The sequence below is a fragment of the Mobula birostris genome, chromosome 5, assembly GCF_030028105.1.
Source record: "Mobula birostris isolate sMobBir1 chromosome 5, sMobBir1.hap1, whole genome shotgun sequence".
Taxonomy (NCBI): Eukaryota; Metazoa; Chordata; class Chondrichthyes; order Myliobatiformes; family Myliobatidae; genus Mobula; species Mobula birostris.
The window spans coordinates 176,994,994-177,067,082 of NC_092374.1; the positions used below are offsets into that span (position 1 = coordinate 176,994,994).

At 43.5% G+C, this 72,089-nt stretch overlaps 1 protein-coding gene across 1 annotated transcript; it reads right to left on the bottom strand.

Annotated features, from left to right (window-relative positions):
• Nucleotides 1–13,841: 13,841 nt before the first annotated feature.
• LOC140197376 (major histocompatibility complex class I-related gene protein-like) lies at nucleotides 13,842–30,428 on the bottom strand. Its single transcript, XM_072257333.1, has 6 exons — nucleotides 30,353–30,428; nucleotides 22,579–22,827; nucleotides 18,245–18,514; nucleotides 17,192–17,467; nucleotides 14,116–14,228; nucleotides 13,842–14,030 (listed from the first exon to the last, which is right to left on the bottom strand). The coding sequence occupies exons 1-5, from the start codon at nucleotides 30,426–30,428 to the stop codon at nucleotides 14,152–14,154; spliced, it is 948 nt and encodes a 315-aa protein (XP_072113434.1). The 3' UTR covers nucleotides 13,842–14,030; nucleotides 14,116–14,151.
• Nucleotides 30,429–72,089: the final 41,661 nt, after the last annotated feature.

The window sequence follows — 72,089 nt, forward strand, 5'->3', positions numbered from 1 at the left end:
TTGGCTGAATCAAAGGCGGTGATGAATTAGCATGTAGGAGGCAGATTGAAAATCTAGCTGAGTGGCATCACAACAACAATTTCTTACTCAATGTCAGCAAGATCAAGGGGCTGATTATTGACTTCAGGAGGAAGAAACCAGAGCTCTGTGAGCCAGTCCTCATCGGGGGATAAGATGTGGAGAGGGTTAGAGACTTTAAATTCCTCGGTGCTATTACTTCAGATGATCTGTCCTGGGTCTAGCAGTAAGTGCCATTACTTCCTTAATTTTGTGAAGATTTGGCATAAAATCTAAAACATTGATAAACATTTGCAGTTGGATGGTGGAGGGTACATTGACTGGCTGCATTGCAGCCTATTATGGAAACACTAATGCCCTTGAATGGAAAATCCTACAAACAAATAGTGGATGCAGCCTAGTCCATCACGGTTAAAGCCCTCTGTACCAGTGAGCACAACTACATGGTGAGCTGCTGCAGGAAAGCAGCATCCATCATCAAGGATGCCCACCACCCAGGCCTTGCTCTCTGCTCTCTGCTGCCATCAGCAAGAATGTACAGGAGCCTCAGGGTTTTCACCACCAGCTTCAGAAACAGTCAGTACCCCTCAACTATTCGGCTTTTAAACCGGAAGGGATATCTTCCCTCACTCCATGACTGAACTGTTCACACAACCTATGAACTCACTTTCAAAGTCTTTTCATCTCATGTTCTCAACACTGTATTTGTTGATTGTGTATTTATTTATTTACTTATTTAGTTGTTTGCACAGTTTTTTTGTTTTTCCGTCCTGTTGAGTGCAGACCTTTGATGATTCTATCGTGTTTCTTGGATTCACCGTGTATGTCCAACCTGTCTCAGGGTTGTATATGGTAACATATGCATACTTTGATAATAACATTACTTTGAACAGAAGTGGGAAAGTGAGCACATGCTTGAAGAGCCTGCAAGCATGGTCAGGCTCTGACCACACTGGCTAAAGCCAGGTCACTAGATTTGGCTCACAAACTCAACGGTAAAGCTCAGCTCTAAAGTGAGCGAGGTTCTAAAATTGCTTTAAAATTGTTCTAAAAATTATAGGAAACTTTCAGTCAAATTGAAATTTTGTTAATAAGTTCATTTATGTTTGTCCAAAAGTTGGGTGCTCATACTCCAGGAAGGAGCTGTACAAGGTAAGATTTTGATTAATCTGATGTTTCAGCATCTGGGTCACAGATAACACTTCCCTTGCTCCCCGAACCTCACCGTTGCCTCAATTCCCATAGTTCGAGGTGACTCACTTGGGTCTCTACTTCTGTTTTCCCCTCAATGTCTATTTTCTGGGTTCCCTTCAAACGCTCTCCGTTATTCTCTACTGAAATTGACAGGGTCCTCGGAACAGTACCGGAGTTCCTGTTCTCGGCCTCCCCAGATATTTGTTAGTGTCCCAGATGCCACGCTCCCTGGAAATTGACCAGGCTCTTAATCCCTTGTACTCTTCCGAGGTCACAGGAAAATTTATCATAACATTGCGTAAGATCTTTAAAAGAGTTGAAAACGCATCGGGATATTACATTGGGTTACATTCAGTACTCGTGAAATTCTGATAGTCTGGTTCCTCTAAAGTCTTGAGCGTACTGGGATATCGGAGCTTCACGGGACTTGCTATGGAGGGAATGCGGTCGAGATTCACCTGGGTCCTGGCCTGTGGAGTTCCTTCAGCACTTTGCTTGTGCTAAGGCTGGAATTCTTGGGGGTTCTTTCTTACGTTCGCGGAACAGGCACTCCCCAGTTACAAACGCCCTTATGGACTTACAAACGCCTTATGGACTTACAAACCGACATATGGACACTTATAAACACTCATGGAATCGTGCATTTGCCAGACCAAGGTGGATGGGAGCTTATACGGAGCTGCCGGCACCTTCTGCGGGGAGGGTACGGGGCATCTACCGTGCCTGCACTCTCCCCACCCAAAGTCGTACTAATTGGGCTCTCTGTAGAGCTGAGCAGACTCGCTCCATCTCTCACTGAGTCAACAAGGCCTGCTGGTGGGCGCACTTTATTTTTAAACCAAGGTTTATTCGTATGATTACAATCAATATTATACATTTTAAAGGACATACACACTATTTACAGTTTCATATTATAATACGGTCATGACTGTCCAAAACACACTTGAGCCCCTGAGGTGCCCACCGGTCCCTGAAAACGCCATGGACATGTATACACCTTCTCCAGGGACACCTAGGCATGGATGTAACCCTCTGGCGGCCGCTGTTCCCGTGTCTACATCGTTCTCCCGTCTCCCATGTTCCCACAATCCTCTCCCACACACAAAGGAACTCGGGTGAAGGCCAGTTGTCAGGACCCGGACCCTGCCGTAACCCGGGGATGATCTGCATATTAAAGCCCTGATAACCCAGTGTTCTGGGGTTATCTGGTGGGGTTCGATCAGCAGGTTCTCAGGATTATTTGTATTGGTATCTCACCAGCCTCTTATCTCGTTGTTAAGAAATATTACATAATCTGAGAATACATTTTGTCATGAACCGGGCAAGTAGAAAGGGTGCGCAGGAAACGGGTTTCAGTGAATGGACCGGAGGAAGCAGGGTTTCAGTGAGTGAGAGGGAACCCGGCAAATATTATCCGGTGAGCTGGATACTGAACCTTTGTGAACTCTGAAAAGCCAGTTAGTTGATTATTGGAGTGTTACTTTATTGTCCTTCTAACAGTGCAGAAGTCCATCACTTAGTTCCTTAAGGTTGTTATCGCCGGGGTGGTAATGGGAATAAGCTGCCCCTGTTAAATTCTTCCAGTGGGGTGCGACTTAAATAGCCTGACAACCAAGTCCAGTTCCTGATCTTCATGTGTGACTACCAAGCCCAGCGGAACTGTTTCTACTGCCAGGAGAAGGACCAAAACTGGGTTACTGGCACTTTAAAACCAGTCCCGTCAGGAAGATGCGGCTCGTCAGCCGTGGTTGGCAATTTATCTAGGAGAAGGAAAACTCTGATCTCAAACCTCTGCTGCCTTGCAGCTATACCCACTCATGGGGAAGGCTTTGGGAGTAAACCCTTGAGGGAAAAATCTGGAGCTGCAGTCCCTACGTTGAGTTTATCGCTGACTGGCAAATCCCGCGACGCAGCTGCTGCCAAAATACATCGGTGTCTGTTGTTCCTTTCGGTTCTGCAGATGCCTGGAGAGAGGGAGCTTGCTACATGGGCAACAACTCGTTCTCCACATTATACTGCACAGGCTTGCGTATCTAGACAGCTAGGATGCCACATCCACGGTCGACGCTGCCGACAAAGGCCTCAACAAGCCCATCAGTGCCGTTCGCTTCAGTCTGCAGTTCTCTCCCTGTATTATCTCCGATCACTGCTGAAGTTACTAAATACCGCTGCTCTGACAGTGCAGACCTCCCGCAGCACTCCTCTTCAGTATTTTGCACCAGGCAGGATGATCTCTGACAGACTCGAGCTACTCAAGGATATCATCGAGTACGTGCAGAGAGGGGGCTGGAAGTCTGCCATGTCAGGTTGGACCAGGAAAAGGCCTTCGCCATGATATGCCACACAGACATTATGGGGTGACTCTAAAACTGGGGTTTGGTGAGGTTGCAATATGGTGCCGGTGAATCACGGTGACATTTTGTGGGCATGTACAATACTTCTAAATATACCTCTTTTGAATTATTCTCACTGCGATCTGCAGCGTGTGATTTCCCTTTAAGCAATATACTTTTAAATTGAGGTTGGGTTGGACTATGAAGCGTCTGTTAAGGTTTCCTTTTTGTTCTTTGTTTCCTCTTTTACTGTACTATTTAAATGGCTGTGATGTGCTCTTCATGACAGATGTTGGAGAACTGGAAGACCCAGAATCTCCTGGAGATCTACATCTGTGTGAAATGCATCTGCCTGCAGCTCCTTGAAGACCGTGTTAGGGATCTGGAGCAGCAACTGGATGACCTTTGGCTTGTACGGGAGAGTGAGGACATAACTGATCAAAGTTACAGGGAAGTAGTTACCCTGCAGGAGGTGAATAGCTGGGTGACTGTTAGTAGAAATGGAAATAGGCAGTTAGAGCAGAGCACCCCTGCGGCCATTCCCCTCAAAGAGTGGTGAATTTGTGGAATTGGTTGCCACATGCTGCTGTGGAGGTCGGGTCGTTGGGTGTACTTAAGGCAGAGATTGATAGGATGTTGATTGGACATAGCATCAAAGGTGACAGGGAGAAGGCTGGGAACTGGGGTTGAGGAAGAGAAGAAAAAAGAATCAACCATGATTGAATGTCAGAGAAGACTTGATGGACCAGATGGCCAAATTCTGCTCCTGTGTCTTACGGTCTTATGGATACTGGATTTGCTGTTAGGGAATGATACAGGGCAGGTGACATAAGTTTGTATAGGGGAACATTTTGCATCCAATGCCCATAATGCCATTAGTTTCAAGGTAAACATGCAAAAAGAAAGGTCTAGTCCACGGGCTGAGATTCTAAATTGGAGAAAGGCTAATATTGATGGTATAAGAAAGAATCTGGTAAGTGTGGATTGTGAATTGCTGTTTTCTGGCAAAGGTGTACTTGGAAAGTGAGAGTCCTTCAAAAACAAATTTTGAGAGTACAAAGCTTGTATGTACTTGTCATATAAATGGTAAAGATTACAAGTGCAGGGAACCTTGGTTTTCAAGAAATATTGAGGCCCCAGTTAAGAGAAAAAAGGTGTCTAGCAGGCACTGGCAGGGAGAAACAAATGAGGTGCTTATGGAGTACAAGAAATGCAAGAGAACATTTAAGAAAGAAACCGGGAAGGCTATAAGAAGACATGAAGTTGCTCAAGCAGAGAAGGTGAAGGAGAATCCCGAAGGATTCTGTAGATATGTTAAGAGCAAAAGGATTGCAAGGGACAACATTGGTCTTCGGGAAGACCAGAATAGTAATCCATGTGTGGAGCAGAAACAGATGAGGAAGATCTTCAATACATTGTTTGCATCTGTATTTACTCAGGAGACAGACACAGAGTCAACAGAAGTGAGGCAAAGCAGCATCAACTTCATGGACCCTTTGCAGATTATAGAGGAGGAGGTGTTTGCTACCCTGAGGGAAATCAGTGTGTATATAATCCCAGGGTCTTACAAGGTAGGAGGGAAGTGCAGAACTTGCCAGGGTCCTAGCTGAGATATTTTAAACCTCCTTAACAACAGGAGAGGTACCAGACGACTGGAGGATAGCCAATGTTTTTTTCTGCTGTTTAAAAAAGGCTATAAAGAGAAACAAGGAACTATAGGCTGGTGAGTTTGACACCAGTTGTGGAAAAGTTATTGGAAGGTATTCTAAGGGACTGGATATACAAGTATTTTGGTAGACATAGAATAATTAAGGATAGTTGGCATGGCTTCACACGTAGTAGCTTCAGTTGCTCAGTATTCAGGATGAGGTAGTCAATTGAATTAGTCACTGGCTTTGTGGGAGAAGCCAGACAGCAGTAGTAGACAATTGCCCCTCTGACTGGAGGTCTGTGACTTGTGGTGTTCTGCAGGGATCGGTGCTGGGTCCTTTGATGTTTGTCATCTATATCAATGATCTGGATGCTAATGTAGTTAACTGGATCAGCAAATTTGTGGATGATACCAAGGCTTGGGGTGTAGTGGACAGTGAGGAAGGTTATCATGGCTTGCAGACAGATCTGCATCAGCTGGAAAAATGGGCTGAAAAATGGCAGATGCAATTTAGCGCAGACAAGTGTGAGGTGTTGCACTTTGGTTGGGCCATCCAGGGTAGGTCTTACACAGTCAATAGTAGGGCACTGACGAGTGTGTTAGAAAAAAAGGGATCTGGGAATACAGGTCCATTATTCTTGGAAAGTAGTGTTCCAGGTAGATGGGGTTGTAAAGGAAGGTTTTGGCATGTTGCCCTTCATAAATCAAGGTATTGAGTACAGAAGATGGGATGTTATTTTGAAGTTGTATGAAATGTTGGGGAGGCCTAATTTGGAGCATTGTGTGTAGTTTTAATCAGGAAAGATGTAAACAAGGTTGAAAGAGAGAATCTACAAGAGTAAGGGGGAGGGGAAGAGTAAGAGGACCTGAGTTATAAGGAAAGATTGAATATTTTAGGAATGTGTTCTTTAGAATTTAGAAGACTGAGAGGAGATTTGATAAAGGTATACAAAATTATGAGGGGCATAGATAGGGTAAATACAAACAGGCTTTCTTTTTCACTGAGGTTGGCTGGTACTACACCTGGATTAAGAGTGGCAGGTGAAAAGTTTAAGAGGATCATGAGGAGAAAGTTCTTCACTCAGGGCATTGTGAGGGTGTGGATTGAGCTTCCAGCACAAGTGGTTCATGCAAGCTCAATTTCACTGCTTAAGAGAAGTATGGATAGGTACGTGGAGAGTAGGGATATGGAGGGCTATGGTCCCAGAGTCGGTCAATTGGAATATGCAGTTTAAATGGTTTTGGCATGGACTAGATGGGCTGAAGGGCCTGTTTCTATGCTGTACTCTATGATTAATCCCAGAAAGTTCATTGGTGTACTGACTTCTTCAAATCACATCTTGCCAGTTGCACAATTCTTTCTATGTGAGAGAAGGAGAGTATTTGATGGTATTTTCATGGCATAACTGTATCAGTTTTTCTGGTTGTTTTTTTCCAGATGGAGTAAAATTAGAGCACATTTTTAATTTCTCCTGGAAGATTATTTGAATGAATGCTTGCCTTTATCTTTTAGACATAACTTAATATTTTACAGATGATTAAATTTTGATCATATTAACCATCATTTAAGATGAGATACTGAGTTTGTGAAAGAGGCAAGCAGTGTTGGATTCTGAATGTCTGCTTCCAAAAAGCTGCAGCACTTTAAATTCAGCTGCGATGTGTTCTGTCATTGAAGCATGTTTGCCATGTGGTAATGTACAATTAGGGGTTGAATTTCAATTTTTAAACATTTTCCATAAATTATTTTAGTTTTTCCTCCAATTTAATAAATTTCTGTCATTTATAACTAAATAAAAATCAATTGATTTTTTAAAAAGTTGTTGTCATGGGGAATTTCAACTTCCCTAATACATATTGGGACCTTCTTAGTGAAAGGGATTCAGGTGGGGTTGAATCACATACAAGAGAAAATCTGCAGATGCTGGGAATCAAAATAATACACACAATATGCTGGAGGAACTCAACAGGACAGGAAGCATCTATGGAAAAGAGTAAACAGTCGACATCTTGGGCCGATACCCTTCATTGGGGCTGGAAAAAAAGAGATGGGAAGTCAGAGTAAGATGTTAGGGGGAGGGGAAGAGGAAGTAGAAGGTAGTAGATGATAGGTGACACCTGGAGAGGGCGAGGGGTGGAGTAAAGAGCTGGGAAGTTGACTGGTGAAAGAGATAAAGGGCTGTACAGGGGGAAATCTGATTGGAGAGGACAGAAGGCCATGGAAGGAAGTGAAGGAGAAGGAGCACCGGGGAGGTGATGGACAGGTAAGCAGATTAGGTGATGGGGGAAACGGGAACGGGAAATGGTAAAGGGGGCGGCAATTACTGGAAGTTCGAGAAATCAATGTTCATGCCATCAGGTTGGAGGCTACCCAGACGGAATATAAGATATTACTCCTCCAACTGAGTGAGGCCTCATCATGGCAGCAGAGGAGGACATGGACTGACACATCAGAAGGGGAAGTAGAATTGAAATGGGTGGCCCTGGGAATTCCTGCTTTTTCTGGTGAAGGGAAAGGTGTGCTTGGTGGTGGAATCCTATTGGAGATGGTGGAAGTTGCAGAGAATCATGTACCGAATGCTGAGGCTGGTGGGGTGGTAGGTGAGGACAAGAGGAATCCTATCTCTGGTAGGATGATGGGAGGATGGGGTGAGGCAGACATGTGTGAAATGGAAGAGATGTGGGTGAGGGCAGCATTGATTGTGGAGGAAGGAAAACCCCTTTCTTTGAAATAGGAGGACATTTCAATTGTACCAGAATGAAAATCCTCATCTTGAGAGCAGATGCGGTAGAGATGGAGGAATTGAGAGAAGGAGTGGCAATTTTATGAGTGACAGGGTGGTATGAGGTGTCGTACAGGTAGCTGTGAGAATCAGTGGGTTTATAAAAGATTTCAGTGGATAAACTGTCTCCAGAGATACAAGCAGAGAGATTGAGAAAGGGGAGGGAGGTGTTGGAAATGGATCAGGTAAATTTCTGGGGGGGTGGAAGATGGATGCAAAGTTGATGAAGTCAACGAGCTCTGCATGGGTGCAGGAAGCAGCCCTAATGCATCTTCGATGTAGCGTGGGAAAAGTTGGGGAGTGATACCGATGAGGGCTTGGAACATAGAGTGTTCCACGTAGCCAGCAAAAAGGCAGGCATAGCTGGGACCAATGTTCCCTGTGAAGTGCACACATCTTTTGCTACTAGCACAGAAAGGAACTCAAACTGTGCAAAAAAAGGTTGTCACCTTCTACCTTCTACCTTGTTGGCATGCTAAATATTTTTTATGATTGTTCGCAATCATATTTCATTTCACAGTTTCTGAAGCGGACAGTTTTGACAACATAGAGATTGCGATGATTTGCCTGCAGGCTTATTGATACTATTTTTATTGAAGAAGTTATTCAGTGCGCACATGCAGTTGTCACTGAGTAAAAAATTGCACAGCACAAGATTTTTGTGCACACTGGTCATTACAAATTAGAGAGAACATTGGCTGGGCCCCATGCAAATCCCCATGGCTACACCTTTTGTGGGGGAAGTGGGAGGAGACAAAGGAGAAATTATTGAGAGTGAGGACCAAGTCCGTCAGATAGAGTAGAGTGGTGGTGGAAGGGAACTCGTTGGGTCTGGTGTCCAGAAAGGAGGGCTTTGAGGCCTGGTGAGGGACGGAGGTGCACAGGGACTGGACACCCATAGTGAAAATGAGATGACCAGGGCCAGAGAACTTGAAGTCATTGAAAGATCAAGAGCGTGTGATGTATCACAGATATAGGTAGGAAGGGACTGAACTGGGGGGAGAAACAGAGTCAAGGTATGCAGATATAAGTTTTGTGGGGCAGGAACAAGCAGAAACAATGGTTCTATCTGGACAGGCAGGTTTATGGGCATTGGGAAGATGGTAAAAATAGAAGGTATGGGATAAGGAAACTATGTGGTTGGTGGTAGTGGATGGGAGCCCCCAGAGTTAATAAAGACAGTGATGGGCATAAAATGGCCTGGTGCTCCTTAGTGGGGTCTGTTTGAGGGGTAGATAAGAGGAGGTGTCTGAGAGTTGTTGCCTGGCCTCACCAATGTAAAGGTCAGTCTGTCAGACAACTACAGAACCGCACTTATCTGTGGGTTTGTTGGTGAGGTTAGGATTGGAGAGGGGAATGGTAAAATCAAGACGGTTGATGTCTCGTAGGCAGTTAGCAATGAAAAGATATAGAGCAGGCAGGAGACCCGAGCAGGGAGTCCAGGAAGAGGAGGAGGGTTGGATGGGAGAAGGACTTATCAGTGCAAGCTGGAGAGTCCTTGCCAAAGAAGTAGGCACGGAGAAGGAGGCAGCAGAGGAAGAGCTCAGTATCATAGCGGTCATGGAACTCACTGAGGAGTGGGTGCGGGGTACAAAGGGAAGGCCTTTGCTGAGGACTGAACTTTCTGCCCCAGACAGGTGAAGGTCAGAGGGAATATAGGGTATGAATGCCAGATGGGGTTGAATTTGTTCAGTGTATTCAGGAAGGATTCTTCAATCCATATGTGGACAGTCCGATGAGTGGAGAGGCCGTATTGGACCTGCTGTTGGGTCATGAGCCTGGCCGGGTGACTGACCTTTTAGTGGATGGGGACAGTTAGGGAGCAGTGACCACAACTCCTCATCTTTCAGCATAAGTACAGGTATCGATAAAGTTAGGTGTGGTCCTTGTGGAGAGTTTTAAATGAGAGTAGGGTAAATTATGAGGGCATTAGGCAGGAACTAAGAACTGCTAATTGGAAACACTCTCCTCTGACAAGTTCACTTTAGACATGTGAAGGATGTTTAAAGATCAATACCACAGTGTACTGGAAAAGTATGTTTTTTCAATTTCTCCTGGATAATTATTTGAATCAATGCTTGTCTTTATCTTGATGGTATTTTAATAGTTTAACTATATCAGTTATTCTGATTGGTTTATTCCAGATGGGGTAAAATCAGAGCAGATTTTTAATTTCTCCTGGATCAATTCTTGTCTTTATCTTTCAGACAGGATGAAATATTTTATAAATGTTGAAATATTTATCACATTAACTATTAACACCAAGTTCCTGAGTTGTGAAAGAGGCAAGCACAGTTGGATTCTGCATGTTTGGATCCAAGTGCTGGAGCATTTTAAATTCAGCTGTGAACAGTACATTGGTTAAGAAGGCAATGGAATGTTTGCTCTTATTAGTGGAGGCAATGAGTTCAAAAATCAGGAGGTTATGCTGCAACTTTATAAAACTCTGGTTCGACCAGATCTGGAGTATGACGTACAGTTCTGGTAGCCCCATGATAGAAAGGGTGTTGAGACTTTGGAGAGGGCGCAGAAGAGCTTCACCAGGATGTTGCCTGGTTTAGAGGGTGTGTGCTAACATGAGATGCTAGATAAACTTGGGTTCCTTTCTCTGGAGCGTCGGAGGATGAGGGGAGATCTGACTGAGGTTTACAAGATTATGTGAGGCATAGGTAGAGTGGACAGAGAGTATCCATTCCCAAGGTTGAAATGTCTCATACCAGAGGGCATGAATTAAAGGTGAGACGGGGTAGGTTCAAGGGGAACGTGAGAGGTGTTCTTTGACTGAGAGTTGTGGAAGTCTGACATGGTGGTAGAGGCAAACATATTAGAGGCAGTTAAGAGACGTTTGGATAGGCACATGGATATAAGGAGGATGGAGGGAAATGTACAATGTAGGCAGGACGGATTAGTGTTTGGGTGTTTTTGATTTGGTTTTTAATTGCCTCTGTATTTACTAAGGAAACTGGCATGGAGTCAATAGAAATGAGGCAAACAAGTAGTGAGGTCATGGAAACTATACAAACTGAAGAGGAGGAGGTGCTTGCTATCTTGAGGCAAATCAGGGTAGATAATCCCCAGGACCTAACAGGGTATTCCCTCGGACCATGAAGGAGACTAGTGTTGAAATTGGAGGGGCCCTGACAGATATATTTAAAATGTCAATATCCACGGGTGAAGTGCCGGAGGATTGACGGATAGCTCATGTTGTTCCCTTGTTTTAAAAAAAAGTAATCCAGGAACTTATAGGCTGGTAAGTTTGACATTGGTAGTAGGTAAATTATTGGAAGGAGTACTAAGAGATAGGATTATTAGATAGGATTGACTTATTAGGGAGAGTCAACATGGCTTTTTGTGTGCTAGGTCATGTTTAACAAATCTATTAGAATTTTTCGAGGAGGTTACCAGGAAAGTGGATGTAGGGAAGGTAATGGGTGTTGTCTATATGGTCTTCAGTAAGGCCTTTGACAAGGATCCGCATGGGAGGTTGGTTAGGAAGGTTCAGTCACTAGGTATACATGGTGAGGTAGTAAATTGGATTAGACATTGGCTCAATGGGAGAAGCCAGGGAGTGGTAGTGGAGGATCGCTTCTCTGAGTAGAGGCCTGTGACTAGTGGTGTGCCACAGGGATCAGTGCTAGGTCCATTGTTATTTGTCATCTATATCAGTGATCTGGATGATAATGTGGTAAATTGGATCGGCAAATTTGCTGATGATACAAAGATTGGAGGAGTAGTGGACAGTGAGGAAGGTTTTTAAAGCTTGCAGAGGGATTTGGACCAGCTGGAAAAATGGGCTGAAAAATGGCAGATGGAGTTTAATACAGACAAGTGTGAGGTATTGCACTTTGGAAGGACAAACCAAGGTAGAACACACAGGGTAAATGGTAGGGCACTGAGGAGTGCAATAAAACAGAGGGATCTGGGAATAAAGATACAAAATTCCCTAAAAGTGGCGTCACAGGTAGATAGGGTCATAAAGAGAGCTTTTGGTACATTGGTCTTTTTTCAATCAAAGTACTGAGTATAGGAGTTGGAATGTTATGGTGAGGTTGTATAAGACCATGGTGAGGCCGAATTTGGTGTATTGTGGGCAGTTTTGGTCACCAAATTACAGGAAGGATATTAATAAGGTTGAAAGAGTGCAGAGAAGGTTTACAACGATCTTGCCAGGACTTGAGAAACTGAGTTACCAAGAAAGGTTGAATAGGTTAAGACTTTATTCCCTGGAGCGTAGAAGAATGAGGGGAGATTTGATAGAGGTATATAAAATTATGATGGGTATAGATAGAGTGAATGCAAGCAGGCTCTTTCCACTGAGGCAAGGGGAGAAAAAAACCAGAGGACATGGGTTAAGGGTGAAGGGGGAGAAGTTTACAGGGAACATTGTGGGGGTTCTTCACACAGAGAGTGGTGGGAGTGTGGAATGAGCTGCCAGATAAAGTGGTAAATGCGGGCGCACTTTTAACATTTAGTAAAAACTTGAACAGGTACGTGGATGAGAGGTGTATGAAGGGATATGGTCCAGGTGCAGGTCAGTGGGACTAGGCAGAAAAATGGTTTGGCACAGCCAAGAAGGGCCAAAAGGCCTGTTTCTGTGCTGTAATGTTTCTATGGTTTCAAATTGGTTTGGCACAATATTGTGAGTCAAATAGCCTGTTCCTGTGTTGTACATTTCAATATTCCATCTCCCTCCAGATATAATATGCTCCAACTACGACCACCCTCTGCCTTCTTTGGGCAAGCCAATTCCGAATCCATGCAGACAGGTTTCTATGGATCCCATGCCTCATCATGTCTGAATGTCTACCAAGATATTTCTGGATGAGAAGACCATGACCCGTCACAGGAAGAATGTGCAAACTCCACACGGACCATGCTGGAGATCAGGATTGAACCCGTGTCGCTGGAGTAGAGAGGCTTTGCTCTACTTGCTGTGCGATAGTGCCTTCAGATAACAAGCTGAGAGTCCTCCTCGACCCAACCCATGATATCCACAAGGCAATAACAAAGGCTGACACTTCTGTCATAATAGCAAATAGTACACATGATCCAGGGAAATAACCGCATTAGACCTTAGAACATAAAACATTACAGTACTGCAATGGGCCCTAAAGCCTATAATGACTGTGCTGTTCATGATGCCTAATTAAACTAAACATCTGTCTGCGCATGGTCCCTATCCCTTCGTATCCACAGGTCCATGTATCTATCTAAATGCCTTTTAATGACCAGTATGATGTCTGTTCGCACCATCACCTCTGGTAATGCATTCCAGGCACCTACCAGACTGAGTATATTAAAAATGAACAACTCCTTTAAACTAAAGCTATGGTCTCTAATATTTGACATTTCTAGGCTGGGAAAAAGACTGACTACCCCCTCTCTGGTGCTGCTGAGGATTATATAAATGCCCTTCAGGCTTACCATGCCTCCAACACTCCAAAGAACACGGATCTGTCCAATCCATTAGCAGGGATTGTGGGCATATTTACACCACTCTATGAACCTCAGATTAATTTTTAACTCTACATCAACCCAAATTACACCAATATCCAGGGGTTTCTGTTCCTATTTTAAAGAAAATGTTGGACCCTCCCAATCTCATATTAAGGGAAGAATTCTTAGGTATCCGGAGTTCACAACAGGAATTCACTCTTCCATTCAGGTCTTTCCAAATGCCCAGTAAATCTTTCACTGCTTTATCCCACCAACTTGCCTTGGCAGTAATTCCTCACACCAATGGTCTGATATACAGTATTGAATTGGCGTTAGGGTTGGGAAGAGCTATTCAGGTCAAGTAGGGCTTTACGAATGAGAAGTTGAAACTTCAACACACCACAACACTGAAACCTGATCGCTGAGTGAGATGTAAGAAAAAGTTATAACATTGCAAAACAGACGAGCTGTAAAGTGGCAGAAGATTCAGCTAAGCATTTCCCGCACTGGAGCCAACACTAAGCTTGCTTAGGTGTTGAACCATTAATCACAAAACCAGGCAGAGGATCCAGCTTGTGTTCAGAGCTGAGCTTGAGATTTGGGCCAAACACCCACCTGCAAAAGAAAAATGAGAAGAGATTGGTTGAGCAATACTGTGACGGCAAGCAGGATTAGTGAAAGGACCTGCGTGTTTACCCACCTGCACTAAAGTCTTGACTCTCTCCTTGCTGCTCCTCTACACTACTTTAATCATCATCGTAAGTGTCGCCATCAGCCCCAGCAAAGGACCTGCACCACGAGGCTCCCCGGCTCCTACTCACCAAGTAAAGATTGGTAAATTGGTAATATTTTAATATTGTTGTCACATGTACTGAGGTACACTGAAAAATCTTTGTACTGCATGCCATCCACAGATAATTGCATTACAATTGCACATTGAGATAATACAAGGGGCAAAAATAACAGAATGCAAAGCAACTTGTAACAGTTACAGAGGAAGTAGAGAGCAGGCACACAATAAGGAGCAAGGGCCACAATATGGTTGATCGTGACATCAAAGGTTAAACGTGCTGTACTATGGAACTCTACAATACTGTTATAACAGCAAAATAGAAGCTGTCCTTGATCATCAGTGTGTGCTTTCAGGCTTTCGTACCTTCTGCTCAGCAGAAGATGGGGGAAGAAGAAAGAATGTATGGTGCGGGTGATGTCTTATTCACTGGAGCTTAGGAGAATGGGGTGATCTTATGCATATTAACAAAGGAAGGAAGTCATTAAACTGGAAAAGGTGTACAAAATATTTGCAAGAATGTTGCCAAGAAAGGTACACTTGAATTAGAAGAGGAGGTAGCATAGCTTGCCATTATTTTCCCTTGAATGTAAGAGCTTGAGGTATATAGAATAACGTATAAAATCATAAAGACCATAGAGAGGATGAACGCACAATCTTTTTCCCAGGATTTGGGCATCAGGAACTTTAGGACAAAGGTTTAAGGTGATTAGGGAAAAATATAATAGAAACCTGAGGGCCAACATTCTCAGGCAGAAGTTGTCAGCACAGGGAAGGAGATGCAAGTGAAAGTGGTTTTGGCAGGTACATTAACATCATTTAAAAAAAAAAATCACTGGAACCAGTAGCTAGACAGGAAATGTTTGGCAGTATATGGGCCATAGTAGGAATCTTGGTTGGCATGGACCAGTTGTGCAGATTGGCCTGTTTTTGTTCCGAGAGGGTCTATGAATTCTCTGAATATCAGTCATTTCTCAGCCAGGCAGTGGCCATTGAACAGTCAGGCCTTGACCCACAGGCCCAATTGCTTCTCAGTTGTTTCTTTCCTTGAGTGTCTATTATGTTTCTTTGGCCCACAACTCATAATTGCTTCTTATGACTGAACACAAACAAGAGAAAATCTGAAGATACTGTAATCTTGCAAATAATAACTTTCAGCAAGGACATGGGACATGTTTTTTGAAGAAAGAAACGTTCAGAGGCATGTAAGAGAAGAATGGACTACTTGATCAGCTCTTTCAAAGTGATAGACAGGATGGTAAAGAAAGCCTACAGGATTTATTAATCAGGGCATGAAATATAATTTGTTTTATTTAGAGATACTGTACAGACCAGCCCCTGCTGGACCAATGCACTGCACCACCCAACAACCTCCCTATTTAACACCAGCCTCATCATAGAACAATTTACAATGACGAATTAACCCACTAGCTGGTACATCCATGGACTAAGGGAGGAAACCGGAGCACCCAGAGGATATCCAGGCAGTTCATGGAGAGAACGTACAAACTCTTACAGACGGCATTGGAACTGAACTCTGAACTACAGTACCATAGTGACCTCTGAAGCCTGGTACAGTTTTACTGGGGAGATACATCATCAGGTCATTCAAAGAGGTAGGTAAAGTAATGAACAAAGTGTACAGGATACGAGTGTTCATTAATATGGGCACAGAATACAAGACCAAGGAAATTATGGTACAGCTTTACAAAACATTACCTAGGCTACATCCCAAGTACTTGATACATTTTCAGTCACCAGTCCAGAGGAACAATTTGATTGCACGGGACAGAGTACACAGGAGATTCACCAGGATTTTATTGGGATGCAGTGTTTCAGCGAAGAAGCTGGGTTTGATTTCCCTGAACGGGAGGACACTGAGAGAGGAGCTGATGGCATTATACAAAATTGTTAGGGGCATTGAAAGGAAAAATGTACAAAATGCTGAAAGAACAAAGCTTTTTTTAACTGCAGTAGTTTGTATACTGCTCCCACTTAATTTCTTTTATAAAACAGCAGCAAACTTTTCCCCATAGGAGAGTTGCTTATTACTGTAGAGGTAGGTTTAAGGCAAGGATTAAGAGATTTAGAGAGAATAGAGAGAAGATTTTTTTTTAAATTAATGGGTTAGTGGGAGATGGGAATGCTCTGCCTAAGGGGCTGGTATAGGCAGACATTCTCACAGCGTTTAAAAATTATTTTGATATCTACAAAGTATAAGAAGCTGCAGAGAATTGTTGACACAGTCAGCTCCATCATGGGCAGAAACCACCCCACCACCGAAGACATCTTCAAGCGGTAGCGCTTCAAGAAGGTGGCATCCAGTACTCAGGACCCTTGCCATCAGGGACATGCCCTCTTCTCCTTTAATGTAATCAGGGAAAAGATACAGGACTCACAAAGAAGCCACTAATCAGAAATATCTTCTTTTCTTCTATCATTCATGAATAGTCATGAACCCATGAACACAACCTCATTATTCCAATTTTTGCACTAATTACTTCATTTTATAATTTATGTTATTTTTCAGTCATGGAGCACTACAGCACAGAAGTAGTCCATTTGGCCCATCTAGTCCGTCAAAATGCCATTCTGCTTATTCCCTTCAATCCACATCTGGCTCTAGACCTACATACTCTTCTCATTCACGCACCTTGGGCTGGCAGTCTTCCTCCAGCTAGTAAATCTCACCTATAGCTATAGTATCATAATTTCATGAGTTGGACCATGTTCTAAGCTCATACACCTTTTATGTCTTTGCACTGTACTGCTGTTGCAAAAGAACAATCTTCATATCATAATTCTGACAAGCACTTGAATCATCGAGGAAGAGAAGGCCGAAGTACAGACCAAGTACTGGTTGGAATAGACTGGCACCAGAGGGTCAGCATGTATGTGGTGAGCCAAATGGCTTCCTTCAATACTGTATGAATTTATGAACCACCACAACAGAATGAAGCAAATTCTATACCGTACGATGACCTACCTCCCTGCACCATCAGTGCCCCCGGCAGGCTGCTGTGCTTGACATGACAGGTATAGATGTTCATATCATTATCCTGCAGCTCAATGACTAGTTCCATCCAGTATGTAGCATTGTAGTTTGGTAGCACGGTCACCTCGTAGCCCTTGGAGACAACCAGTCCATTCTTCAGCCAAGTGGCGTTGATAGCACGGGGGTAGAAGGGAGTGATGATGCATGACAGACTCTCGCCCTCAGTAGCTGTTGGCCTCTTTTTCAACACCTGAACCTCTGGAGCAACTAGGGAAGAATGAAGAATTAACGTCACTAAGTCAACACAAACTTATATTATCTTACCATTACAAATGGAAGTTACAGTGTCCAAGAGTGGGATTCTTACTCTTTACTGCCTCAAACCAGGACCTACCTCACCATTAATCACTATCTTGCCCGAATTCATCTCCTCAGCTCAAGGCCATGCAGACTATAGCCAGCAGTAATTTTCATTCATCTGACAGGCCTAGATCAAGGTTATAGCCACCATTACCAATCTTTATGTCACCCATAGTCCCAAGTCAATATTACCTCATATTCCAAGATTGATCATGCCATCATCATCCCAAATTAAGTTTAGTTTACCAGCCTTAATTGGGAGATCCTTCAAAATTCCTGATCAAGAGATGCCCTCAATGTCCTGGATTGGGAGATCTGTTACTGTGTCTAAATAGAAGTTCCAACACAATCCCTGACTTGGACATCATTAGTCACCTTCAACTGAGGTATCCTTCACCCCAGATAAGGACATCGCTCACCATTCAGAATTGGGAGATCCCCCAGTGTCGCAGATTGGGACCTCTCTCATCTTCTTAGACCAGAACACTGCTCACCAAATGACACTTTGATGGTGAGTCCCCTCATTCTCCTGAATCAAAAGCTCCCTCACAAACTCAGAATCAGGCTGCCCCCGTCCATTTGTGTCAAGACACCCCTGAATATCTCGGATCAGGAGTCCATCAATTGTCTGAAGCAGGAGTTCCCTCACAGAGCTTACAGTATGTAATCAGATGTTCTACTTGCCTTGCCTTTCAAGCTCCTCTCTGCCAAGCTGAAGACCTTTCTGCAAATACTGAATGCAGGTACTGTTCATCACATAAATTTCAGGAATATCAGCAATATTAACTTGCTGAAGATAATCATTGACCAACATCAGGACACCAGTGGTAATACACTTCCCGGTAGTAAAGTCACAAATGAGCTCTCCCAAATCTTGGCAGCCAATCTTGAGGAAGGTTTTGAATGTATTTGCAGACTGCGTACAGCCCAGAAGCCCCTGGATGTATCTGATGCCTGGAAGGCACCAACAGGTTAATCTGTGTTAGTGGCTGAATATTCGAAATCTTCAACCATTCCCACCTGCATAATGTCCTGCTAAACATGTAAATACCATGTGCACTGTCTTGTGCAACACTTTCTCAGTAGGGTGAAGTATATGACATGTCCCCTTTGACCCTCAGTCATGTTTATTGATGTACAATATAGGCATCACAGCTTGGTATGGCATCAGGCCTGCTCATGATCACAAGAAGAAGAAGAAGAAGAAGAAGAAGAAGAAGAAGAAGAAGAAAGCCCTTAACTCCGAGTGGAATCATTGGGACACCGTCATGATGGAGTTTTTTTAGCCTGCTTTCTTATTTTTAAAGAGGCCGAGTTGCTAGCTCGACGCTCAACGCAGCACGAATGGAAAGCGTGCAAGGGAGCCGACTGGATTCGGTCTCGGGAGCCTTTGCTCAGAAGTTCAGCGCTGATGCCACTAGGCCACCGGCTGGCTCATGATCACAAGAAACTGCAAAAAGTTATGGATACAGATCAGCACACACAGCCCCCCCCACCCCGTACATTCTATCTACATTTCTCGCTGCTTCAGTAAATCAGACAACAAAATCAAAGACCCCATCCACGCACAAGTTTTAAATTGGGGTAGGGAAAATTATAAGGGCAATAGGCAGGTTCTAAGAAGTGTTAATTGAGAACACTTTTTCTCTGGCAAATCTACAATAGACATGCGGAGTGTGTCTAAATATCAATTTCTAGAGTACAGGAGAAGTATGTTCTTGGTTAGAAAGAAGGACGGGGATGAAAAGAAAAGGGAACCTTGGATGTCCAGAATGGTAATGAGCTTAGACAAGAAGAAAAAAGAGAAGTTATATAAAGCTTTGGAAGTCAAATCAAACAAAGCATATGAGGAGTATAAACAAGCCAGAAAAGAATGAAAGAAGGTAATTAGGAAAGCCAGGAGGGGCCATGAAAAATCCTTGACAAGTAGCATTAAGGTGAATCCCACGGCATTCTACACATACGTCACAGGATAAAAGGATGGGAAATACTTACTTGGATGCTAAGAATGTGAATGAGGTACTTAATGAGTACAGTGCCTCAGTATTTACCGGAGAAAAGGATATGGAGGACTAGGAGATCAGTACTGAGTGTAAAATACATTAGGGCATTTAGAGGTTAAGGAGAAAACAGTGTTGGCCGTCCTAAATAGGAGTTCCCACACTATGTGTGACTTGGACATCATTAGGAGTATTAAAGTGGATAAGGCCCCAGGGTTTGATGGGATTTACCCCAGATTCTTGTAGGAGGCAAGAGGTGAGATTTCTAGGCCCTTGACCAGTACCTTTGTGTCCTATCTAGCCACAGGCAAGGTTGTAGAGGACTGGTGAGTGGTTAATGTTGTACTGCTGTTTAAGATGGGAACAAGGGAAAATCCTGGGAACTACAGACTGGTGAGTCTCACATCAGTTGTCGGGAAATTACTGAAGAGAATTCTTAGGGACGGGATATATGAGCATTTGAAAATCCATGGCCTAATGAGAGAGCCAGCATGGCTTTGTGTGTGGCAAGGTGTGTCTTACCAACCTAACTGAGTTTTCTTGGATAAGCTGAGAGAGAGATTGATGAAGGTAGGGCAGTGGAGGATTTCAGTAAGGCATTTAAAAAAGTCCCTCATGGGAGGCTAATCCAGAAGATTAAGATCTATGGTTTCCATGGCAAATTGGCTGTTTGGATTCAGAACTGGCTTGCACAGAGAAGACAGAGGGTGGTGGTTTAAGGGAACTATTTGAGCTTGAGGTCTGTGATTAGTAGAGTTGCACAGGGATTTGTGCTAGGACCTCTGCTGCTTGTGACGTATATAAATGACCAGGCTGAAAATGTAGATGGATGGGTTGGTAAATTTGCAGTTGATACCAAGATTGGTGGAATTGTGGATAGTGTAGATGACTGGCAAAGGTTACAGCATTATATAGATCAGTTGCAGAAAAAATAGCAGTTGGAGTTTAACCCAGATAAATGTGAGGTGTTGGACATTGTAGGGTAAATGCAAGGATACAGTACTGTTAAGGGCAATGTCCTTAACAGTGTTGCTGAGCAGAGAGCTGTTGGGACCAAGTTCATAGCTCCTTGAAAGTGGCTACGTAGGTCAATAAAGTGGTTAAAATGGAATGCTTGCTTTTACTAATTGAAGCACTGAGTTCAAAAGTCAGGAGGTTATGTTACAATTTAATAAAATTCTGGTTCGGTCACATCTGGGGTATTGTCTATGGATCTGGCCAACCCACTAGAGGAAGGATGTTGAGGCTTTGGAGAGGATGATGAAGAGGTTCACCAGGATGCTGCCTGGTTTAGAGGGCACGTGCTATCACACGAGGCTGGATAAACATGGGTTTCCCTGGAGCATCAGAGGCCAATGGGTGATCTGATAGAGGTTAAAGAGGGGTGTGATTAGAGAGCATCTGTTTCCCAGGGTTGAAATGTCTAACACCAGAGGACATGCATAGAAGGTGAGAGGTGTTAAGTTCAAGAGGGATCTGAGGGGCAATTCTTTTCTTTACTCAGAGTCATGGATGCCTAGTATAGTGGTAGAGGCAAATACATTAAAGGATTTCAAGAGACATTTCGATAGGCACATTGATATAAGGAGGATGGATGTATATGGATGTGGTGTAGGTAGGACGGATTAGCGTTTGGGTGTTTTTGATTAGCTTTTTAGCCGGTTCAGCACAACACTGTTGTGCTCTTCTGTGTTCGATGGCATTCTCTCTTCTTCCCCATCCCATAGGGCAGAAGATACAAAAGCCTGAAAACATATATCACCGGGGTCAAGGGCAGCTTTTATCCTGCTGTTATCAGTCTATGTATAGTCCCCTGGTACAATAATATGAAATCCTGACCTCACAAACACCCATATTATGGTTTTACACCTTATGGTCTGTTTTCATTGCACTTTCTCTATGACTGTAACAATTCATTCTCCATTCTGTTATTGCTTTCTCTTGCACCTCAATGTACTGTGGTAATGAAATGACATGTACAGATGGTGTGCAAAATAAAGTTGTTGTTCACTGGACCTTAGCAGATACGACAATAACAAATCAATTTACCAATTTACCATGAAGCACACAAAGCAATGGCAAAGAGCATGGGATCACAGTGTTCTGCATGCAGTGTGTGGTACACATGACAGGATCAGTAATGAACGTGAGCATGAGAGTGTGGCACAGTGGAATATTGTTGGTGGAGGGGGTGATCTGTACAGAGTGTATATCATTGCATGATATAATGCAGGGGTCATGATGAAGGACTGTGTACTGCATATCAGTGTGTGGAGAAGGTAGCACACCAACATCTTTGCTTAGAAGTCTAAGGAGATTCAGCATGTCATTGAAAACTCTGACAAATTTATAGAAATCACGTCCTAGTATTGAAACTCTCTCCCATTGAGGACATTTACCAGTGAAGGTGACATTCTTCAGCAGGGACAACCACCATCAGGGCCGTGTCCTCTTCCCCATGCTGCCATCAAGCATGAGTTCCAGTAGCCAGAAAACCCACACCTCAAGGTTTAGCACCTTTCCCTCCACTGCCATCAGGTTCTTGAACCAAGCTGAAAAACCCCAACATTACCTCTAATGATTTTTCTCTCAATATGCACAAGTATCATTATGTTTTTGTACACATGCAAATTACATGTAATATATTTGAATTTTACTTTATATTAACTTATGTTTGCTTGACCTGTGCAAAGCCAGAGAGGCAGTGGGTCTGATTCTCACTATTTCTTGGAGGAGATCAGTGTAGAGTGAGCAGTGGGTTCTCAGAAATAGATTCTCAGTGTGTTTTGAAGGGCAAAATTTCTCTTGCAAATGTGGGATACAGATGGAATGCTTTTAATTGAAGGTAAATATTTGTTACAGGATGTTGAGAGGGCATATAACCCTTGAAAGATTTGAAACCAAGGATAGGAATTTTAAAACTGATACAACTTAATTGGGTCCATTGAAAGGTCAACATGTTTTCAGTGTGTAAGTCACTGTGAGCCTCGAAGAAGAGTGGAGATCAAAGACACGTACCAAGCATCGAGGCGAATGGAGTCAGATTAGGAGGAAGTAACTTTTTAATTGCGTCCGGGATCTCTTTCTGGTTTTTCCAGTCGTTAGCTGAAAAGCCGTCCATGATCCACTGTTGCTTGGCTTCTACCCTCTGGATGGTGCTGTCATAGTAGCATATCTGCAGGTCATCCAACATCCCAACCATGGAGATGTATGGCAGCTCAGGAATGTTTATTGAATGGAGGTAGAAATATGTCAAGCTGTGGGAGACTGAAAAAAAGAAGAGAGTGAGAGAGGAGTGTGAGAAAATAACTAAGGATGCCCTCCGTTTATAAGGCACAACTCAAAGGTCTGGTGGAAAACTCTCCACTTGCCCAAATTAATGCACAGGCACACAGATTAGACACTCACCTCCCCCCAGTGATTGGCTCCCCATCCACGTGGAACCACCACCACTAAAATAGGCCTCATTGCATCAGCCGGGTATAAATCCCAAGCAGCTCTGGATAGAAGGACCCAACTGCAGAGGGGATGGAAAATGAAGGTTCTCAATCCTCCAAACTATTGAGCAACTTGGGTATCATCATTGAAGATGCTTGGATAGGTACACAGATAGGAAATGTTTAGAGGGATATGAGCCAAATGAGCCAAGTTAGATGGTAATCTTGGCTGACATGGACCTGTTGGGTCTAAGTGCCTGCTTCTCTGCTGTGAGGATGTAGCAACAACTCTTGACACTGACTAACTGAGGGCTTGTCCAAAATTGAGAGAGCATAGACTTAGTACTATCCGGACCTGAACACCATTGTGGATATATCCACACCTCGAGTACAGCACCAGGTCAAAAAGGCAGCTCTTTGCCACCTTCTCAAGAACATCTTGGGTTGGGGAATTAAACAGTGGTTCAGTTTGTGAATCCACGTCCATGAGTGAATAAAGCAAATAAAATATTTTTTAAATGAAGCCTTATTTACCACATATGAAACACCACTGTAGCACCTGTCTTATTGTGTGCGACTAGTCGCTGCACTCTTTGAGAAAATCAAATTACATAGTACTACATTGGGTGCTAGTAGGCCATCAGAAGCTTCTAGGTATCGGAAGGAGGCAGTGAATAGAAACCACATACTTCTGGAGATAAGTTCTGTTTATAAGAAAACAACAATATGTACAAACTATTTACATGAGCAAGAACAATTCAAAATTCCAACATTCTGTTCAGGTTCTTAATCTTAGATATCAAACCAAAACAAATTCCTCTTTAATTTGAATCAGTGAGATTCCTTTATTACTCTAACTTCTCTAACTAATTAGATCTAGTGTAGATCCCTATTTAAAAGTTTACAGACAACCTTTTCCTTTTAACTTATCCCTAGTTAGTTAGAAAACCAAATATAATTCCTATTCTTAAGCATTATAATTAACTTCAGTTTCATTTCCAGTGTATCTACAAGTTTTGAACTCAAATCAAAAGTTATATATACACAGTTTAACCCCTTTCATAATTCTGTAACTTCACAACTTTTAAACAAAGTAAATCTCATTCAGTGACTTATCAAAGTCTTTGCAAAGTAATCAGTTCTTTCAGAAAATCTAATTCGGATTCTTTGAATGAAAATGAACTTACACATCCAACCATATTAAATCCTTTGCGTCATTACACATTTCGTTCCTGCGCTGGCTCATTGAATCTTGCGTAGCTCAGCATCTTCTTTTTTGGCTTATTGCAATGACATAGTTTATCATCCACGGCAGGTCAATTCACAATCTTGCACAAAAACTTGACCAAATCCCTTGGTATGATTTTATAAAACTAATGTCCAGTTACACGGTAGAGATCTTGGACACTCGCCTCTGCTGATATTGTCCCGTTTTTGCTGCTGCATGTTATAGCCGTAGCTTCAGTAAATCTTTGATCACTATTGTCTCTTCTCCAGGGGTTTCACCCTGAGATTTTCAAGTTACTAGGGTAAAGCTACACACTAATAATTCCACTCTTAACAGTTAATGTCTTCAGCTTCTAATCGTTTTTGCGTTTCTCTCTCCTCCCGTGCCTGCGTCAGCCACGCCTTGTTCTCGCACAGCATTTTTTTTTTCAAGTTCTCTTTGGTAAACTTCATTTTCATCCCTCCGCAGGTGGAACTTTCTAACATTACGTCTTTGGGTTTAACTAACCTGGGTTACACATACACTTTCAAACATAGGAAAATATGGCGCCTAACGGTGACTCCTTTGCTTGCATCTTCGGAAACAGCTCTACAGTGTTTCCATCTTTAATATCTCTATTTTTCTCTTTCAGGGTCCTTTTGAAGACCCTGACCTGGAGTTAAATGCTGACGATGGTCCTTTGCGGGAGAGGGACCCATCTCAGGTTTCACAACTGGCCGCGGTTCGGCACGCCAAGGGCTCCAGCCTAAGATTTCAGCTTGTCTTTAGAGGCCTAGGATCTCGGGGCTCTGGAGAGCGGCGGATCGAAAGTCAGTGTCACCGCAGGAGATCTGTGTGTCGTCAGGAGAGCCGGAAGATCTACGGCTGTGTGCCCAGAGACCTGAGATCTTTCGGCATAGAGCTCGTAAAAAAGAAACGCAACGGACTTTTAACGTCGTAAACTAGCGAGTTGTTTGTTCTATCTCCCCTCTCGCTGTGAAACAGAGACATCTGTTTCTCCCTTATTCGGGAGAGAGAGAGAGCCTGTGGTATGTCAAATGCTGGGTGAACAATGTAGTCTTTGGAGCACTGCACTGCAAGTCTTTGTCTTTACTGTTGTCTTGTTCACGCTCGAGTGCACGGTGGTGGGTGCAGATGTTTTTTTTGCCGGTGGGGGAAAGGGGGGATTGTTGCTTGCTGCCGCTGATGTGCGGGAAGGAGGGGAGCTGAGAGGGACTTTGGGGTTCTGACATTTAACTGTTGTTCATCCTTTGGGGCACTCCTCTGTTTTCGTGGATAGGTGCAAAGAAAGAAGTATTTCAGGATGTACATTGTAACATTTCTCTGACATTAAATGTCCTTTTGAACCTTTGAACGCAGTTTGCATCAAATTGAAACAGCTGTTGAGCATCCGGTAAGTGTTCCTGCATTTCTAGTGTCCACATAGCATGGCCACAACTCACTAATCCTAAATCGTACATCTTTAGACGGCGGGGACAAAGCACAGCATCCGGAGGAAAGTAACAAGGTTACAAGGAGAACATACAAGCCCCTTACTGACAGCAGTAACACCCCCGATCTCACAGTTTTGCCAACTGCTACACCAACCAGCTTGAATTGGTGTCCCAGCTGTGGTTTTGTGGGTCACACGCTCACCTCCCACACTAAAGATCGTCACATTTCTGCACTGCTTAATACTTATGCCTTTGAGGGAACACTGCATTGGGTGAGGTGTTAGGTTAGGTAGAACCCCTGTCTGTCTCTGCAGGTAAACCATGGCTCTAATTAGAGAGTTACCTCCCCAACACAACATTCATAGAAGCTCTCAACCAATGTCACCGAAAGCCAAACAGGACATCACAAAATACTTCAAAGGATCTTGATGTTTACAGATTAGCAGCTGCTTTTCCTCTGTTAATGACCACGTTCAGGGAAAGCACCATAGATTTGGTCAAGATGTTGTCACAATCAAGCAAGAATCATTTTTGACAAATGAGGGTAAAGTTCTTAGCATTGCATAGCCAGACCGCACAAAGACAGGCCATTTGGTCCATTATATGCATGCGGACCAATGAGGAGGTCGAGGTCTTTGGGTCGAACAAGATCTATTTCCTTGGTGACGTGTAACAGACTGTCTTAATGGGTCAGTTAAGATCAGATTAATTGTTTTAGTGTGATGTCTGTGTTAAGGTGATGTGGCTGTCATCTTTGGGCATCTGAGGGGCTGGGAAGGTTTGTGTACGCTCGCAAGTCATCCCCCAAGCTAATTAAGCTGATTGGGGTTGGAACAATCGACTAAGCCCACTGTTGGGAGTTTTCTCTCAGGCAGGAAGGGGATAGAGATGGCAGGAAGCGACGGGGATCTCAGAGGTAGCGACTGGAGGAGGGCAAATGGCAGATTTCCGGGAAACGGAAAAATAAATAGCTTATTGAAGATTGTAGAGGCTTATCTTCCAGTGATGAAGGCAGTAGATAGGATTTAAATAAAAGAAGGAAGGAAGAGTTTAAGGTTTTGCTGAGTTTTGAATGTGGGTCTGCTTCCAATATAAATCAATCATGGTAACTAAGAATTTGTAGCAACTGTGGAGGAAAACGTAGCTCTGATTATCCAGGATGTCCTGCATAATGCTGTGGAAGTGGCAGCATTTTCAGGTGGAAATAGGTATATCATATGCAGAGGCTCTGCAGAAAATATAGAAGACAGTATCAATGGGATCCATTAATATCCAGAATGCAGATACAAGGGGTGATAGACAAGTTCATGGCCTAAGGTAGCAGAAGTCAATTTTAGAAAACCTAGCACATTTATTTTTCAACATAGTCCCCTTCTACATGTACACACTTAGTCCAGCGATCGTGGAGCATACAGATCCTTTCTTTGTAGAAGTGGTCCACAGCAGGGGTGATTGATAAGTTTGTGGCCTAAGGGAGAGGGAGAGGATTTATTAACTTCAAACTTTTGCATTATCACTCAGAGAGTTGAACTGCACGTGCATGTAACGAAAGTGTCTTGGAGCTCCAGGTGGTCCACAGCAGGGGTGATTGTTAAGTTTGTGGCCTTAGGTAGAAGGAGATGGGTTATACAGCTCTTGTTACATGCAGGTGCAGTTCAACTCTTTGAGTGAAAATGCAGAAAGTTTGAAGTTAATAATATCTCCTTCTACCTTAGGCCATGAACTTATCAATAACCCCTGCCATGGACCACTTTCTGGAGGTCCAACAGAGTTCTACACTGAAGGGATCCATATATTCCACGACCGTTGGACTAAGTGTGTAAATGTAGGAAAAATAAATGTGCTAGGTTTTTTAAAATTGACTCCTGCAACTTGAGGCCACAAACTTACCAATCACCTCTTGTAGTTTAATGGCATTGTGTAAAGTGCATAATTGTATAACCAAGGATTCTCTGATTGTTGATAAACTTTCATGGCAGATGTGGTAAATTGTATAGCACAAACTGAAATAGGAGAAATATTAAAATTATGTGAAAAGCAGAAGAAAAACATTGACATAAAATACTAGAAGCTATTAATGATGTCTTTCAAGGAGTAAAAATGCTCACATTTCAAAGGAGAGTTGTTAATGGCTTTTTAATCTTACAATGGAATTCTAGAGGCCTGTTAGCTAATGGTCAAGAGGTTAAGAAATTTCTTGAAAATTTACCAAATAAACCTGACGTCATGTGTACAGGAAACCTAGTTGAAATCCTTTAAGTTTCAAAATACAAAGTTATGTTAACATAAGCCATAATTGGAAAATGGGCAATGGAGGAGTGGCTACATTTGCCAAAACTGGAATAGCATATACAGTAGACTTTTGGAGTTTGGGGTTGTTTATGAGTCAATTGTGGTTGAAATTTAGGGAAGCTGAGATACTTCAACGTGTGTAGCAGGATATTGGAGATCTTTTACCAGTCTGTTGTAGCAAGTCTTCTTTGCTGCTTTTTGTTGGGGGAGCAGCATTGGAGCTGGTGATGCAAAAAGACTAAATAAACTCATCATAAAGGCTGGATCCGTCCTTGGCTACAGTCCAGACTCTTTTGACTAAATGGTGGAGAGGAGGTCACGAAACAAACTGCTATCCATTATGGAAAATCTGGCACCTCCTCTCCATTACCTATGGAATAAGTAGCGGAGCACCTTTTCGAATAGACTCATTCAGCTCTGCTGTCATAAGGATTGTTACAGAAAATCTTTCCTACCAAATGCAATAAGCATATACAACAATTCATCTCATTGCGACAGAACACGCATCCTAGTACATTCGTCCCTGCTTTATTATTTCGTACATTATTATTGCATTTTATTGAACATTGGTATATTATTATGCTGTACATTATTGTTAGTTAGTCTGCACACTGCTGTGTGTTTTTAAATGCTGCTACTGTAATGAAAAAATTCCCCTCTTGGAATCAATAAAGTACTTATTATATAGACCTACTTTGCTAATTTCACATGTATGTAAGATAACGGAACAAACAGTTATCACAAGGCTTCCTGTAGGCTGTATACCCATCTGGATTTCGTAGAAAATGAATGATCATGGACTTGGTATTAAGTTTGGAATTTGGTATTCTTAAGGCCCAAGTTAATAAAGAACCAGTGGTGGCAGTTTTCTTTGATCTAGAGAGAGCTTATTTGTTATGGACACAAGGGTTGCTGCTTAAACTGGAAAAGATGGGAATAAGTGGTAGATGTTTTAAATGATAGGGAGATACAAGTTACGGTAGAAACACCATTCCTTAAGGAGTATGAAATAGAGAATGGGACCCCACTCCTTTTTATTATGATTAATGGTATCTTCTTAATTGTTGGCTTAGATATTTCCAGATCATTATATGCTGATGAAGGAATGCTGCAGCGTGGAAGAGAGGCAAGGACATAAATTATATAGTTACGAAAATGCAGGCAGCTATGAAGTAGAAAAACTGGTGACGTCGGTGTGTGTTTAAATTTTCTCTTGGGCAGTCTAAATTTTGTTTTTCTGAAAGGAACATTACACCCACACATGATCTCAAGCTTTACATTACATCACTTAAACAAGAGATACTGGTGAAGCTTTATGTTTGTAGTTGGTATGTTGATGGATACAAGGCTAACATGGATAGTGCATGTGAATAAAATTCCAGAGAAATGTCGTTAACGTGCTCAGTTGCTTAGTTGGGTGTGAGTAGGAGGTCACTGAAGTAAATGTATATTGCTTTAATCTGTATTTGATTATGGATGTGTTGCCTCACCAGTGGTCTTAAAGACCCGAGATAAAGTTCAATCTCAAGCATTCAGATTATGTTGTGGTACTATTAAATCTCCCAAATTCTACTATTACTGGGAGAAATGGGTGAAGTACCTTTTTAGTTGGGATAAGGGAATAAAACAACGGCTTTTATATAAAATTCAGAGGATGGTGGGAACTCAACTAGGAGATAGATATGAAAAGAGTGAATTCACACTTACATATTTACATATTGGACATACTAAGTTGAATAATGTGCATGATGTTGGCATCTGCAGTGAGTGTATTTGTCAAGAAACAGTGCAGCATATATTGTTTGAATGCAGTTCCTAAGAGGTGGAAAGGAAACTTCTCATTGTTAAATTGCGATCTTTGGCACACAGGTAAACATGGAAAGTTTGTTACGATACCACTGCCATCTAATGTGTTTAAGTGAGCATTGACTTTCATTGTGATGAGCATCAGACTTTTTGATATTACTTGAGGTTTTCTTGGTGATGGTGTGTGTGTGTGTGTGTGTGTGTGTGTGTGTGTGTGTGTGTATGTGTGTGTCGGCGGGGGTGTGGTTTCGTGAATATAATTCCTGACTCTTCACTCCACACCCCAACTCAGTAGGTGGCGGTAATGCACCCTATGTTGGCCTGCCTACTGCCGTTAAACTTCACAGAGGAAAAAGATCTTTTGGAACCCGCGACAGATCTCAAACGCTAGTTGAACATTTTCAGTGATAATTTTATCCCGAACTTATAGGCTCCAAAAATTCCCCAGTATCTTGGATTTCCTCTGTAGGACACATGAATGCGATGCACCAGTCCTCCAGTCTAATGGGGGCACGCCTGGGATCTCTAGAAGATTAGGGGTGAGTTTCCAAAGTGCAACTCCAGACCTTTAAAACCATCACTCACCCTCGCCTTACCTGTCTGGCTTCCCGCAACAGAGCAGAGCGACAATATGGTGAAAAGGAGCAATCCCGGTCCGTTCCAACTCTCCATTGCGGTGTCTCCTGACCTCGACCAATCTACTCGTTGGCCAATAAACTGCTGAGGGCGCAGATACGATTCACGGAGGCAGTTCGGGGATAAATAGTGCCCGCTACAAGGAGCAGCCAGTAAGAGCTCCTGTAACTAAAAATCTTCCTGCAGAAATAACCAGCCCGCTGCTGCTCTGGAGTGTGGAGGGAGGGAGGGAGGGAGGGAAGCGGGGCGGTAGACAGCCGGCCAGGCACAGGATGTGCAGTGGAGGATGCGGAGCCGAACCACTTCCAGTAAGGATGTGGGCACATGCAGACCGCGACAGAGAGGAGCAGGCAGCAACACCCAGTCACTGACACATCTCTGGCAGGTTTCCAGGACCCTCCTGGGAGATGATCACCACAAACCGTCTCCAGCCGCTGTATAAAACAGGGGTTCCCAATCTTTTTTAATTTCTTCGACCAATATAATTAAGCAAGGGGGCCATGGACCCCAGGCTGGGAATCCCTGCTGTAAAGCAAAACTGATGCAAGGACTCAGCGGGTCAGGCAGCATCTATGGAGGGAAATGCGCAGACGACGTTTTGGGTCAAAGTACTTCATCTAGACTGGAAGGGTGAAAGGTAGATAGCCGGCTAGGTGAAGTGCTGAGAGTAGAGATAAGATTCCAAAACGTCAACTGACCACTTCCCTCTACACGAGATCCCCCAGAATTTTGGTTTCTGCTCTAAATTCTAGCGACTGCTTATTCATGTGTCTCTATCCACTCGATTCCCCTGATCTCGTCTCTTGCGCCCTCGCTCCTGGACAACTAGGATTACACTTTTGTACAATACACTGCCAGACGCCAGTGCGGACTTCCTTGCAAACTCATTGCTCCCCAAGCTGCACGTATCCCTCTCTCTCCCCCCACTTCCTCACTTGTCTACACCCCAGCCTGTCCTTTTCCCACGTGCGCGTTCTTCATTCGTGCACGCGCTCCCGTCCCGCCCAAGCGCTCTCTAACCCTGCACGCTTTCCCCAACCCTTCCCCACCCCCGTACGCTCTCCCACGTTCCTTCATGCATCCCTTCTCTCCCTCATACCCTGTCGACTACACTATGTGTCCTCTCCTCCCTCTTGAGTTTTCCCACTCAGTTGGAGTCTGCGTGCGGTTCCACGCTACAAGATGGATGCGCGAAGAGTATAGAGGATGGAGAAGAGATGCACCCTAGAATGTTTGATTTATGAGAAGAGGCTGGAGAGGCTGGGTTTGTTCTCCCAGGGACAGGGGCTGTTCCTGAAATTACATTGAGTATAGATCGAGTACAAGACTCTACTCCTTGTGTCACAGGTATTTATGGAGGTAATCGACTTGGGTGATAGGGAAAAGATTCAGATGAAAACCTTTTCATCCAGAGAGCGGTGAGTATCTGGAACATATTGCCAGTTAGTTGTGGAAGCAGAATCATTGAAGTTGTCTCTGGACAAACACTTGAATCTCCCAGCTGCAGAAGACAAAGGAACAATTGTTGGAAGATTAGTTTAATAAGGAAGGGTACTCACTGGTTGACATGGACATGGTGGACTGAACGGCCTGTTTCATGCTGTATGGCCATGACTTTCCCTCCCTGTGCTCTTGCATTCCCCATTGGGTTCTCCCTTCACCATCCTTCGGGTGTTCTTCCTCCTATTGCAGTCCCTTTCCCACAACCCACCCTGCCACATTCTTCCCCCTTCCCCAGTGTGCCATACTTTCCAGGTTTCAACCACGACTGATATCCTGTCCTAAATTGGTAGAGGTTTGATCAGAATAATATAAGTGGGGATGTCACAATAGTAGATTGGCAGCAAATTCTTGCAAGTTAAATGACACCTGACAAGTGAGGATACAGAGTACAAGAGAGATACAGAGAAAGGCAAGGACGAAAACTCCAGGGAACAGGGGATATTAAACAACACACAAAAATTGCTGGTGAATGCAGCAGGCCTGGCAGCATCTATAGGAAGAGGTACAGTCGACGTTGCGGGCTGAGACTCTTCGTCAGGACTAACAGAAAGAAGAGATAGTAAGAGATTTGAAAGTGGGAGGGGGAGGGGCAGATCAAAAATGATAGGAGAGGACTGGACGGGGAGGGATGGAGCCAAGAGCTAGAAAGTTGATTGGCAAAAGGCATATGAGAGGATCATGGGACAGGAGGCCTAGGGAGAAAGAAAGGGGGAGGGGGGAAGACCAGAGGATGGGCAAGGGGTATAGCGAGAGGTACAGAGGGAGAAAAAGGAGAGAGAGATAAAAATATATATATCAATGTTCATGCCGTCAGGTTGGAGGCTATCCAGACGGAATATAAGGTGTTGTTCCTCCAACCTGAGTGTGGCTTCATCTTGCCAGTAGAGGAGGCCGTGGATAGACATATCAGAATGGGAATCGGACGTGGAAGTAAAATGACTGGCCATTGGGAGATCCTGCTTTCTCTGGCAGACAGAGCGTAGGTGTTCAGCGAAATGGTTTGATATTACAATGGGAGATGGAAAAGTCATGTCAAAGAGGCAATGACACAATCATAAATAGGCATTTCAAAGTGCAGGTAGATTGGGAAAATCAGATTGGTGCTGGATCCTAAGGAGAGAATTTGTAGAATGCCTACAAGATGCCTTTTTAGAGCAGCTTGTTGTTGAGCCAATTAGGGGAAAGGCTATTTTGGAACGGGTTTTGTGTAATATTAAAGGATCCAGCACCAATCTGAAATGGATTAGGGAAATTAAGGTGGTAGTGATCATAATATTATGGTGTTTACACTTCAGTATGGGAGGGAGAAGCTAAACTCAAATATACTAGTATTACAGTAGGCTAAAGGGAATTATGGAGGCACGTTGGAGGAACTGGCCAAAGTTGACTTGCATGGGACACTTTGAGGGATGAAGGCAGAACGGCAAGTGCTGCAGTTTCTGGGCGAAATTCAGAAGGGACTAGACAGATACATCCCAAAGAAGGAGAATTGTAAAGGCAAGTTGACACAACTGTGGCTGGCAAGGGAAGACAAAAACAGCATAGAAGCAACAGAGAGGGTATATATTGAAGGACGTCGAAGCTTTTAAAAACCAATATAAAGCAAAAAAAAAGCCAAAAGGTGGGTTAAGGTAAAGTATGAAGGTAAGCTAGCTAATAATATGAAAAAGCACATTAAAGATTTTTTCAGATATATAAAGGGTAAAAGAGATGTACGAACAGATATCGGACCGATGGAAAATAACTCTGGAGAGGTAGTAATGGGATTCAAGGAAACGACAAAACAGAATATGGATTTTGCACCCCTCTTCACTGTACAAGACACCAGCAGTGTGTCAGATGTTCCCGAGTGTCAGGGGCAGGAGTAAGCACAGCTATTATTACTAGGCAGAAGATACTTGGGAAGTTAAAGGACTGAAGGTCACTTGGACCAGATGAACTAGACCCCAGGGTTCTGAATGAAGTTTATGAAGGGATTATGGAGGGATTCTCAATCATCTTTCAAGAAGTAACAGATTCTGCCATGGTTCATGAGGACTGTAAAATTGCATATGTCATTCTAATTTTCAAAAAGGGAGTGAGGCAGATAACAGGAAATTTAACCTGAATTTGGTGGTTGGGAAGATGCCCGAGTTGATTGTTAAGTATATGCTGTCGTATATTTGGACACATATGATAAAATAGGCCGAAGTCAACATGGTTTCCATAAGTGAAAGCAGTCATTAAGTTCACCCACCATTTCTTTCATCCCAGTACAATCTCTCCAGAGTCGTTTTACAGTGGTCAAATATCCACTTTCGTCTCTCTTTTACACGTTATATAGCTGAAAACAAAATTTTTGATATCGTTATTAGAGTGATTTTGGGGTTTAGTACATACACATTTAACAATTGACTTTGTCTACCAGTCTCACATCTAAAAATGTGTGGTGCATTTAATTGGGAGTGCAGCTCTGAACAATGGGTTTTGAAAAGCTATGAATCCCAGTCCAGACAACGTTGATTAAAATTCATTTGGATGTCTGTAGTGTCGATGTGGATCAGGAGGTGTGAATTTGAATGTAGGTTCAGACCGAAAGCATTATCCATACATTGTAAATATGGAGTTGTCCTTTGACTTTTGGTACATAAATTATGGAGCCCCGTGTTGGGCCAGCAGACCTTTCCACCAAAAGCATCTCCATATGATGCCTGCTGTACCTTGTTTTGTTAATTAAAGAAGCTGCTTTGTATTTATTAGTAATTTCTCAGGTGACTAATTCACACAACAACATTTAGTATGAGGAGTGGGATGACTTGGTGACCCGTCGTGTAGTCAGTGATCTTAGTAGTCTAACTGGGTGAGGATTTTTTTTTTTTTAAATTAGCACTCACACGTGGATTTGTGGTACATGGGAACACGGGCTATCACGTACACGTAGAACTGAAGTGGTAGATATAAATGTGCTGTGTGCGGGTGCACGTGTAGAGGAAACTTTACGTGTTAACTTGGTGAGGTGGAGCTGCCAGTTGCGAAGGGTGTTTACCGACGGTTCGGGATGCCAGAGTGGGAGCGTGTGTACTTGTTCAAGGAGCTGCATTTTAGAATACACGCTTTGCGAGAGTGATGCAAAGGAATACAGTAGACATCATGAGTTCAGGTGTTCAAAAGCGGCAGATCGCAGAATACATACTCTGCGGTTTTAAGCACGTGCTGCTTAACTGATACCCGCCTTTTACGTTTTGCATAGTGTGGGAAATAGTGTAGAGATATTTCAGGGAGAGTTTTTACCCAGATATTTTAGTCAGGATGACACCTACAGAGATCAAGCCACGTCAACTTGAGAATCCTGCTGATCCGAGCCAGTCCTTAAAACATTAATTACGACCGTTCATATGCCCTTCATCTCCGGAGAGCAACATAACTTTTTATCAGATTTGCCCTCATTTAAAGTCGCATGTGGGATTTCAGAATACTGGCGCAAGTTCGGGGAAAAGGTTGAAATTCACCTGATGCACAACAAAGCTATCAGAATCACGTCTATTTCCTATGGCACATGACGTTAAATTTGTTAACTGAGCAGCAGCAGTTCAAAGCATACACGCAATATAGAAGAAAAACACAGAATAAAATAATAATAATAATAATAATAATAATAAATAAATGCATTACAGTATACATATATTGAATAGATTAAAATCGTGCAAAAACAGAAATACTATATATTTAAAAAGTGAGGTAGTGTCCAAGGGTTCAATGTTCAATTTAGGAATATAATGGCAGAGGGGACGAAGCTGTTCGTGAAGCACTGAGTGTGTGCTTTCAGGCTTCCGTACCTCCTACCTGATGGTAACAGTGAGAAAAGGGTATGCCTGCAGTTACTTAATAACGGATTGTGCCTTTCTGAGACACAGCTCCTTAAAGATGTCCTGGGTACTTTGTAGGCTTGTACCCAAGATGGAGCTGACTAAATTTATAATCCTCTGCAGCCTGTTTCAGTCCTGTGCAGTAACACCATGCCAGATCATGACGTAGCCTGTCAGAATGCTCTCCACTGTACATGTATAGAAGTTTCTCAGTATATTTGTTGACATATCAAATCGCTTCATACTGCTAATGAAGTATAGCCACTGTCTTGCCTTCTTTATAACTGCATTGATATGTAGCGACCAGGTTACATCCTCAGAGATCTTGACACCCAGGAGCTTGAAACTGCTTACGCCCTCTCCTTCTGAGCCCTCTATGAAAATTGGCATGTGTTCCTTCGGCTTATCCTTCCTGAAGTCCACAATCAGTTCTTTCGTCTTTCTGACGTTGAGTGCTAAGTTTTTGCTGCGGCACCACTCCACTAGTTAGCATATCACTCTCCGGTACGTCCTCTTGTCACCACCTGCGATTCTACCAACAATGGTTGTATTATCAGCAAATTTATAGATGGTATTTGAGCTATGCCTAGCCACACAGTCATGGATATATAGAGAGTAGAACAGTGGTCTAAGCACACACCTCTGAGATGCACCAGTGTTGATCGTCAGCGAGGAGGAAATGTCATCACCAATCCACGTAGATTGTGGCCTTATGGATGGGAAGTCGAGGATCCAATTGCAGAAGGCCGTACAGAGGCCCAGGTTCTGAAATTTCTCAGTCAGGATTGTAGGAATGATGGTATTAAATGCTGCGCTATGGTTGATGAACAGCATTCTAACTTAGGTATTTATGTTGCCTAAAGCCATGCGGAGAGCCATTGAGGTTGCTTCTACCATTGACCTATTGTGGCGATAGGCAAATTGCAATGGTCCAGGTCCTTGCTGAGGCAGGAGTTCAGCCCAGTCATGACCAACCTCTCAAAGATTTTAATCACTGTAAATATGAGTGCTACCGGGCGATAGTCAATAAGGCAGATCACATTATTCTTCTTAGGCACCTGCATAATTGTTGCCTTTTTGAAGCAAGTGGGAACTTCCGCCTGTAGCAGTGAGAGGTTGAAAATCTCCTTGAATACTCCACCAGCTGGTTGGCACAGGTTATTATATCTTTACCAAGTACTGCATCAGGACATTCCGCCTTGCGAGAGTTCACTCTTTTTAAAGATGGCCTAACATCGGCTTCTGAGACAGAGTTCACAGGGTCATCAGGTACAGCAGGGATCTTCACAGCTGTAGTTGTATTCTCCCTTTAATGCTGGCATAGAAGGTGTTGAGTTCATCTGGTCAGGAAACATTGCTGCCATTCATGCTATTGGGTTTCGCTTCGTTGGAAGTAATGTCTTGCTAACCCAGCCAGAGTTGCCGTGCATCCGATGTCCCCCTCCATTCTCATTCAAAATTGTCTCTTCATCCTGCAAATAGCCCTCTGCAAATCATACCTGTGTCGGCAGATTTGAATGTCACAGATCTCGCCTTCAGAAGATGACAGACCTCCTGGTTCATCGACAGCTTTTGGTTTGGGAATGTACAGTAAGTCTTTGTAGGCCCACACTCATCCACACAGGTTGTAATGAAGTCAGCATACTCATCCAGGTTCGATGATGAATCCCTTGAATACAGTCCAGTCCACCGATTCAAAGAAGTCCTGCACGCGTCCTGTGCTTCCCTTGTCCGTACTTTCTTGGTTCCCACTACTGGTACTGCAGACTTTAGACTCTGCCTATAGTCAGGGAGTAGAAGTGCTCTCAGATGATCCAATGTCCCAAAGAGAGGGCGTGGAATAACACAGTATGCATTCTTGACGGTGGTGTAACAGTGGCCTAGTGTGTTGTTTCCTCTAGTATTGCAAGTGATCTGTTGATGCTAATTGCTTAGTATCCTTTTTTTCAGATTGGCCTGGTGAAGATGTCCCAAAAGAACTACTTCACCTCTTCTTTTGAGAGACTCTAAAATCTATCTTGACTGTGTAAAGTAAACCTGTCAGTCTTAATTGCTGCATTCAGTACGGAAGGATTTCACCAGGATTCCGTGAAACAAAGGGCACACACGGTCCTAATGAACCTCTGATTCAGCACCCAAGCTCAGAGATCATTGAGTTTATTCACTAGTGACTACACGTTTGCCAGCAAGATAGACAGTACTGGGAATTTAAAACTTTGTTTCCTTAAGTACACTTATAACCCCGATCTACGAACATGCTTCCTCCATGGAATCAGTGGTGTTTCTGTTGGTTTTAAGCAGCGATAACCCGTTAAAACGCATTAAGACATCTTTTTTGACTGCACTGACTTTGAAAAAAAGATGTGCTTTTTTGCTGTATCAGGCTGAAATGGGAATATTTAAATGTATCCAGTGAGAGTACTGCTGCTACTCGAGTCGCCCCTAGGCACCATGGAAGTATATGCAAGTGTTGGTAAAAGCGAAGTGCCCGAGGAATATGTGGGAGAGGATGGCCCAGGGGGTGTGGGATTGTACATGGGCACGTACCGTGAATGCCAGCAACGAATAAAGATACCGCCTTTTTAAAGGGAAAGTGTGGCAGCGTTTGGAGGGAGGTGAGAGTAACTTGCGAACGATAATGGCAGTGATTCAAAAAGCTGAAGAGAGAGCCATGGATTATGCAGAACACAAATATTGAGTGTGTGAGGAGTATTCTGGTTTGGATAATCTAGGCAGGGTCGACTAAGCCTTTCTGAAAATGTTGAAGGATGGCCTGAGCTGAGCCCACCAGAAAGTTTTAGATTTAGCGATAACGGCGGGGTCGACCGACTCTGCGATAGTTTCGTGGGCCAGTGAGGCAGACCAAAGAGAGTGCAAGAGAAATCCTGTAAAGTGGCTAGAGTGGATGCCGCTGCTGTGATGTCACAGAACCCCTCGTTTTGTTTGCGGCAACCAGGGCACGAAGCAAGGAAATGCTGGAATAGACGTAGGAGGGTAAAGGAGTTGAAATGCTACAGCTGCGGCCTTTTATGACATGCTTGGAGGCAGTGTCCAAAAAGGAGGAAGGAAAAACAGGTGAAGGTCACAGCTTCCACGCAATCTCTCACCTCTTGGGTGACCGGTCCGACCAATCCATAAAATAATCTCAGCATCAAAACTGATGCAATTCCCAAATCCAGCCACACTATTTTACATTATAGTTACCTTGAGTGTTTCGACAGTTTGATTCAGATCCTGTCGTTAGTTTATTTCCAGAATTCTTACCTCAAGAGTTGATATGTCGTTGAAAATTTCTGCCACTATTTTGTCCAGTCTCTTCAATATCAGTGGCACTGAGTCTGACTCTGTGGTGCAGAAGGATGGGACAGAGAAGAGAAGACCTGTTGTCATTCGAGACTCTATAGTCAGGGAAGCAGACAGGAGATTTTGTGGACGTGAAAAGGCCACCTGCGTGGTTTGTTGCCTCCCGGGTGCCAGAGTCCGGGATGTTTCTGACCGGATGCACGACATCCTGGTACGAGAGGGAAAGCAACCTGAAGTCGTGATACACGTTGGTACCAACGACAATGGCAGGAAGAGGGATGAGGTCCTGAAGTGTGAGTTTCGGGAACTAGGCAGAAGACTGAAGAACAGGACCTCAATTGTGGCATTCTCAGGACTGCTGCCAGTGCAACGTGACGGTGATGGTAAGAATTGGGTGAGATGGCAGTTAAGTACATGGCTGAGGAGTTGGTACAGGGAGCAGGATTTTAGATTTTTGGATCAGTGGGATCTCTTCTGGGGAAGGTGGGACCTGTACAGATTGGACGAGTTGAACCTGAACTCGAGGGGCAGCGATATCCTTGCAGGTAAGTTTGCTAGCATGGTTCGGGACCCGGAGCGATAGAGCAGTGAAAGAAGTGCATGGAGTAAAGCCAGATGTAACATATAGAGAGGCTTTGAGGAAAGAGAAGCAGAATAAAGGGTGTAAAGGTAGTATGGTAGAAGGGATAAGTGTGTGTAATCAATGCAAGAAGCATTAAGAACAAAGGTGATGAACTGACAGCTTGGATACATACGCGGAATTATGATGTAGTGCAGACTTGGCTGGAACCAGGGCAGGAATGGATTCTCAATATTCCTGGGTTTCAGTACTTCAAAAGAGATGGGGGGGGGGCGTGAAAGGGGAGTAGTGGTGACACTACTGGCCAGGGATACTATTACAGCTACAGAAAAAGTGAGTAATGTAGCAGGATACTCCTTTGAGTCAGTATGAGTGGAAGTCAGGAACAGGAAGAAAGCAGTTACTCTATTGGGGGTAATTTATAGGCCCCCTGGTAGCAGCAGAGATACAGAGGAGCAGATTGGGAGGCAGATTTTGGAAAGGTGCAAAAATAACAGGGTTGTTATCATAGGTGACTTTAACTTCCCAAACATTGATTGGAACCTTATTACTTCCAAGTGTTTAAATGGGACAAAGTTTGTTCAGTGTGTCCAGGACGGATTCCTGTCACAGTATGTTGGCAGGCCGTCGAGGGGGAATGCCATACTAGTTCCAGTACTAGGTAACGAACCGGGGCAGGTCACAGATCTCTCAGTGGGTGAGCATCTGGGGGACAGTGACCACCGCTCTCTGGCCTTTAGCATTATCATGGGAAAGGATAGAATCGGAGAGGAGGAAATTTTTAATTGGGGAAGGGCAAATTATGAGGCTATAAGGCTAGAACTTGCGGGTGTGAATTGGGATAATGTTTTTGCAGGATAATGTACTAAGGACATGGGTCGATGTTTAGAGGTCTCTTGCAGGATGGTAGCGATGAATTAGTCGCGGTGAGGAAGATAAAGAATGGTAGGGTGAAGGAACCATGGGTGACAAGTGAGGTAGAAAGTCTAGTCACGTGGAAGAAGGCAGCATACATGAGGTTTGGAAGCAATCTTCAGATGGGTCTATCGAGGAATATAGGGAAGCAAGAAAGGAACTTAAGAAGGGGCTGAGAAGAGCAAGAAGTGGGCATGAGAAGGCCTTGGCGAGTAGGGTAAAGGAAAACCCCAAGGCATTCTTCAATTATGTGAAAAACAAAAGGATGACAGGAGTGAAGGTAGGACCGATTAGAGATAAAGGTGGGAAGATGTGCCTGGAGGCTGTGGAAGTGAGCGAGGTCCTCAATGAATACTTCTCTTCGGTATTTACTAATGAGATGACGGTGAGGACAACATGAGTGAGTTTGATGTTCTGGAGCATGTTGATATTAAGGAAGATGAGATGTTGCAGTTGTTAAAATACATTAGGATGGACACATCCCCGGGGCCTGAAGGAGTGTTCCCCAGGCTGCTCCACGAGGCGAGGGAAGAGATTGCTGAGCCTCTGGCTAGGATCTTTATGTCCTCGTTGTCCACTGGAATGCTACCGGAGGATTGGAGGGTGGCGAATGTTGTCCCCTTGTTCAGAAAAGGTAGTAGGGATAGTCCGGATAATTATAGACCAATGAGCCTTACGTCTGTGGTGGGAAAGCTGTTGGAAAAGATTATTAGAGATAGGATCTATTGGCATTTAGGGAATGATGGTTTGATCAGGGACAGTCAACATGGCTTTGTGAAGGGCAGATCGTGCCTAACAAGCCTGATAGAGTTCTTTGAAGATGTGACCTGGCATGTAGATGAGAGTAGTGCAGTGAATGTGATCTACGTGGATATTAGTAAGGCATTTGACAAGGTTCCACACGGTAGGCTTATTGAGAAAGTCAGAAGGCATGGGATCCAGGGAAGTTTGGCCAGGTGGATTCAGAATTTGCTTACCTGCAGAAGGCAGTGGGTCGTGTAGGAGGGAGTACATTCAGAATGGAGGGTTGTGACTAGTGGTGTCCAAAAACGATGTGTTCTGGGACCTCTACTTTTCGTGAGTTTTGTTAACGACCGGGATGTGGGGGTAGAAGGGTGGGTTGGCAAGTTTGCAGACGACACAGAGGGTTGGTGGTGTTGTAGATAGTGTAGAGGATTGTCGAAAATTGCAGAGAGACATTGATAGGATGTAGAAGTGGGCTGAGAGTGGCAGATGGAGTTCAAACTTGAGAAGTGTGAGGTGGTCAGTTTGGAAGGACAAACTCCAAGGCAGAGTACAAAGTAAATGGCGGGATACTTGGTAGTGTGGAGGAGTAGAGGGATCTGGGGGTACATATCCACAGATCCCTGAAAGTTGCCTCACAGGTAGATAGGGTAGTTAAGAAAGCTTATGGGGTGTTAGCCTTCGAAGTCGAGGGACAAAGTTTAAGAGTCGCAATGTAATGATGCAGCTCTATAAACTCTGGTTCGGCCACACTTTGAGTACTATTTCCAGTTCTGGTCGCCTCACTATAGGAAGGATGTGGAAGCATTGGAAAGGGTACAGAGGAGATTTATGAGGATGCTACCTGGCTTAGAGAGTATGGATTTGGAGAGAAGGAGGATGAGAGGAGACATGATAGAGGTGTACAAGATAATAAGAGCAATAGATAGAGTGGATAGCCAGCGCCTGTTCCCCAGGGCAGCACTGCTCAATACAAGAAGACATGGCTTTAAGGTAAGTGGTGGGAAGTTCAAGGGGGATATTAGAGGACGGTATTTTACTCAGAGAGTGGTTGCTGCGTGGAATGCACTGCCTGAGTCAGCAGTGGTGGCAGATACACTAGTGAAGTTTAAGAGACCACTAGACAGGTATATCTGAAGGAATTTAATGTGGGGGTTATGTGGGAGGCAGGGTTTAAGTGTCGGCACAACATTGTGGGCCGAAGGGCCTGTAATGTGCTGTACTATTCCATGTTCTATGTTCATCTTCTCGTTTTCTCCCATTTGACGCTTCTAAACCATTCCTTGCTCTTTCAGGAAATAGTGCATCTGTGCAAATTCACTTCCAATTGTTTCCGACAGTTGGTCCAATGACACCTGCAGGAATGTTGATCTGTTGAATATTTGTCGCATGTCGTGGAACAAGATAATCATTACTACATTCTATGAAGCAGAAACATTCTTATTCAGCTGTTAAAAGGAGTATGAAGAGGCTTGTCCAGTTTACAGTGAACCATATACCACCTCTCTCTCTCTCTCTCTCTCTCTCTCTCTCTGCGTCACTGACTATACAACACCAAGGCAGTTTTGAGCACGCCCAGAGATAAGTTAAAAACAAAAAACACCAATACGGATCCTTCTAGCTGTCAATTATTCAACAGTCCAAGAACCAAGGATATGGTTTTCAGATATTACCATGACTGCATGATATTTTTTCACTTGTAGAGTCCCTGTTTTAACGATTTCATGTGGAGAGAATGTTTCCATTAGTGGGAGAGCTGAAGATCCGAGGGTGTAGACTCAGGCTGAAGGGACACATTTTAAAAGGTTACAAGGGCAGGAATTTCTTCAGACAAAAGGTAAAAATGCTGTGGAATTCTTTGTCAACGAAGGCTCTGCAGGCCAAGTCAACGGATGTACTTCAGGCACTGAGCCATAACCAAGTTGAATTTTATGAGAAGGCAGACAATGGTTTTGAAAAAAAAAATCAGCCATGATAGAATATTACAGCAGATTCGATGGCCTGAATGACCTAATACATCTTTATCTTATAGTCTTATGCCCTTTGTTTAGTTGCCTTGGTTGCTATGGTGATAGCCTTAGTAGTTCCATTATTCACATCAACAACTTTCCTTTAAGGATTTTTTCCAATGTGTGGCAATTCGCAAAACACGCGTAATTCGTCCCGTGCCTTGGTCTAAGGAATTAAACTGTACAGTAAAAGCAAGGTTGATTTGTTTTGTAATACAATATACCCTGTGTCCAACTACTTCAGTTCTCTTACAGGAAGAGAGTCGACTGTTTGATCAGCTGATATGATGTGTAAATCATGGACCATTGGCTGCAAAGGCAACGGAAGTTACTGCACTATGTCAGTATCGAGAATCTCTTTTCACAATTATTCTCCACTACAGTGCCCAGAAGCTCAGTAATCCAGTATACACAATACCTGAAGGACAAATTTCTGCTTATGTACTCAAGTGTAATTCACCAGTTTGGAGAAACAGATGTGACACACCACTTGCTAACTACAGCAAAACAAATAGTCTCAAAGATTCTTGAATCCCCACTTCTAGCTTAGGTATCATCAGAGAGAATGGAAAGCTGAAGTTCTTTAAGACTATGGCAGTATTTAAAACCACCTGCCGTAAGCTTGTCCCTAATCTTGCCAGGCCAATAGGAGCAGCTCAGACCTCCTGTGTGCGTCTTACAGAGGTGGAAACTGCTGGATAGCCATACCTCTGAAAAAACTGATCACATTTCTGAGAATCAGTCACTATAACATGCTACCAAGAGGTTGTTGATGGTAGAGTATTTCGCAACTCTAGAAGTATCAAGATAAGTCCGAGAATCATCAAGCCGGAGATAAATTTAAATAGCGGTTTTTAAATTAACTGCTTCCTTGGCAAAATTGTGTATACAGCCCATCAAAAGCTCCCTCTGCATTCTCCCTTCCTCTCCTTCCTCTGCTACGTGAAAAGTGCCAATTTCTAACTTTTCCACCAAGCCTTCCTCCGCATGCATTAAAAGTATCCATGAAACTTGTTACTTGTTTTTCTCTCCACGGATGTTGTATGATTTGCTGAGTGATTCTAGCACATTCCTTTCAACTTACAGGGTACCTGGCTTAGTTTTGCTGTAATACATTCAAAGATTCAAAGTGCATTTATTATCTAAGTGTAGCGCTTAGGAAAGGTTTCACTGGTAACTTGATGTTCTTTTCGGAGAAGCAATGTTTGGGTTACGGTTGGAGTAATGGAGTATGTATTCCTTAGACTTACGCAGCCCAAGGAAACCCGGGTTTCAGAATTATGTATTCAATATACAACCCCTTAGGTTTGTCTTTCCACGCACAGCCAGGAAACAAAGAAATTCATGAAACACCTTTAAAGAAAAACACCAACAAGTCACCCCCACCACCACCACTATCATGCGCAAACAGAAGACAGCTACAAAAACTGCCAAGAAAAGAGCGTCAAAAACTCGGAGTACAAAACGCCAAACTCTAAGTCATCTAAATAGTCCAGGCATATTCACTTCAATTCCGTCCATTGCTGTCCCGTTCGTCGGCTGCAGGGCAAAGAGCAGGTCCGCCCCGATCAAAACAGGGATTGAAAGCGAAGGCATAAAGACATCACAACGTGAGCTACGAAGTCCAATCGACAAACCTTATTGATCAAATTTTGCCCAAGACTCAAGACTCCCTCACCTTTCTTTGGAGGATCGAGTGAGAGGGAGGAGAAACTGATTGAATGCAGGCACCTTCATCTGGGAGCAACGAGAGACTGGTTACCCACACATAGATGGCGCTGAACATATGCTTACCTTTTGCCCTTGTTTTCGAAGACTCCAATCTTTCCCAACGCTTAAATCGGCGAGAAGTAGGAGTCCAGCATGGACTTATGCTCCGTCTCCAGGCTACCTGGCCACCAGGTTGCACATTTCGTCTAAAGCTCATGAGATGGTGAACGTTAAACGTTATGTTAACTGACATTTTATTGATAAGTATCTTCAGTGCAAAGATATACAGACAGAGGATGAGCGGCCGGGATCAGTTGAGGGATATGGATCATGTGCATGGTGTGGGAAACACTTCTGGCACAGACATTGTGGACTGGAGAGCTTATTGCTATGCTTACCACTCTGTGTGTTGCCTGATCTGCTGGATACTTTTCTTAACCAACTATTTTAAATCGTTTTGCTGATTTTGCATATGCAAGCAATTGGTGAAACAGAACAGGAAATTAATTAACAGGAAATTAATTGGCTCAAAAATTGTTTGAGCAGAGAATATTGCACCACAAGGAGAGTTTCTGGCTTGTGAGTTATGGCAATCTGCGTGCATTCATCTTTACTGTCCAGTTGTTCCAGGGTTGAGTGAACAACCAAAGAGATGGTATCAGTTGTGGATCGATTACTCTGGGAAGCAAATTGGAGAGGATCCACGTCGCTACTCAGGGAGGAGTTAATATGTTTCATCACCAATCTATCAAAACACTTCATCACTACAGATGGAAGTGCTACTGAACGATAGATATTGAGGTCCATTACCACGTTCTTCTTTAGACACCGCTATAATTGAAGCCTCTTTGAAGAAGGCGGATACCTCAGTATGCCGAAATCAGAAATTTAAGATATCAGTGAACATTCCAACCAGTTGATAGGCACAAGTCTGTAGTACCTGGTCATGTACCACATCTAGGCAGTATGATTTTCAAAGGTTCAAGCTTCAAAGTTTTATTCATTATCGAAGCTTGTATCCAGATGCAAGGCTGACATTTCCATTCTACGCCAGGATGACACGAAGCTGGGTGGCAGTGTTAGCTGTGAGGAGGATGCTAAGAGGATGCAGGGTGACTTGGATAGGTTGGGTGAGTGGGCAAATTCATGGCAGATGCAATTTAATGTGGATAAATGTGAAGTTATCCACTTTGGTGGCAAAAATAGGAGAACAGATTATTATCTGAATGGTGGCCGATTAGGAAAAGGGGAGGTGCAACGAGACCTGGGTGTCATTATACACCAGTCATTGAAAGTGGGCATGCAGGTACAGCAGGCGGTGAAAAAGGCGAATGGTATGCTGGCATTTATAGCGAGAGGATTCGAGTATAGGAGCAGGGAGGTACTACTGCAGTTGTACAAGGCCTTGGTGAGACCACACCTGGAGTATTGTGTGCAGTTTTGGTCCACTAATCTGAGGAAAGACATCCTTGCCATAGAGGGAGTACAGAGAAGGTTCACCAGATTGATTCCTGGGATGGCAGGACTTTCATATGAAGAAAGACTGGATGAACTGGGCTTGTACTCGGTGGAATTTAGAAGATTGAGGGGGGATCTGATTGAAACGTATAAGATCCTAAAGGGATTGGACAGGCTAGATGCAGGAAGATTGTTCCCGATGTTGGGGAAGTCCAGAACGAGGGGTCACAGTTTGAGGATAGAGGGGAAGCCTTTTAGGACCGAGATTAGGAAAAACTTCTTCACACAGAGAGTGGTGAATCTGTGGAATTTTCTGCCACAGGAAACAGTTGAGGCCAGTTCATTGGCTATATTTAAGAGGGAGTTAGATATGGCCCTTGTGGCTACGGGGGTCAGGGGGTATGGAGGGAAGGCTGGGGCGGTGTTCTGAGTTGGATGATCAGCCATGATCATAATAAATGGCGGTGCAGGCTCGAAGGGCCGAATGGCCTACTCCTGCACCTATTTTCTATGTTTCTATGAAACAAAGAAAGAACATGAAATTCGTTTAAAGAGGAACATCAAACTCACCACACCATCTAAAAACGTACGTCCTGCCGATTACCTAAAGCTAATGGCATGCTGGCCTTCATAACAAGGGGAATTGAGAATAACAGCAAAGAGGTCCTTCTGCAGCTGTACAGAGCCCTGGTGACACCACACCTGGAGTACTGTGTGCAGTTCTGGTCTCCAAATTTGAGGAAGGACATCCTTGCTATTGAGGAGGTGCAGTGTAGGTTCACAAGGTTAATTCCCGGGATGGTGGGACTGTTATATGTCGAAAGGTTGGAGCGACTGGGCTTGTATACTCTGAAATTTAGAGGGCTGAGAGGGGATATTATTGAAACATGTAAGATTATTAAGGGCTTGGACACGCTGGAGGCAGGAAATATGTTCCCGCTGATGGGTGAGTGCAGAACCAGAGGCCACAGTTTAAGAATAAGGGGTAGGCCATTTAGAACGGAGTTGAGGAAAAACTTTTTCACCCAGAGAGTGGTGGATGTATGGAATTCTCTGCCCCAGAAGGTTGTGGAGGCCAAGTCTCTGGATGCTTTCAAGAAAGAGTTGGATAGGGCTCTTAAAGATAGCGGAATCAAAGTTAATGGGGATAAGGTAGGAACTGGATACTGATTGTGGATGATCAGCCATGATCACAGCGAATAGCGGTGCTGGCTCGAAGGGCCGAATGGCCTACTTCTGCACCTATTTTCTATTGTCTATTAACTATTATCAACACAACCGCCCTCCCTCTCACAAAACGGAACATGAACATAGACCCTCAATAAACCACCTTTCCCCCACAAGAAACACCTAACAGAACATCAAACGCCCTACCCCCAAGCACCCTGCTCTCGCACAAAAAGGAAAGAGCGATTAAAAAAAATAAAAACAGAATATAAAAACCAAACGTCTGACAACCTCTACAGTCACTAAACACAATAGTTCAATCCATAAACGCAGAGCCAGGATATCATCCTACGATATCACGAAAGAGAAGAGAGTGACACTGCAAGAGGCAGAGAGGCCTACACTTCGGCCACAGAGAGCTACAAAGTGATAGTCCACTCACGGACTCCTATTCCGACAGTGATCAAAAGGCAGACAATCTGCGCTGAATCTCTCGCATTGCACATTCGCTTCGATGTCTCAATGTGGCTCAATGCTTTAATCGGCGATAATTAAACGCTTTAAACGGTGAGATGGAGCGGAGCATCGGCTTGAACCCTGTATCTCTTTTTTTTTACATCGAGAATGTCCAAGCCTGCGTCGCTTCCTAGAATCTTCTCGGAGACAGAAAAGCGCTAGAAAACTCTAAGGATCTCCATCGCAGGTTCTAACAGCCCCAGAAACACACTTAAGAAGAAGGACAGAAAAGAGGGGAAAAAGTTTAATTTTCTTGAACTACCTTGAAGATATCGACTGACCAAGGAGGCGTTGTACGCGTTCACTCCTTGAATCCGATCCTGGAATCGTGTGTTCAGCTTCCTGAGGTCTAATCGCACGTCTGTTTCAGAAACTGAAAACACGGGATTATCAGGGGCCCTGGGTGCTCGGGATGCTTCCTCCAGAATTTGGCGGTCAAACCGAGTATAGAAGACATGAAGTCCATGTGGAAGCGAGGTCATGTCGTCGCTTCTGGCGCTTGGTTTAACGTTGTAAGGAGTAACAGTATACAAGCTCTGCTTGACTCTCGAACGTTCCTCGTTGATTCAGGCTTAGTCCGGAATTGCCACTTTCCCCGTGAGATAGCTTTCCGGAGATCGTATCTGATATTTGTACCTTGCTTGCCTTCAGCAGATTGCAGATCTCATAGTTCATCCATTGTTTTTGCTTGGTGAAGTATCTGAATGTCATTGTAGGGTTACATAGAACATAGAACATGGAATAGTACAGCACAGTACAGGCTCTTCGGTCCACAATGTTCTGCCGAGCCTCAAACCCTGCCTCCCATATAAGCCCCCAACTTAAATTCCTCCATATACCTGTCCAGTTGTCTCTTAAACTTCAGTAGTATATCTGCCTCCACCACTGACTCAGGCAGTGCATTCCACGCACCAACCACTCTCTGAGTAAAAAACCTTCCTTTAATACCCCGCTTGAACTTCCCACCCCTTACCTTAAAGCCATGTCCTCTTGTATTGAGCAGTGGTGCCCTGGGGAAGGGACGCTGGCTATCCACTCTATCTATTCTTCTTATTATCTTGTACACCTCTGTCATGTCTCCTCTCATACTCCTTCTCTCCAAAGAGTAAAGCCCTAGCTCCCCTAATCTCTGATCATAATGCATACTCGCTAAACCATGCAGCATCCTGGTAAATCTGCTCCGTACCCTTCCCAATACTTCTACATCCTTCCTATAGTGAGGCGACCAGAACTGGACACAGTACTCCAAGTGTGGCCTAACCAGAGTTTTATAGAGCTGCATCATTACCTCGCGACTCTTAAACTCTATCCCTCGACTTATGAAAACTAACATCCCATAAGCTTTCTTAACTACCCTATCCACCTGTGAGGCAACTTTCAGGGATCTGTGGACATGTACCCCGAGATCCCTCTGCTCCTCCACACTACCAAGTATCCTGCCATTTACTTTGTACTCTGCCTTGGAGTTTGTCCTTCCAAAGTGTACCAATGTCTCACACTTCTCCGGGTTGAACTCCATCTGCCACTTCTCAGTCCACTTCTGCATCCTACCAATGTCTCTCTGCAACCTTTGACAATCCTCTACACTATCTGTAACACCACCAACCTTTGTGTCGTCTGCAAACTTGCCAACACTGCCTTCTACCACCACATGCTGGTCATTAATAAAAATCACGAACAGTGGATGCTACAATCGTCTAGTAATGTTTTAATAAAGTCATTGGGAACCAAGGTATATTCATTCTGATCCGTAGATTGAACACGGCCCAGTGCACTGACTCGAAGCAATCCCATAGCCGATCCTCTGCCTCCTGTGACCAACTCACTGTTGTCCTAATCTCTGGTGCGTTTCTCTTTAGCTTCTGTCTTTATCGAGATAGGGGAAACACAGTCAAGTGATCCGATTTGTCTAAGTGTGGTCTGAGCGTGGAACGTTCGGCATTCCTTATCTTAAACCCAAAGTGGTGCATTACGTTGGGAGCATCACCGCAGCAGAATATATGCTGATGGTAATTGGGTAGGTGGTTCTTCACACAAGCCTGGCTGAGTCCCAGACTTTGATTTGAAATGCGCGGGGATGGACGGTTTCTTGTTTCGAAATGGCATCATAAACTTCCTCAATCGTTTAGTTATTTTCTCTGGATGGTGGTATTTAAGTTGTGGTCAGGATTATGGAGAACTTCCTTGTTCGATATAATGGAGAGCATATGATCGTTAGGTGTTCAAGTTCGGGAGAGCATGAGCTCGACAAAACCGTCGCATTGGTGCACTACGAGAGTTTATCATGAAACTCACCCCTGCACATTTTGCCGTCCCCGAATTAGCAGTTCGGTCCAAACAGAAAATCGAGAAGATGTCCCGTTTCATCGTTGTGTGTGGCATGCCCAAAGAAAGCCAAGCCTCGCTCAGTCTAATAACACAAAATTGCCTCATTTCACAACCATCCTGCCCTCATGTCCTCAGATTTGTTCTCCAGTGACTGCACATCGGCTAACAAGATGCTGGGTGAAGGGTGCCTCGTCACTCTAGTCTCAGCTTGGCGTGGAGATTTTTTGCCGCCATGCTACTGAATTATTGCTCCCTGTCTACGTTTGCGTTTTACCCATATAGATACAGTGGACGAGCACTCTATTATGTCCCGTCTGAGTGCAGCTGTGTTAATGTCCCCGATTAGTAGGGACATGAGGTATGCGACTCCCCGACTTCTGATATGTCTCTCTCTCTCTATCTTTCTAAAATGTCAGAAACCTGGGACACTAAAGACCCATTCCTGTCCCACTCTCACCCAAGTCTCTGTAATAGCCGCAATATCATAGTTCCATGCACTGAATCATGTTTTACATGCATTAGCTTTTCCAAAAATGCGCCTCACACGTCACACTTCAAAAAGTACCATCCCAGCGTATTTAGAACTTTGCGTTCTGCTGTTCTTAATGATCATGACATCCAGCTTTCTCTCCATCCCTCCACTTTTTGACCAGGTGTTCCGGTTCTCCTCTCCATGCCAAACTACTTTAAGTTCAAGGTTCAAATCTGAAATTGAAATTTATTATCAGAGTCCATACATGCCACAACATGCAACCTTGAGATACTTTTTTTCTGGAATTACACATAGTAAATCTATAGAACAACAAGTGTAAACTGTAATCATCAGGAACTGTTCACTGTAAACAAACCGTGTAAATCCAGATAGAAATAAGGAGCATGAAATAATAATATAACAGAGTCCGTGTCGGAGTTTTGCCTGGATGAGGGATAATTCTTTACCTAGTGGTTCGACTCCTGGGCCAGCTGTGCGTTCTTCCTGTTGGCAACAGCGAGGAAGGAGCAAGGACGGGTGGTGAGGATCTTTGATGATGGATGCTGCTTTTCTACGGCAACGTTTCATGTTGGACTCCTGAGTAAGTAGAGGGGCTGCAGTGCTTTCTTAACAATACTATTCGTATGACAGGTCCAGGAAAGGTAACGCTTAGAAATTGAAAGTTACTGATCCTCCCACCTCTGATACTCCGATGATTACTGTCTCATGGACGTCTGGTTTCATTCTTCTGGTCGACAAACAGTTCCTGGGTCTAATCAACACTGAGTGTGATGTTGGTGTTTATACACCACTCAGCCAAATTTTCAATCTCCCTCCTGTATGCTGATTCATCATTCCCTTTGATACAACCACAACAGTGGTGTTGTCAGCAAACATGTACATGGTGTTGAGCTGTGCTTAGCCACACACTCATAAGTGTAAAGCGAGTAGAGCAGTAGTACACATCCCTGCGGTACCCCTGGTTCGGTCTGCTGACCGAGATGTTGATGCCAATCCGGACGAGCTCTACAAATGCGGAAATCCAGAAACCAATTGCAGAAGTGTGTACTGAGTTCCGGGTCTTGGAATTTACCCATTAGTTTTGAGGGGTTGATGCTGTTAAATGCCGATGTGTAATCGAAAGAACACAATCGTGAGGTATGGATCTTTATTGTCCAGCTGTTACAGGGGTTTGTGTAAAGAGCCAACGAGAGGGCATCCGCTGTAGACCTATTGCTTCCTTATGCGAATTGAGGTGGATCCAAGCCACCACTCCGACAGGAGCTGATATGTTCCTGTACCGGCCTCTCAAAACATTGTGGATGTAAGTGCCACTGAGGGATAGCCCTTTAGACAGGCTTCCACGCTCTTCTTGCGCACTGGCTCGACAGAAGCCTGCTTGAAGCAGATGGGTAGGACTCTGCCGGAGCGAGAGCTTGAAGATATCTGTGAATACACCAGCTAGTTAGTCGGCACACGTCATCGGTCCTCGTCCAGCTACTCTGCACGGACCGATTGCTTGTCTTGGATTCACTCTTTTGAAGGCAGTTCATCTTCAGATACTGAGACCAAAGGATCATCCCATGTATCTCTCCCGTGTAACACTAGCAAACATCCCGCCCGCCCCCCAAGTCCCTATATTCTCTTCTCTACAGTTAAGTGCAACCCCTTCCTTTTGTACAGGGTACTCCTGTCCAAAAAAACGGTTCCAGTCGTCTAAGAAACTGAAAGCTTTCCCCTGCACCAGTTGTTCAGCCACTCACTCATCAAAACGATCATCATACTCCAGCCTTGACCAGCATAAGGCACTGGGAAGAACCCAAAGGTTACTGCCTTGGAAGTCCTACTCTTCAGATTCTTTCCTAACTGTCTATACTCACTACGCATGCCCTCTTCCATCGTGTCATTCCTGTCAATTTGCACCACGACATCTGGCTGCGCACGCCCCTTCCTGAGAATATTCCGCAGCCGATGTGAGACATTCTTGACCCTAGCACCTGGGATTTAGTACATTACCTTGGCGTGTCATCCGCAGCCACGGACTCTCTTGTCCACCCGCTAGTTACTGAGTCGCCTATCACCATAGCTCTACCTGACTTTACCCTTTCCTGCTGAGCCTCAGCGACTATTGTGTCCCGTTCGGCCATCTCTCTCAGTAGAACCTTGTTGCTGAGGGTAATCGCCACTGAGGAACTCTGCACTAATGGTTAATCCACTTATTTTTCCTGGTGGTCACCCATCTACTGTCCAATGCTCGCAACAATCAGGGCTATCACAGTAAAAGACTCATGAATGAGTTTGTTCGTCACCACCACCGCCCCCCACCCCCGCACCCCGAAGATACAGCTGCAGCTCCATTCAATGATCTTCTCAGTCAGGAGCTGAAGTTGGGTGCGCCTCTTGCAGGCGTAGTCATCAACAATACCTCTACGTACCCTGCAGTCTCTGCAATCCCATATTGCAGGATTAGCTTTTCACTGAATGAACCACCATCCTGCCTATACTCGGTATACCTTTGGATCTAACTTCTTAAACTTAAGTTCTACAATCAAATAAATGATTTCAAAGCACGTAGCACCCCTCCCTGTCTCCAGTTCTCTCGGGACCCTTTTGATGCAAAGCCTTCAACTGTAATACTTGTCCACTTCAAAATGGGATATTTGGAAAAGACAAGCAAGCATTCCGAAAATATTTACCAGAATGCTGCTAGGATTAGAGGTTATTAGTCATACGTACGGATTCTCCCTTCGGAGTCCAACCTTAAGAGAAAACAAAAAGTGTTTGTCCAAACTCTCCTTAAAGAATATCCCCTCTCATCAAGGCATCAGCCCGAATATTTTTGTCTGCAACTTTTCCATGTTCGTCATGTCCTTCTTGAAATGCGACCGTCAGAATTACTCTCAGTACTGGAATAGTTGCCTAACTATTTTTATAGAGCAGCAAGATGGCAACAATTGCATAAGTGAGTGGTTAGCTGAAACGGCAGGTACCAAAAGAATCCGGAAAAAAAAAGGTTGAAATCGCATCAGAGCTCGCCAGGTCTGACAACCTGAAATAATAATAGTGATTTAATCTCTCCACGTATACTGCATGTTTTTTTCTTTATGTATTCCAAGAAATCTCCTTCATTTGAAATTTGCTGTGTTTCTTTTGCATTTCGAAGGGGAATATCTCCTGAGTCTCCACGCCCGCTTGTTTTGCATTCGCCTCCTAAATATATTTCTATTGGATCGGGCGGCTGCAACTAAGAGACGTGCACAGCGATCCTTTACCTGACGCCAGGACTACATATGTCATTCTCCTACGTGGACTTACGCTACACCAATCCACTTTGTATAATATCTGCTTCCTGCCTTTACAACACCACGAAACGTGACTGATATTTAACCAGTGCATCCTAAGTTGAACAACCTGGAATTTTAAATGCACTTATTTGTCTTTGGAAATTGAGTAAAGTGTGCTCGGATTTTACAGCATTATCCAATTATGTTTTATTAGAGCTTCAGCTTCTCCGTTGACATGAGGGGACATTCTTCTTTCGTGCTGAAATTAGCATTGAATATACCTCAATTTAGAATCGATGTCTTTGTATGAATTGCTTTATTTCAAATTCGGAAATGTCACGAATTTCCTGCAGTTTGATATAATATTCGATATAATATCCAATAAAAGTTAAAAGCTCCCGCTGCTCTTTCAGAAACAAATACCATGCAGTAAAATAAGATACTTTCCGAATTTACATTTTGAGTTCATGAGCCAAATGAAAAGCAAAATCATTGTATTGCGTGGATGTAATAAAACGTATTAAAATAAATTGGTAACGGGGGAGAATACACGCAGAATAATATTCTTCAATACTTCTATGAAGTTGCGCTGGGACACCACGTAAATGAACATGTTTGTGCAAGTACTCAGAAACCTGAGCATTTATCCAACCTTTTCCACGATGGTGAAGGGGTTTGTGTAATTTGTTTCTGTAAATTTATTTCCGGTAAAGAGCGCACAGATGAAACAGGCAAACGTCACCATCCACAGCAAAATAAAATTGCCAGATATTGCCATCAATAAAATTATTGATTTCCGTCGGTTTTCAATCTCTTGGTCAGTCTGGTTACGATCAACCTTGGATTTTCGAAGTTTCTTCCTGATTCTACTTCTCAATATAATATTCCTTACGGTCAAAGAATTGAGAAGGAAGATTAAAAGAAATGGTAAAAGTGGTGTAAATATGATTTCTATCAATACGAATATAAACCAACAGCGTGAAGTGTAGACTCCTAATTTTACACTACAAGACCACGGAACTCTGTCAATTATATCACGAGGCTCAACAAAAAAAGTATGTTGGAATATTTTCTAAAGTGCACAATATGCAAAACACCATTATCACCGTTGATGCAACTGACTTAGAGCAATATTTTGTTCGTAACTTCTGGAGACAAATTGCAACATAGCGGTCAAATGTAAAAGCGACAGTCAGCCAGACGGAGCAATGAGGGCGATATGAAGACTGCAGACAGGTGTGTAATTCAGGAATGAATATGGAAGATACACCATTGTAATATGATTATGTAATGTACCAAGTATCAGAAACATTAGATCAGCTACTGCCATCCAACGGAGATATAGTGTAATGCAGCTAGAGAGGTCGCATTTGCCTGAGGACGGAATGAAGATTGTCACCAAATTAACTGCAAAAGAAGAAAGAAAATGCATTTAATAACAAGTAACTTCTGGGAGAGTGGCAGAGTGGTCGCCTTTTTCTTTACGATAGAACGATTTTTTTGTTCTCTTGCGTCTAATTATGCTCTTCAAAAATTATGAAAAGGGATTAATTATTAAAAGTGCAAATGGTTCGAAAACTAATTTTACTTATTGCATTTGCCATCCGAAATGTAGGCTATCGAAATAAATTTCGATTAAGCCATCATATAACTGAAATAACTTTCAGTATAATAAGCACACTTTAAATCAACACAACAGCATTTCCGCTGCACTAATTAATTCAGGAAAATGTTTTGGAAGAAGTACATGTAATTTATTTTTACCTGTGCATCAGTGTTGACAGCATAACAGGCTTATAATCAATAGTATAAATTATAATATGCTTGTTTCCTCAACAACTGATTGAACGCTTTGAAATTCCGGGATCATATTGAAAAGCACACCCAATTTTTTATATCATTGTGCCTGTATTTATATATGTACGTAGTGCAATTTTGTGTAGTAAATTAGTTAATTATTGTCACATATACCGTTATACAATAAATAACTTCGTTTTGCATGCACCCATGCAGATTCAATCATCAAATCTCTGCAACGAATCAGTGTAAATAGAATAAGCTTAACTGAAGAAATTGCATTTAGCAATGCTTCATTGCATAGATGAATTTTATTTCACTATGGATAATAGATGCTATGATAACTCGGCCACAAGTTTAGAAGTAGAGCAAACAATCCTTGACATGGAAGTTAATCATAGTCATATACAAAATACCCATGGTCGTCATCTGTGTCAGGTTGGGAAGGGAAAACTCTGGGAACGACACTGCCTTGAAAAATTATTCAGCCCCCACAATTATTTTCATATTTTACGCTCTGATTTTCTAAACTTTAAATACATCGCAGGATTTTTGAGTGAATCTACAATGCGTTGTGCACCATGTCAAATCAAAACAAAAACTGTAAATCCTGTCAACAATTTATTATAATGTAAAACCCAAAATTGTCAGGCAGGAAAAGGTATTCATGCTATTTTAATTATTATGCTAACTCTCTTCGGCTCCAACTGAATGGAACTGAATATATCTCGGAGCTCAGTAAAGTCCATTGTGACAGAATGGGAAAAGGGGAAATCACAATCATTCTCTCTAAGCCAGCCCGCTGCTCTAAACCTATTCGCCAGAGAAGATTGGCATTCGTAAGAGAGGCTGCTGTGAAGCCAAAATTCACTCTGCCTGAGTTGCAAAAGTCAATGGCTGCAATTGGAGATAAAACTCATGGTTCCACAATTTCTAACGATTTGCAGTTAAGGGCTAATTATAGACGAGTGGCAAAGAAGAAGAGCTAGTTAAAAAAAAGTAATACATCCTTGCCGTAAAAACTTTAGAAAGCGTCACTTGGCAGATGCTGTAAAGATGAGGACGAAGGTCTTGTGATCGAATGAGATTAAAGTGGAACTTTTTGTCCTCAAGACGAAACAGTTCGTGTGGTGTAAGTCTAACTTACTACTAGCCAGGTAACACCAGCCGTATGGCAGAGGTAGCATCATGTTATGTGGATGCTTTTCAGCAGCAAAGACTAGGAATCTTGTAAGTACCGGCCAGCAACATACAATGAGATACTGGATCAATACCTGCGATCCTCTGTCAGAAAGTTTAAACTGGGGCGAAAGTGCGACTTTCGTCAGGTCAGGGATCCAAAACAGCACTGTTATAGTAACCATGGAATGCATTCAATTGAAGAAAATTGACGTCCTTCGGTAGTCGGTCAGAATGCTAACCATAACCCGATCGAACATCGCTGTCAAACCTTAGGATTGCTTTCCACCGCCGCTCCCCAACTAACCTGGCAGCTTATGCAATCTTACAATTAGCAAACCCTGCTCCATCACATTGTGCAAAGGACTGCTGGCTGTAATACATCGAAAGGCAGTTCAACTAAGCACAGAGCAAAGAGAAAAAATAATTTTGAGCTGAGTTGATATTTCAGTTTTTTGAATTTTTAGCTCTACATACCTTACAATTGACCGTGTTATTTGGGCTCTACTCTGAAAATAATGAGCATCTGATGCACAAATAAACAAATAAGTCGAACAATTGGCTCTCTTTTAGATATCATTGGCGTAATTTATTAATATTACAATTGGAGCAAAAACTTGTGAGATAATTTCATTTCAGTTATATGAAGAATAAGCTTAGATTTTGGCAGACATATTTTGAAAAAATCGACTTTAACCATTAGATTCAAAAAATATATGGCAATATATCTTAATAATTAGACTGTTTTAATATAGGCTTACCGGCAATGCCAATTACCGCAAGAATCGGATAGTAAATGTATTCTGTCAACACAATTACAGGCAGACCCACAATCGAAGAAAACCTGCGTGTCAGGTTGCTGCAACAGAAACAGGAATCTCCTTCCGTCTACTTATGTCTTAATTATAGTTCCAAGTAATCTCCAGGGTGGAATAAGCAGATCACAATTCATTTATGATTCACTCAAACATATAGGGACTTCCTTTATTATCTCTGATCATAGTTAACATGACGCATTGTGCAAACATGGCTGAACAAAATATTTAATAAATAGAACAAGAGTTATGAGGCTATAATATAGGTTACTTTCGAGGATGTCAATCGAATACCTATGCCTATTTCTGTTCAATCGAAAATTTCTTCCTCATTTGCCTGGTGTTTATTTGTATTACATTTCACACACAGAGGATAACATTTGCATACAATAATCTCGGAATTGCAGCTCGGGTGAAATGATCAGAATTATACACTAACCATCGCTCCGGTCCTCGCTGCCATTTGTTACGATATCGTTCAAGCCTGTAGAGATTCTGCCACCCTAAGACACTTGTACTAAGCAAACCCTAGCCCAGTTCTAGGACGTTAACATCATTTACCACCACACTTCTGCTTTTACATTTTTCAATAAGTTCATGAGAATCTTTATCTTCAGGTAACAAATATTTGCTTCTGCAGCATGAACTGCTCTGCTGCAAATTATTCGTATGAATAATAAGAAAAACAGTAACAACAACTAAATGGAAAACAGAACGCTGTAAGGGCTCAGCGGGGTAGTCAGCATACATGAAGGCAAAATCTGTTTACCTACCTACTGGATCGAGACTCTGCATTAAGAATGAGACAGAAGTGTAAGGTTTTCCAGAATAAGGTAAAACGAGGCGGGTGCAATAGGAATTGGCCTCTGATTTAGGGAAACAGAAAAGGAGATGATAATAGAAGAATGGATCGCGGGTAGAAGGTATGTCCGGAAATGTGAGGAAAGGATGAATATAAACAGGTGTACAGACGAGTATGTCTAGGAGAAGAGCTCTGCGGATGAGAAGGGGAAGGGGTTGTTATCGCAACTTGGGAAATTCATTGTACTGATGAGAGTGTTTTAGGATACGCGTGTAGAATAGGAGTTGCTGTCTTCCTATTTTGGGGATTGGCTCTCTGAGACAATGGAGGAGTCCAAGGACAGAGAGTGCGCTGCAGAAGTGGGGAGGAAAATGAAAATGACATGCAATTCGATTGAGCTTGAGATGACATTTGAGGATGAGTAGAGGTTCCTTGAAAGCCATCGACTAACCCTGGCCTCGTTATAATAACGCGGAGGAGGCTACGACCTGAGTATTTCATACAAACTGGAAGTGAAGCATACAGCAGCCTATTAGGTCTCTAGGAGGTGATGAAGTGGAGGGTAATGTATGAGTGTTTCAACTCTATCCCGTGGAGTAATGTGGAAGTGGATTTGCGGGTGTGTCAGGTGAGTGGAGAGAAATAGGTGCTGTACGAGGTCACAGATGAACCTGTTCCTGAAGGATGCAGAAAGGAATAAGGGGTAAGTAGGGGGATTTGACTGGTGGTGTGGTCGTGTTGTAGCTAGCGGAAGTGACAGGGGATGCTGACTGCAATTTGTTTGCTCCCCCCACCCCCCCACCCCCCCGCCCCCTCCGCCCCAGTGGTAGTAACAAACGGTTGCTCTGGAATAAACAGGCTTTAGACCAGACGAGGGAAATGGTGAATATTCATATGTTGGCATTGTCATTTAGAGCAAAAGGGAAAACTTGTGTTCAGGGGTAGCTTCTTGCCTCTGGAGTCTAGGTCCATTTAAAATGCAACTTTTGTTCCAATTAAGCAGATGATACTGAAAATTCGCTTGTCATCTGCAAAACATTATGTGGGCTCACAATTGTTCCCTATTATTTGCCGCCACCTCCCTAACATTGCCTCATGATTTCAATTTAAAACATGACAGGCATTTTCTATTTAGCAAATAAAACCGTATTTGTTTCTGTGCTCACCAGTGTTGCCCACACTACCCATTGTATTTGTTTAAAGAACATATTTCAAACATTTGCTGATATTTTTCATGCGTTTCAATTTACTCATCGTTGTGAGAATCTGTTAGACGCCCTACATACTGTTGCAATGAATGATACCGCATCGTTTCCTTTAACCATACAACTAATCGTCCACAATCTATAGTAGCTTATGGTAAAAGAGTTAAACAACTCCCCTATATTTGTGCTACACTTTTTCAGTTACCTTTAAAATGTTTCCACACATCATAAAGTGAAAGTCCTTTAAAAAAGCAAAGCGAGCCGGAGCTTTGTTCAGTTTTCCGGAATCCACAGATTAAACGTCAATAGCACAACAGAACAAAACTTTTGATGACCCATTTGTGCTTATATTCTGTTCCGTCACAGTCCTGCACAACACTGGGAGTCTAATATGTCGGTGGTTTTTATTTGAGTTCATAATTACCGTTTTTTAGATAGAGATGTCTGGACTGTTCTTGCAAACTGCACTGGAATTCTAATTCATATTCTGATAACCCTTCCGATCATGGGCTCAAATGCCGTTGCTTGGCGAAACTTTAATAGAAAAAGTAGGTCTAGATTGGACATGGTATATTTTATGCTTATGTAACATATCTTCGAGAAGAAAGGAGACAATAATTTTGGTTAAAGTTCAAGCCATTTAACAAAAATCCAGACATACTTGTTTTGTCTAATTAATTTAGTTAATCAAGTGCTTGAAAAGATCGGTTTAATAAAATGCAGAAAACTAAGAATAATCTGTAATTTTGCAGTCATTCATAAGGCAGAGTACAAGGTGCTATTAAATCACAACGTTCTTTTCAAAACCCTAAAACACCTGGCAAATGAGAAATAAATGTTTCTGTTCATGAATGTATTCACATTTCACTCTGCGAATTTATTGAAATAAAGTGCTCAGGAAAGCTATAGAATGCTTAATTAAATTCTTTTATTCCTCCCTGAATGTTGCCTGGGATACGGCATAAATAAATGTATTTATGTAAGCACATTAACTCCTGAGCATAAAACCAGTCTTTCAGCAATAGTGAAAGAATCGTTATAATTTATTGTTAATAATTAATGACCTGTAAATGGTACAGATAGAAGACATATGAAAGATATTATCCACGGGATTATAAAACTGCCGGTTGTTGCCAGGAATAAAATAATCAATTTCCTTTGATTTTCAATATCAGAATCCCATTCCCCACTATTTTGTGTTGACTAAGACCTGTATCACCCTACTTGCTAGTAATACATGTCGAATGGCTAGGGAATTCAAAAACAGGATGAAAACAAAAGGTAAAAATGGGTTTAATATTGTTTCCAACCAAAGAAAAAACATCCATACAATTGATAAAAAACACTTTGCTTCTATAAAACAGAACAATGGCACATTCTAAATTATTTCTCGTGGTTCATATATAAAGTAAGCGACAACTTTTCCAAAAATGCTCAAGGAGCATAAGAAAGCTATCACAATAGACGCAGCTTTCGCTGTAGAACATCGAATTCGGAAGTGTTGATAGAAAAGGTAAGCAAAACGATCAAATCTGCAGCCAAAAGTTAACCTGACAGAGAAATCAAGGGAAACACAAATAAGGGTGATAGTTACACTGTTAATGAAGGTATAATTGAAGAATGCATTGAAGGATAGGAATTTGTGGCTTCATGTAGGATCAGCTCAAATATCAGGGCCATAAGATCACGAGCTGCAATTGCTACCGGATAGCGAGTGATGAATTTGGAAAGACCACGTTTCCAAGCCAGAGAACTTCAATTGCTGCCAAACTAATTGTAAAATAAGACGTGAAATATATTATATTTCCAACTCTTAGATATGTATCCAATACTTTACATTAAAAAATACCTTTAATCTTTACTCAGTTTTGCTAGATGATTTGGAGTCAACCATTACCTCTGACTAAATTTGGAATTATGCTCTTCTCAGGAAATGAATAAAAACTATTTATCGAGGTTATATTTTATCTTAACTTCATGGGAATCCCTTGATTTCGGAGTAAATACTGATATATAGATATGTCAAGTGGCAACTAAATCTATGCTACTACCTTCCACATTTGTAGCTTCACATTGTATATTCCGTTGTTCTGTCGAAATCTTTCAAAATTATAACCATACAGACTGAACAAAGTCTTTCATCGCTCCGACACAAGTGGTGTCAAGGAAAACAACCTCTCCTTCAATGTCGCAAAAACAAAGGAGCTAGTTGTGGATTACAGGAGGAATCGAGACAGGCTAACCCCCATTGACATCAATGGATCTGGGACTGAGAGAGTAAACAGCTTTATCTTCTTCGGCATACACATCACCGAGGACCTCACGTGGCCTGTACGCACCTGCTGTGTGGTGAAAGAGCACAACAGAGCTTCTTTTACCTCAGACAGTTAAGAAAGTTTGGTATGGGCCCCAAAAACCTACGAACTTTCTAAAGGGGCGCAATTGAGAGCATCCTGATTGTCTGCGTCACTGCGTGGTATGGAAACGGTACCTCCCTTAATCGCAGGACTCTGCAGAGAGTGGTGCGGACAGCACAGCGCATCTGTAGTTGCGAACTTCCCATGATTTAAAACATTTACAAACACAGGTGTGTAAAAAGGGCATGTAGGATCATTAGCGACCCGATTCACCCCGAGCACAATCTAGTCCAGCTGCTACCATTCTGAAACGGCACCGCAGCAAAAAATCCAGAACCAAGAGGCTCCGGGTCGGCTTCTTCCACCAAGCCAACAGACTGATGAACTCAAGCTGATTTATGAGTACACTGTATTACATTGACTTTTCTGTGTTTTATAAGTTACTATGATTGCACACTGCACATTTAGACGGAGACATAATGTGACGATATCCTGAATTATCCCTTATGGACTGTGCTTTTAAAAAGAGAGAGAGAGCGTGAAGCTGTACAGAACAAACAACTTGTTACTGAGAGAGAGAGGCGAAGACTGCTCACAATTTGTTTGGAATTTCTGCAAGGACACTGCCAGCGTCTGAGTTCCTACAGAGGGAGAAGGGAGGAGCTACTTGGTGGACAGCTGGTGTTCAGCACAACACTACTTAAGCTAGTTTAATTGCATGTTTCGCAGGACACGCAGACGCACTAAGGAGCGGTGAAGTTACCACTATCCTGTTCAGGTGCCCAAGAGTGTGGGTGTGTTGCCCATAAGGCATTTATTTGACTTTGTTGCGTCTAGGCTTTAAATGATTTGTTTGTAACCATTTTCGAGTTAAAGTTAAAGGTTGATAATTATGTTACAGTATAAAAAAGATAAATTCATTGTCTATGGTATATCGCGGTATGTGATGACATCACCTCTGGTTTCGCCGCGTCCTACGTGTAACGTTCGGTTCGGGAATGTGTAAAGGTGGGTGCCATGCGCGCAGCATGATCGTGAAGACCTCTGTTTCTACCCACAAAGAAATATTTTAGAAGCAACGCCGTTAGTTCCTGTGGAAGTATTTGAAGTAAAAACATTAACGCAGTTTCTGTTAAGTAAGCGGCGGTTCGGGTGGCGCGCGAGTCGGCTTTTCAATTTCAAACGCGGGGTGGGCGCGCGCCCGGCCGCGGTTTGGCGGGAACCTGTCCACCCGCCCTGCGAAATACTTCTGCTACTCGGAAGAGACGTTCTTAGGGTGCACAAATTCAGGCGGGAGGTCAATGGACCACACGACGCCCCCTTCGCCCAACGTCTGGATCTGGGCTGGGTGGTGATAGGAGAGGTGTGCCCTGGCAACGTACGCAAACCGACAGTTAACACGCTCAATACTAACGTGCTAGAGAGAGACCACCATTCAATTTCTCAGCCCACCACAAGTGTTGCGTGTTTCAAGGAAGCACAACAAAGGCACGAGCATAGTAAAGTAACTGAGAAGACAATGGAGCAGCACAACTCAAGGTTGCTGGTGAACGCAGCAGGCCAGGCAGCATCTCTAGAAAGAGGTACAGTCGACGTTTCGGGCCGAGACCCTTCTTCAGGACGAACTGAAAGAAGAGCCAGTAAGAGATTTGAAAGTGAGAGGGGGAGGTGGAGATCCAAAATGATAGGAGAAGACAGGAGGGGGAGGGATGGAGCCAAGAGCTGGACAGTTGATTGGCAAAAGGGATATGACAGGATCATGGGACAGGAGGCCCAGGGAGAAAGAAGAGGGGGAGGGTGGGAAAACCCCGAGGATGGGCAAGTGGTATAGTTATAGGGACAGAGGGAGAAAAAGGAGCGAGAGAGAGAAAGAATGTGTGTATATAAATAAATAACGGATGGGGTACGAGGGGGAGGTGGGGCATTAGCGGAAGTTTGAAAGTCAATGTTCATGCCATCAGGTTGGATGCTACCCAGACGGAATATAAGGTGTTGATCCTTGAACCTGAATGTGGCTTCATCTTTACGGTAGAGGAGTCGTGGATAGACATGTCAGAATGAGAATGGGACGTGGAATTAAAATGTGTGGCCACGGGGTTCACCAGCAACATTGAGTTGTGTTGCTTGAATTTCCAGCATCTGCAGAATGTCTCGTGTTTGAGAAGACGCTGGGCAGTCAGTCTTCGCTCGAATTAAGCACGATAATAAACTTGCTCTATTTGTGGTAGAAGCCATCTTCTTAAAAATAATGGACACAGAGGTCTTTAGAGGTGAAACAAACAACTGGGTCGCCCTACTATCATTCAGAGTACCGCGCCAGCGCAGAGCAAACAACAAAGAGCAGGCAGTCAACCAGTTCACATCTTTACAACGAACCATGAAAAGGAAACCTGAGACCAGTTACAGAGGTTGTTCCACTTCTACCTAAAGACTGATCTAGAAACTGAAGTTCTATACGATGTTTGTAGTGACCTTACAAAAGTCAGGCGGGGAGTGCGCTGCCCTTACGCCATTTATTTGACTTTGTTGGGTCTATGCTTTAAATGATTTCTTTGTAACTATTTTCTCGTTAAAGTGAAAGGCTGATAATTATGTTACACTATAACAAAGGTAAAATCATTGTCTGTGGTACATCGCGGCATGTGATGACGTAACCTCTGGTTTTGCTTCGTCATATGTGTAACCTCCTGTTCGGGAAGGTGTAAAGGCGGGTGTCATGCGTGCAGCATGATCCTGAAGAGCTGCGTTTCTACCCACAAAGAAACATTGTAGAAGCAACGCCATAAGTTCCTATGAAAGTATTTGAAGTAAAAATATTAATTCAGTTTCTGTTAAGGAAGCGGCGGTTCGGATGGTGCGCGTGTCGGCTGTTCAATTTCAAACGCGGGGTGGGCGCGGGGCCGGCGGTGGTTTGGAGGGAACCCGCGCCCCCCCCCCCCCCACACCCCGCTCCCTACTCCGGACGCGTGGATCGGGGTTGCTCCGAGTCTCAATTCGGCCAGCAACCTCAGCTGGCTATGGAAACAGCTGGATCCCTACCTAGCTCGGAGTGGCTGGCAGCCACTCAGCTGGCCCGGGAAACAGCCGAATCCACACCACAAAGACCGCTCCGACTACCGACAGCAAGGCGCCATGAAGCGATGGTTTTCCAACACAGCCTAAAGATGGCAAGTAATTTCTCTAGACTTCCACTGGCAGGTTGCTCCCGGGAAATCTTGACAAGACAAACCACAAGCCCACATTCGACCCCAAGGCCACTTTTTTTCCAAGCCCCAAGGTGGGACTCATGTGCTTATGATTTACCCAACCAAAACAAAGGACAGCTGGAAGACCCGGAGTCCTTAGTCCACGGACCGAACTGTGAACCGGAATGCGGACTTCACGGACCGGACCATGACACATGTCTGGGCATGACTAGACATAGAGGATGCTGGTCGGCAGGACTGGTTTCCAAAAGGATATAAAAACATCACTCACATACAGTTCTGTGCATTACCTGTACATGTATATCGGTTTGCTACCACATTGATGTGGATGTTCTACGCGCATAGTGCATTGTGTTTCCTCATTATAATAAAGTGATTGCATTTTTAGGAGTATTTGTGATAGCGAAATATCTCGCCAATGTTGCAAAAGCCGCAACACTTTCTGTTATATTTGTGGCGAGTGTTCTTAAATTTCTCAAAGACAGGGCACGACTCCTCATATTAAGGACGCTAATGAGCTCTATTTTACGTGTAAAATTGGCAAAGAAGACAAAGCCTCGGCTCCTCACATTTGTTGTGCAACCTGCGTAGTCGAAATTAGAGCTTGTCTCAGAGGTACTCGGAAATCAATGTTGTTCTCTGTCCCAATGATATGGCAAAAACAGAAGGATCATGTGACAGACTGCAACTTCTGTTCTGCAATGTGAACAAAGTCACCGGAGAGACAGTGACGCTAATGGACACGGAAGTGTTTTATTCAACAAAATGAGGCACACTATGAGGAATAGGCCTTTTCGACAAAATATTAATTTTATATGCTAAATATCAAAGGTAACAGAAGGATAATTCTGTAAGTGCGATGCATCTACAATGATTCTTCTGAATTACATATAATTTTCTCACCTCCTTCTTCGGACCCACACTCTGAGGAGCCTTACAGGGATGTTGCCTGGATTGGGACGCATGCCTTATGAAAACGGGTTGAGTGAACGCGGCCTTTTTTCCTTGGAGCGTCGGAGGATGAGAGGTGACCTGATAGAGGTGTATAAGATGATGAGAGGCTTTGATCGTGTGGATATTCAGAGGCTTTTCCTCAGGGATGAAATGGTTTAAGGTGCTTGTGAGTAGGTACAGAGGAGATGTCAGGGGTAAGTTTTTCATGCAGAGAGTGGTGAGTGCGTGGACTGGGCTGCCGGAAACTGTGGTGGAGGCGGATACGACAGGGTCTTTTAAGTGACTTTTAGATAGGTACATGGAGCTGAAAAAAAATAGAGGGCTATGGATAACCCTGGTAATTTCTAAGGTAGGGACATGTTCGGCACTATTTTGTGGGCCGAAGGGCTTGTATTGTGCTGTGGGTTTTTAATGTTTCTATGTTTCTGCTCCAAACACCACACATGGGTGTTAATCAGCATTGTCTGTTTTTCAATCAACTGCGTCCACGACTCCAGTAAACTAGTTCAGATCTGAAGATTGGATGCTGAAGTTAATATTTGCCATAGAGCTTAAATCCATACTACTTCCTGTTAAGGTCTGTAGGCCTTCTCGGACAAAAATAAGCTGTTTCAGGAAATCCTAAACCTTAAGGAGGATCTAATAAAATGGGACAGCAAAAATGTCCTTTACTTTGGAACCCCTCCCCATTTATCCAAAGTGCATCTACATCTACGATTTCATTCCTAAAGGCGAGCTTCATGATTCGAAGCCGAGATTGTTCCAGAAGTTTTACCAAGTATTTAAATGGATCTCTGTCATTCGTTTCCTCCTTCTCTGCTACGCCACATCAGCTTGATCACATTCTTTATCCTCATTTCTTCATGTATCAAGCTCAGAGGCAACAGTTCAAACTCTAGGTCATGGCTAAAGATTGACAGACTCTTGACAACTATTCTCGCAGACACCACCAGCCCCCCCCCCCTCCCCACCCCATTGATGTACAGGAAGGATTGGTGTGGTCCCTATTTAGATGACTACAAATACTTCACAGCTTGCACCCCCTCCCAAACTATCCATTCAATCGCTGGCCAATTCACTGAAAGTGCAGAGGTGTCTAATTTGTTTTCTTTCTCGGACTGCCACGCCATGGCGTTTGTAGAAACTGATAATACACAATAGAGAATAGACAATAGGTGCAGGGGTAGGCCATTTGGCCCTTCGAGCCAGCACTGCCATTCACTGCGATCATGACTGATCATCCACAACCAGTATCCAGTTCCTGCCTTATCCCCATAACCTTTGATTCCGCTATCTTTAAGAGCTCTATCCATCTCTTTCATGAAAGCATCCAGATACTTGGCCTCCACAGCCTTCTGGGGCACAGCATTCCATATATCCACGACTCCCTGGGTGAAAAAGTTTTTCCTCAACTCCGTTCTAAATGGCCTACCCCTAATTCTTAAACTGTGGCCTCTGGTTCTGGACTCAACCAACAGCGGGAACATGCTTCCTGCCTCCAGCGTGTCCAATCCCTTAATAATCTTATATGTTTCAATAAGATCCCCTCTCAGCCATCTAAATTCCAGAGTATACAAGCCCAGCCGCTCCAATCTTTCGACATATGACAGTCCCGCCATCCCGGGAATTAACCCTGTGAACCTACGCTGAACTCCCTCAATAGCAAGAATATCCTTTCTCAAATTTGGAGACCAAAACTGCACACAGTACTCCAGGTGTGGTCTCACCAGGACCCTGTACAGAAGGACCTATTGGCTCCGCTGTAACTCGAAAGCCGTCCCAACTATTTTTCCCTTTGCTGAGCTGTACAACTAATCATCTGCATTGAGCAACATGCCTTTATTATAGAGTACAGTTCCCGCTATACTATTCACGTCTTGCTGTCGCTCTCTCTCGGTGCCCTCTGCCTTCACGTTTTCTATGGATTTTCTTCCATCAACTGTGGTCTATCCTACCGCTATACCCATGTATAAAACACCCTGAAGGGGTGAGCTCAAGTCTTCCTTCGCCATGTTCAAGAAGACTGGGTCATCTCTCCCCGGGTTCTCCACCCCTGTAAGACCTGGGCAGTGACTTTGGTATAAAAAAGACAAAGCAGAATTACTGAGTTCCAGATTGCAAGATGGAATCTGTTGTTACCAGTCACAAACACTGAACTGAAGGATCCCGATAGTCCAGGGGGATGTTTCCCAGAATTACAGATAATTTAATAAAGGAAGGCATTTTTGTTGGTCCATTAATCAAACAGGTCATCGATAACCGGCAATTCGAAGAACTTCTAGCGGGACTGGAGAAAATCGCAATAAAGGCATTCAAGGATGTTGTTGAAACATTTCTCTGCAACGACAGAACACAAAACTGCATGCAGCTGTTTGACAACATGCTTTAAGCGTACAAAACCTTGAGGTGCAATATGTCATTAAATATTCATTTTACGCCCGTTCAGGGCTGATCATAATGTGATCTTTGCTGACCCTAGTCTCTGAAGGAAAAAGAAAGCTGAAAATAGAACATAGAACATAGAATAGTACAGCACAGTACAGGCCCTTCGGCCCAAAATGTTGTGCCGACCCTCAAACCCTGCCTCCCATATAAGCCCCAATCTTAGATTCCTCCATATACCTGTCTAGTAGTCTCTTAAACTTCACTAGTGTATCTGCCTCCACCACTGACTCAGGCAGTGCATTCCACGCACCAACCACTCTCTGAGTAAAAAAACCTTCCTCTAATATCCCCCTTGAACTTCCCACCCCTTACCTTAAAGCCATGTCCTCTTGTATTGAGCAGTGGTGCCCTGCGGAAGAGGCGCTGGCTATCCACTCTATCTATTCTTCTTATTATCTTGTACACCTCTATCATGTCTCCTGTCATCCTCCTTCTCTCCAAAGAGTAAAGCCCTAGCTCCCCTAATCTCTGATCATAATGCATACTTTCTAAACCAGGCAGCATCCTGGTAAATCTCCTCTGTACCCTGTCCAATGCTTCCACATCCTTCCTATAGTGGGGTGACCAGAACTGGACACAGTACTCCAACTGTGGCCTAACCAGAGTTTTATAGAGCTGCATCATTACATCACGACTCTTAAACTCTATCCCTCAACTTATGAAAGCTAACACCCCATAAGCTTTCTTAACTACCCTATCCACCCGTGAGGCAACTTTCAGGGATTTGTGGACACGTACCCCGAGATCCCTCTGCTCCTCCACACTACCAAGTATCCTGCCATTTACTTTGTACTCTGCCTTGGAGTTTGTCCTTCCAAAGTGTACCACCTCACACTTCTCCGGGTTGAACTCCATCTGCCACTTCTCAGCCCACTTCTGCATCCTATCAATGTCTCTCTGTAATCTTTGACAATCCTCTACACTATCTACAACACCACCAACCTTTGTGTAGTCAGCCAACTTGCCAACCCACCCTTCTACCCCCACATCCAGGTCGTTAATAAAAATCACGGAAAGTAGAGGTCCCAGAACAGATTCTTGTGGGACACCACTAGTCACAATCCTCCAATCTGAATGTACTTCCTCCACCACCACCCTCTGCCTTCTGCAGGCAAGCCGATTCTGAATCCACCTGGCCAAACTTCCCTGGATCCCATGCCTTCTAACTTTCTGAATAAGCCTACCGTGTAGAACCTTGTCAAATGCCTTACTAAAATCCATATAGATCACATCCACTGCACTACCCTCATCTATATGCCTGGTCACCTCCTCAAAGAGCTCTATCAGGCTTGTTAGACACGATCTGCCCTTCACAAAGCCATACTGACTGTCCCTGATCAGACCATGATTCTCTAAATGCCTATAGATCCTATCTCTAAGAATCTTTTCCAACAGCTTTCCCACCACAGACGTAAGGCTCACTGGTCTATAATTACCCGGACTATCCCTACTACCTTTTTTGAACAAGGGAACAACATTCGCTTCCCTCCAATCCTCCGGTACCATTCCCGTGGACAACGAGGACATAAAGATCCTAGCCAGAGGCTCAGCAATCTCTTCTCTCGCCTCATGGAGCAGCCTGGGGAATATTTCGTCAGGCCCTGGGGACTTATCTGTCTTAATGTATTTTAACAACTCCAACACCTCCTCTCCCTTAATATCAGTATGCTCCAGAACATCAACCTCACTCATATTGTCCTCACTATCATCAAGTTCCCTCTCATTGAATACCAAAGAGAAGTATTCATTGAGGACCTCGATCACTTCCATAGCCTCCAGGCACATCTTCCCACCTTGATCCACTTGTAGCTGCACTGTTTAGCGGCCATCGCGAGCTCTTCCGAGTCATCATCATGGTAGATCATCGGTACAAATATCAACAGATGCAGGAGAACAGGCATATTTCTCATGGTGCTGTTGCCGGCGTGACTTTCTATGTCTTTTGCTTCCTCCAACCCAGAGACTAACACCTCAGTCAGGCGCAGATTTTAACCGGGCTATTGCTCCGGTTTTAGCACGAAACAGAACTATCTGTTGCTGCCGTGCCAGTCTATTTCCTTTTCTCAATAAGTCATGCAACACAGGAAAATCTCTCCTCTGAATCAGGTCAAGTGATACTTTCTCCTGCACCCCTACTTCAGCAAGGACTTATGGTCATCCAGCACAGTAGTGATTTCTGCCAGTGTCTCAGCCCGCCAGTCACCATGGGATCGCGGAATTTGGTGACTGTAGCCCATCGTGATCCGTGTAACAAGAGCCATCTACCAACAGGACCTTTTTATCTTCGTCCTCTAGTGGTTCTGATTGTAAATCTGCTCTCAACTTAGCGAATGTCATTGTTTTCCCTACACAATCATGGGGTTCTCCTTCATACCCTAAAGGGACATAATCAGCTATGTTACTGGTGGTGCATCTCTGTATAGTTATATCTGGAAATGTCAGTAGCATCTGATATGCTGCTATCCTGGCTGGTGTCAACACAAATTTCCCTCTTTCCAGTAATTCTACCTTGTGGTGTGTGTACAGAATCACAGGATAGGCCATGTTTACGGATGATGCCTTTTCATATGCATAGTATAGTGCCGCCAATCCCTGGTAACAAGGTGGGTACCCCTAAGCCACCTCATCCAGTTTCGCACTGTAGTATGCTATCGGTTGCTTTGCTTTACCTGTGCCAGTCTCCTGCGTTAGAACTGCAGCGGCATAGCCTTCCTGTCGGTTGGATACATACAGATGAAAGGCCTTCTCGTAGTCAGGCAAAGCTAATGCTGGGGCTGACTGCAATTCCTGCTTTATAGCATTGAAAGCCACTTCTGCCTCCTCATTCCACTGTAGATTACTCTTCAAGATTGTATGTCCTGCTTCCTTCATTATTTTCCTTAGTGGCATTACAATTTCAGCATATTCCTCAATCCAATCTGAACTATATCCTGTCAGCCCCAGAAACGTCATCATGTGTCTCACTGTCTGGGGCTTAGGAGCTTTAGTTATAGCCTCAATTTGATCCGGCGCTATCGCCTTCGCTCCCTTGGATATCACTCTACCTAGGTATTCTACCTGTTGCTTGCAAAATTGCAGCTTCTTTCTAGATACCTTATGCCCT

Coding starts and splice junctions, on each gene's coding strand:
- LOC140197376 (XM_072257333.1), bottom strand. CDS start 30,428: ATGGAGAGTTGGAACGGACCGGGATTGCTCCTTTTCACCATATTGTCG. Junction 22,828..30,352: donor TGTTGCGGGAAGCCAGACAG/GTAAGGCGAGGG, acceptor TCTTTTTTTCAG/TCTCCCACAGCTTGACATAT. Junction 17,468..18,244: donor AGAGGAGCTTGAAAGGCAAG/GCAAGTAGAACA, acceptor ATTCTTCCCTAG/TTGCTCCAGAGGTTCAGGTG.